Raw genomic sequence first — 64,782 nt, 5'->3', positions numbered from 1 at the left:
TTATCCAAAGGAGCTGAAAAACTTATGTCCACACAAAAACCTGCTCACGGATGGTTGGAACAGCTTTATCCATAATTGTCAAAACTGGGAACCAGTCAAGATGTTCTTCAGTAGGTGAATGGATAAATAACCTATAGTACATGCAGACAGTGGAATACTATTCAGAGCTAAAAAAGAAATGAATCCATGAAAAGAACTGGAGGAACCTTAAATGCAGATCACAAAGTGAAAGAAGCCAATATCCCCAATGGCTACATCTGGTATGATTCTGACTATATGACATTCTGGAAAAGTCAAAAGTATGGAGGCAGTAAAAATCAGTGGTTTTCAGGGATTAGGGGAGACAGAGGGATGGATAGGTGTAATACAGAAGATTTTTTAGGGTAGTGAAGCTACCTACCCTACAGAGGTGAATGCATATCAACATATATTTGTCCAAACCCACCCATAGAATATACAACACCAAGAGTGAACCGTAATGCAAACTGTGGACTCTGGGGTGATCGTGATGTGTCAGTGTAGGTTTATGAATTTAACCAATGTATCATTCTGGTGGGGGATGCTGATAATGGGGGAGGGTATGTGGGAAATCTCTGTGACCTTCTGCTTAATTTTGCTGGGAACCTAAAATTGCCCTTAAAAAAAAAACCCAAAATCTAGCAAAATTAAAACAAACCAAAAGAAGACCTAGAGAAAGATCACAGAAAAGAGCAGTCAAAAAAGAGTGAGAGGAAATGGGAGAGAATTAGGAGCAAAGGTGTTTACAGCATCACATGCCAAAAGAAGAGGACTGAGAATTTCTCCTGCAGTTAGCAATTATGAGGGCATTGACCCCTTGGACAACAGAGAAAGCAAGCCTCCACCCAACTTTTAGAAAAAATGTAGACACTTGTGTTCCATACTTAACAAGGTATAAAACTAGGGCATGGGATAGAAACAAATACTGACGTGATTACAAACATCAGCGGCCGGATGCTGGAAGGAATAGCAGTGGTTAATACTGCACAGTGAGTGCTTGGGAGCTGGTTTCATTATCTCCCTGATGGCAAGAATCCCTGCCCTGAGGCAGCATGGGGCGTTTGTCAGGAGGCCTGGAAGGGAAACACAGGAGTCCCTCAACCTCCCTTCTATTCTCCGTGCTCCTACTGGGCTCCCCCTCTCCCCACGTGTCATAATCCCTCTTACTATGACACTATACACAGTTTTTGTCAAGCCAGCATCCATGGGGACTTGGTGCTTTGGGACATCTTACCATTGTTTGTTCTTTCCACCCACCCTCATTCTGAATTCAAGGGAAGGTTGAGGAGGTGTGGAGGCACACTTCCTGAAGCGAGCAGTGGAGAGAAGGCTGGGTTTAAATTGAGTGACTTCTCACAACATCTCAGATTTGGTATTTCTGTGTTGGATGGGTTATTTTTCTTCATGGGTGTGGAGAAGATGCTGGAAAGTGTGCCCACACTCTGCAATTTAGAGAAAAGAAGGGGGAAAAAAAGTCTTTCGTTTCCTGAACCACATAGATTCCCAAGTGTCTCTCCTATAAATTTTAAACTGTGGGTAGAATTTAAGGTCTTTAACTAATGGGATTCTTAGGACTTGTCCCTCAATTATTATCTCCTCAGATCACTTTCTGGAATAAGCCTCATTCGACATTCCATTCTGATATGTATATAAGCACACTCATGGCTTGTGTTCAAACCACATCCCTTTCCAGCCAGATAAACCTATTCAGAGAAACCCACAGTGTTTCCCCAGCATGCAGCCTTCATTACTGTCCCAAAGTGACGTCTTTCTTCAGGTACATTATAACAAAACTTTCTTCCAAGAAAAACAAACAAAAACCTCTCACTAGCCTCACCTGGTTCTAATTACTACAAGCAGGAATATCTTTCACATTCTTTACTCTCATATAATTTAACATCACTAAGGTGGTTCTACATATCAATTAAATGAAGTTCATCGGCAATCAGTAATTTATTAATGCTTTCATTTTTAAAAGCACATTTATTATCAACTCAATGGTTGGCTTCTTTATTGAATGACAATTAGCAATTTTATAAAGAATTAGATACTATAAAAGTGGTATTTTTTTTGTACATGAAATTTCCTTGGGGGAGGAGCTAGCATCTAACAAACATTTGCTAGGATCAGTGAAGAAGGGACAGGCACCAATTAGTCTATAAGCTAACACCTACAACTTGGGGAGAACTTAGAGATAATTCGCAGCTCTGTTCCGCCCTCCGTTCTCCCCTTTCTCATGTCACAGTTAAAGATGATAGATAATGAGACCCAAACGGTGAAATGACTTACTCAAGGTCACATGGCTAGATAAGAAAAGAGCCAGGCCTGGAAGGGACACTAGTGATATTTTGGGGTGCAGTCCCCAAAATGGATCCTCTGCATTGGCTGGGAATAGGTTTGCCTTTCTGTATACACCTTGACCCAAACTATTACCTGATGTTCCCCCATGGATCCCTTGCCTGGGATGACGACACTTAACGTGTCCTAATTAAAGAGAGAGTGGGGAAGGTAAGAACTCTCCATTGTGTTGCAGAACACAATGTTCTGCCATCTCACTCAACATCTTGGATCTGGGGCAGTACATCCCAGAAGAGAGGATACTGAAAGAATTTGGGCAAGATTCAATGATTCCTCCATTTGGTCACTGCTCTCCAGAACACTCCTAACGATAATGATACTGTATTAATTGTTCACATTTATTAAGCACTACTTATGCCTGGCACTGTGCAAAGCCCATCATAGGTGTCACCTAATAAACAACTTTGGGAAGAGGGGCTATTATTATCTTATAGATTGGAAGAAAGACTTAAGAAAACTAAGTCCCCGATTCAGGACTAGGCCACTACGAAATAATTGAGCCAGGTTTACACCCAAGTTATTTGGACTTCCGAGACCCGTGTTCTTAACTGCTAAGGTATCTGAAAAGATGGACTCCAGTGGAATGTGTTTCTATCTTTTCCTAGGATGGAAAAAAAAAAAAGAGATATTATCATGGCTATTATCACGTAATCTCTATCATGATAATGGCATCTTCATGTGTTTGATTTCTGTTTGAGATTTTGCATGTTCTCCACAACAACCCAGTGACGGAGCTGGGGAGAGGTAAAATTATGCTTATCTCTAACTGACAGATATCAGTCTGAACTTGAGAAACTCCAGATGCCAAGTCAATGGAAATATCTCATTTTTCTGTATGGTTAACATTCAGGGTAACCTGGGTGACCAGCCGGGTAGGTGTAAGCAGCCTGGCTACATGGGAAGCACGTTGTTGAAAGCGTGACTGGCTATGATAGGGTCCTACCTATGTCTTGTTCTTAAAGGAGACCTAGAGACTTAGCAACTTGCCCACACAGGTAGTGACCCCAAAAGATCTGTCTCCAAAGGCCCTGCTATTCCCCATTCCCTTGCTTCAGCCATTTTGTGTAATGTTTTTATTTATTTTTGAGAGAGTGAGAGTGAGAACGAGAGGAAAAGAGAGAGAGAGGAGAGGACAGAGAGAGAGAATCCCAAGCAGGCTCCACACTGTCAGTGCAAAGCCCAACGCGGGTTCAAACCCACAAAACGCGAGATCATGACCTGAGCCGAAACTAAGAGTCAGACCCTAGGTGCCCCACTATTGTTCATGTTCTAATGACCCTAAACATGTCTCCAGCTTAGATCTCTCAAAGTCCAGATCAGTTTTCTCTCTTTTTAGAACATCTGTACATAGATGGGCCACACAAAATCAATTTAAGTTGATTTTAAAAATGTGAAATTAAAATCGAGTCTAATACTGAGCCGATTTTGTTGATTCTTCACCCCATCTCATTTTTCTCCTTTTTAAAAAAAATTTTTTTAATGTTTATTTATTCTTGAGACAGAGACAGAGCATGAACAGGGGAGGGGCAGAGAGAGAGGGAGACACAGAATCCGAAACAGGCTCCAGGCTCTGACTCAGCAGAGTCTGATGCAGGGCTCGAACCTACAAACTGTGAGATCATGACCTGAGCTGAAGTCGGATGCTTAACCGACTGAGCCACCCAGGCATTCCCCCCCCCCAATTTTTTTTTTTTGTTACCTTCCTCCTCCTCTTCCAACCTTTCTGTCTTCCCATTACCTACTATGAAATCAACATCTACTAGAGGCCAACCGCTGTGCTAATGGTAGGGGACACAATGAGGCACAGTAACTGACAGTGCCTCGTCTCTGGAGATGTAGGTGGGGGAGACAGACCTCAATCAGGCAAAGCGAGCTTGCACTCTAGGGGAGCTATTAACTAGGGTTTGGCTGGTTGGGGTCAAGCTTCTCTGAAGAAGTGGCACTTAGCCTGAAATCTGAAGCAAGTAGGAGAAGACAAGTGGAAAGAACAGTCTATGACGAGGAACCAGCATGTGCAAAGGTGGGCAGGTGGGGCTGTATGTAGCACTACGCTTGAGAGGGAAAATGCTGGAGACCCTGGAGTTCCCGCTGCTTAAATCCTTCAATGGCTTCCAGCAGCTTTCAGAATAAAAGGAGAATTTCCAACAGGGAAGGAAGCCCTGTGTTTGTCATCATGCTGCCCCAGGGACTTTGCATACCCTATTCCCTCTTTGCACTTGGGTCTTCATTCTTTGTCCTCCCCCCCCTACCCCCCCCCCCGCCAACTTTGGTATTCTCTAGCATTTATTAAATATATTCCGAATATTGGGCACCATGCTAAGCTCTTTTCATTTTGTCTATTTTGACTCTTGTAACAATCGTATTAAATAAGGAAATCTGTTACGTCCATTTTACAGGTGAGGTCACTGCTATGGAGAAATTGAGTGGCAGGCCCCGAATCATGACTGGGATTCTGTGGGTGGTAAGGTGAGCTTTGGGACAGCACCCGGCTCACTCCAGCCTCAATTCACTTAATCATTATGTGCACTGCTTCCCATATGCTTCCCTCTCACACGTTCAAAGCCTACTTATTTTTCTGTCTCTGCTAAAATGCAGTTTCCTTAGGAAACTTCCCTGCCCTTCCTGATTGGATCAAATCCTACCATTGCAAGCTCTCATTACCCCCTTCCTCTCCGGCATCCCAGTTGGGATATTAAACTCAATTAGTCATAACCAGTCACCAGTAGTAGACTGTGGACCCCATGAAGGCAGAAGTTTGTCTAATTTTTAGTTCACTATTATAGTCTCTTTTACCAAAAAAGGGCTTGTCAGCTATTAAATGCTCAATAAATATTTGGCTACTAGAGGAACATACAGATCGATAAATGTTTGACGAGAATGTGATTGTACTGTAAGTCTTTTTTTTAACCTAATAACTTAGTTTCTTTAGGCTGCTATAATGAAGTACCAGATACCAGGTGGCTTACAAACAACAGAAATCTATTTCTCACATTCTGGGGGCCAGAAGCCTAAGATCGGGGTGTCGGCATGATCAGCTTTTAGCAAGGGTCCTCCTCTGGGTTGCAGACAGCCAACTTTTCATGGTATCCTCACGTGGCAGAATGAGAGCTGGTTGCTTCTCTGGCCTCTTTTTATATATATGTACGTAGATGGGCCACACAAAATCAATTTCAGTTGATTTTTAAAATGTGAAATTAAAATCGAGTCTAAAGTTGAGCCAATTTCATTGATTCTTCACCCCATCTCATTTTTCTCCTTTTTAAAAAAAAATTCTTTTTAATGTTTATTTATTCTTGAGACAGAGACAGAGCATGAACAGGGGAGGGGCAGAGAGAGAGGGAGACACAGAATCCGAAACAGGTTCCAGGATCTGACTCAGCACAGAGTCCGACGCGGGGCTCGAACCTACAAACTGTGAGATCATGACCTGAGCTGAAGTCGGACGCTTAACCGACTGAGCCACCCAGGTGCACCCCCCCCCACTTTTTTTTTATACCTTCCTCCTTCTCTTCCAACCTTTCTGTCTTCCCATTACCTATTAATGGTATTAATCCCCTTGATGAGGGTTCCGCCCTTATGACGTAATCCCCTTCCAAAGGCTCCACCTCCAAAATGCCATCACATTCGGATTAGGGCTTCAACATATAAATTTGTGGGAACACAAACATTCAGTCCATAGCACCTAACAGTATCTTTTTCAAGTCACTGGTACTTTTAAGCTTCAGTATCTCCATATGCCCATCTCATTGCCCAGTGCTCTATTTTCATTATCTCCTTCGATTGCACACTGGAGGAAGTGAGGGTAGGAGTGAGGTCCAAAACATTGACACAGGCCACCCAGTTGGCCAGTGGCAGAACAAAAGATGGTTCCATGTCTGCCTGCGTCTAAAGCCATTACAACACTGCCATGTGACCTCCGCTCTTGTGACCATCTTTGCGAGTAACCAGTCTACTGCAGCAGCATTACTTATGGTGCCTTTGCATTTATTGTAGGGATTTCATAATTATTTGATGGATTCATATTTCGTTTACTTTGAGGTGGGTCTGATTTTTTTAACAGCACAAAGTATGATACACATTCTTTTTTTTATTAAAAAAATTTTTTTAATGTTTATTTTTGAGAGCGAGAGAGACTGAGCATGAGCGGGGGAAGGGCAGAGAGCGAGGGAGACACAGAATCCGAAGCAGGCTCCGGGCTCCGAGCTGCCAGCCCAGAGCCTGACACGGGGCTTGAACTCATGAACCGTGAGATCATGATCTGAGCCGAAGTCGGACGCTCAACCACCCAGGTGCCCCTGTGATACACATTTTCATGTACCTGTCTCCAAAGGTCCCGCTATTATTATTGTCTGTTACCTCAAGGTAGTTGTGCGTAAAAAATTCAGAAGTTTTTGGCTCATGGCCAAACTGACAATGGCAATATTTGAGTTTTTAGTAGTAGAGTCTCTTACCTGCTTATTTGCCAATAAAGTATTTCTGCCATTGAACCAAAAAAGAAAAACGTGACTTAAAAGTATTCTTTGGGGGCACCTGGATGGCTCAGTCGGTTGAGTGTCCACCTCTTGATTTTGGCTCGGGTCATAATCCCAGGGTCATGGGATCAAATCCTGTGTTGGGCTCCACACTGAGCATGGAGCCTGCTTGACATTTGCTCTCTCTCTCTCTCTCTCTCTGTCTCTCTCTCTGTGCTCCTCTACCCTGCTTATGTGCATGCTCTCTCTCTCTCTCTCTCTCTAAAATAAATTTAAAAAATTAAAGATGGGACGCCTGGGTGGCTCAGTCGGTTAAGTGTCCGACTTCAGCTCAGGTCACGATCTCACGGTCTGTGAGTCCGTGAGTTCAAGCCCCGCGGCGGGCTCTGGGCTGATGGCTCAGAGCCTGGAGCCTGCTTCCGATTCTGTGTCTCCCTCTCTCTCTGCCCCTCCCCTGTTCATGCTCTGTCTCTCTCTGTCTCAAAAATAAATAAACGTTAAAAAAATTTTAAAAAAATTAAAGAAAGCATTCTTTGCATTTTGGTTAATTTTTCTTGAATTACAGATAGAAAAAGATAGAAGCCACTGCAGCCCTTTGTCTTTAGCCCTAGTCCTCAAGCCCTCTTTTGAATTTTTTTTAATGTTTATTTACTTTTGAGGGAGAGAGAGAGACAGAGAGAGAGGGAGAGCACGCTCATGCACACAAGTTGGGGAGGGACAGAGAGAGAAGGAGACGCGGAATCCGAAGCAGGCTCCAGGCTCCGAGCTGTCAGCGCAGAGCCCGCCGTGGGGCTAGAACTCTCAGAAAGCAAGATCATGACCTGGGCCGAAGTTGGACGCTCAACCGACTGAGCCACCCAGGTGCCCCTCAAGGCCCTCCTCTGAAGTACGGAGTCCAGTATGTCCTCCAACATAAGGCAGATAAATAGAAGTGCGTGTAGCAAACGGACTGTTTATTATTTATTTGGTGTTTATATCCCGAACATATTTTAATGTTTTGCATAATCAAGTTCTTAATGCTATACTTAGCATTCGATACTCAAAACAACTTTTCCTACCAGCATCTCAACTGTGTTCTTTCATCTTTAAGATCTTTGGGAGAGGGTTGGAGAACACAAATGAACTTGATGTACCTTGCTCTGGCAAAAACTGGATGAGGTGGACAAGGAACAGAATGATGCCTTTTTGCTCCCAAAGATTTAAGAATCCACTGTGTTCTTGGATCCATCCTCTTTAAACCAGGTGGATAGTGTTAGTCTTTCCAGAATGCTTTTTTTTTTGGCCCTGATGAAAAGTAGCTCAAATTAACCTTTAGTTTTGCCACTAAAAACACTGTAAGTGACAACATTCTGTCCACCATGTAAGCCAAGGTTTATGTTTCTTTGGAAAAGTCAAGAGAGGGCATATTTTCTCATATGATAGGCTTTAAAACTCTGTCATCTCACCGAATTTTTAAGGCTTGCCTTGTGCCTTATAGATGTAAATACTCCTGCGAATTAGAACACTCTGCAAAAATATTTTTTTTCCTGGAAGTGTAATACTGTAAAGAAAGCCAGGCTGTTGGTTCCCTGAAGGGCTAGGAATCATCTCAGGTGCAGAAGTTCAAATGCTTGTCTGCTGGCTTGGAGCCAGTGAACACAATGGCTGGCAACAGTGGAGACTTTGAAAATGCCCCGTGGGGAGGGATGCTGTTTAGCAAGCAGCATGCAGGATTAGAGTCCTGGTGGTGGGAGTGGCCATCCTCATCAGTCCTTCCTAGGATAGGGACTAAACATCCTGGAGTACTGAAAATCAGAAGTGAGGATATACTGGTCATTCCAGAAGTAACATCTCTGTTTCCTAGAGACACTCTTAGATGAGCCAACTAATGCCTCTGGAACCTCAGTTCCTAATATATAGAAAATGGGTCTGAGGTAGGATTTTATTTATTTTTTTTATTAAAAAATTTTTTTAACATTTATTCATTTTTGAGAGACAGAGAGAGACAGAGCATGAGCAGGGAAGGGGCAGAGAGAGGGAGATACAGAATCCAAAGCAGGCTCCAGGCCCTGAGCTGTCAGCACAGAGCTGAGGTAGGTGATTTTAAAGGCACTTTCCCGGCACCTGAGTGGCTCATCGTTCCTGAGTTCAAGCCCTGCCTCAGGCTCTCTGCTGTCATCCCAGAGCCTGCTTGGATCCTCTGACCTCCTCTCTCTGCCCCTCCCCTTCTTGCCCCCAGCCACTAAACACACGCACACACACACACACACACACACACACACACACACACACACACCACACCTCTCATGAACTGTCTAAAATATATTTAATTTTATCCTGGTAAGTCAAGATGTAGAAAGAGATATTGGGAGATAGAAGAAAGAGATGCCTTTTGAGCAGCATTTGAGTTGGGGTTTTGAGATGAGTGGCATTTGAGTTGAGTTGAGTTCTCTCTTCTGATCTTCCTCTTACCTCTTTTCTATACTCTCTTCTCTTCCTTCTGCATTTAAAAGCTCCAACTTGTTAGCTGAGTTTCTTGATTAAGAAAAAGTGGCTGGCATTTAGCCTAATCTTCCACAGCATTTTTCAACGAGGAGCACTTTGGCTTTTGGCCTAACTTGACCGCGGTCTTTGTCAATAGTGGAGAATTTTGAAGAGAACTTGGCTTTCTGCTGTCAAGTCTCCTCTGGAAACATCAAAAAATAAAGACTCAGCTGGTACTTGGACCAAGTCTGACAGGTCCAGGGCTTTTTTCTCATTCCCTGTAGTCGGAGAAAACGCGATGGAAATAACAATGGAAGATTCGTGGTAGTGGAACTCTCTCTAGTGTTAACCTCAAAAGTCTTAGTTAAGTAAAACTCATGAATAAATATTAAAATGTTTCAGAAAAATATGGAAGCAGCTAAACGTGGCAGATTGTTCACCTGGGTAGTAGGTATATGGTTATTTGCTAGCCTATGTCTTCTGTATGACTGAGATGTTTCACATTTATTTCACACGCGTTTCAAAATTTCATTCTTAGACCCCCCAAAATTAACGAAAAACTTAACTCTATCTTTATAAATAAGGAGCCAAAGTGAATTAACTCGGTATCTTCTCATCCTCATGCTAACTTGCAGGCTCTTTAAAACAGTCAAGTAGATAAAAATCTCTTTGCTTTATTACTGGCTCCTTCTGTCACCTGATCCAAGTGAAATTATTATTATCAAAACAGGCTTCATTTTAGGGACAGCGAGGTGAGGCTTCAGAGGGATTTTTCACTTGCTTAGAAGGACATAAAATTAACCTTTCTCAAACAAACAAAACACACCCATTTCTGTGTTTAAGAAAATAATATCGGGGCGCCTGGGTGGCGCAGTCGGTTGAGCGTCCGACTTCAGCCGGGTCACGATCTCGCGGTCCGTGAGTTCGAGCCCCGCGTCGGCTCTGGGCTGATGGCTCGGAGCCTGGAACCTGTTTCCGATTCTGTGTCTCCCTCTCTCTCTGCCCCTTCCCCGTTCATGCTCTGTCTCTCTCTGTCCCGAAAATAAATTAAAAAAAAAAAAAAAAGAAAATAATATCGATGGGGGGGCCTGGGTGGCTCGGTTGTTAAGCATCTGACTTTGGCTCAGGTCATGATCTCATGGTACGTGAGTTCAAGTCCCATCTGGTGAACTCGAGCCCCACCTCGGGTGAGCCACGCTTCTCAATCTCTCTCTCTCTCTCTCCCTCTCTCTCTTCTCTCTCTCTGCCCTTCCTGGGATTCTCTCTCTTTGTCTGCCCCTCACTCACTTGCACACCTCTCTCTCTCTAAAAAAGAAAAAAAGAATACTGATGACCAAAAAAATTTGGTGTATTAGTCAGAACTTGCGAGGAAGGGGTGGGTTACCTAAAACCTGGTTTCAGGGCCCAGGCATATTCTTTCCATTCACACATTAACTTAATGTTTCCTAACTGAGTAGAGGACTGTAGTCTAAACCAGTGCTTCTCAGACTAATGGACATCTGAATTAACAGAAGATCATGTTCAAATGAGATTCTGATGGAGGAGGTCTGAGGTGGGGCTGAAAGTCTGCATTTCTAACAAGCTACTGGGTAATGGTGATGCTGTTGATCCATGGACCACACTGAATTAGCATGGCAATATTCGAGTGTTTTTCGAATGTATTTCTTTTTCAGTTAATTAAAAATGTTTATTTATTTTGAGGGGGGGATGAGGGAGGGGAGGGGCAGAGAGAGAGGATTTCAAGCAGGCTCTGCACTGTCATCGTGGGGCCAGATGTGGGGCTTGATCTCACAATTGTGAGACCTAAGGTGACATCAAGGGTTGGATGCTTAATTGACTGAGCCACCCAGGTGCCCCTCAAGTGTATTTTTGCTACTGAAATAACAAATGGCAGGAGGAGGAAGTTTACCATGTAAACTTTGAATACTAGAATTAGGCCATGAATTCTCAATGGGTGCAATATTGCCCCCAAGGGGGGACAATTCTTTTGTTGGTGGTTAAAAAGCTTCAACAGATATATAGTCTAGCTGACCTGGAACAGCAGGGCTTTGAACTGCATGAGTCCACTTATACATGGATTTTTTCCCCCAGTAAATACAGTACTGTAAGTGTATTTTCTCTTCCTTATGGTTTCTCAATAACATTTTCTTTGCTCTAGCTTACTGCTTTGTAAGAATACAGTATATAATACACACAGCATACAAAATATGTGTTAATATACTGTTTGTGTTATCCGTAGGCTTCTGGTCAAAAGCATGAGGCACCTGGATGGCTCAGCCAGTTAAGTGGCCGACTTCCGCTCAGGTCGTGATCTCGAGGTCCGTGAGTTCGAGCCCCGCATCGGGCTCTGTGCTGGTAGCTAGGAACCTGGAGCCTGCTTCTGTTTCTGTGTCTCCCTCTCTCTCTGCCCCTCTCTATTCGCACCCTGTTTCTCTCTGCCTTTCAAAAATTAATAAATGTTAAAAAGGGGCGTCTGGGTGGCTCAGTCGGTTAAGCGTCCGACTTCAGCTCAGGTCACGATCTCACGGTCCGTGAGTTCGAGCCCCGCGTGGGGCTCTGGGCTGATGGCTCACAGCCTGGAGCCTGCTTCCGATTCTGTATCTCCCTCGCTCTTTGCCCCTCCCCCATTCATGCTCTGTCTCTCTCTCTGTCTCAAAAATAAATAAACGTTAAAAAAATTTTAAAAAGAAAACAAAAATGAATAAATGTTAAAAAAAATTTAAAAAAGGCTATTAGGAGTTAAGTTTTGGGTGGGGGGATTAAAAGTTATATGTGGATTTTCAAGTATGTGAGAGGTTGGTGCTCTAATCCCCTTGTTGTTCCAGGGTCAACTCTGTATCAGTGATACTAAAACGTCATGGAGGGGGTCACCTGGCTGGCTCAGTTTGTAGAGCATGCAACTCTTGATCTCAGGGTTGTGAATTTGAGCCCCACATTGGGTGTGGAAATTACTTAAAAATAAAATCTTAAAAATAAAATGTCATGGGAGTGGGTACTAGGAAAAAGTCTAAAAAAGCTACTCAGGGAAGATATAGAACCACTGCTCTAAACTATTATAAAAGCTCATGAAAGTGTCACAAGTAAAAAACAAAAAAAGTCAGCCAGCCTGTCTGTTTATAAATATTCAGTTACCAACATTTGAGATATCTGTTATGTATTACTACCTGGATTCTCAAATTCTCATTGACAAACATGATGGAAATTTTTTATTGAAGAGAACACTGAATTGAATTTTCCAGCTTGTCAAAGCATCTAAATACTGTAGATTGCAAAGGAAAGGGATGAGAATAAATACACGATGATTATCAGAGATGACTTATACCAACAGGAAAATTAACCTAAGTTGAATAAAAAAACACAATCAGGTTACAAGTAAGTCAAAAGTTTAAAACTAGAATTGCAAATACACTCCCTTCTTTCAACGTTTTAAATGTGCACTACATCCTATTCTTTAAAAAAAGTGTTTATTTTTGAGAGAGAGAGAGAGAGAGAGAGAGAGAGAGAGAGAGAGAGAGGGAGAGAGAGGGAGGATGTGCACATGTGAGCAAGCAGGGGAGGGGCAGAGAGACTGGGAGACAGAGGATCCGAAGCAGGCTCTGAGCTCAGTGCAGAGCCTGATGCTAGGCTCAAACCCATGAACCTTGAGATTATGACCTGAACTGAAGTCGGTCACTTAACTGACTGAGCCACCCAGGCGCCCTTTCAATGTTCACTATCTTCTAAGTGCATTTCTTTATACTCCTAATCTATTTTATGTGTAATTATTTTTCTAAGAATGAGATAATATGTGTCCCTTTAGTTGTTACACACTTGATGCAGAAAATGTTCTAATTAAAAACACGTAATTCCCCTTAACTATGGATTTGCACTAAACTACCTCCCATGCCCAAATGGCTGTGCTGCCCACCCACGGCGTAGCAAAGAGGCCTGGTGCCTTCTGCTATGTAACACAGCCCAGTGAAGGCAACTGATGTTATCTCCATGTGAAGTAAAGTGAGAAATCATCCAAATGTGGCCGGAACTAGACCCACAAGGGTCAGAGTATGAACAGGCAACTCCCAGTAACAAAAACTGATCTCATTGAGTATACCCATTAGTGTGCTAAATGCCTATGTATTAACTGCTTTAATTGTCCCCAGATGCTACAAGGTGTTAAATGGCTCCAATTTTTTATGATTAATTAGAAGGATGAGGTGCAAATAAACTAATAAAAGTCAAGGGCTAAAAAGTGGAGAGGAGGGATTTGAACAAAGGCAGCTTATCTCTGGAGCTGTGCCACCTCACCGGCATTTCACGTTGGTTGTATCCAACTAATTTGGGATGGCTTTACGTGGTCAGGACCCAGCTTGCCTTCTCTCTGGGGCATGTCAAGTTTGCTGGGAAGAGGCAGGCAAGTGTCATAACCAAGGGAGTAGGAATAAGGTATCCTTTGGTCAGATTTTTTTTTTAAAACAGCTTTGTTAAGGTATAAGTCCCATGCTATACAATCTACCCATTTAAAGTGTAAATTCAGTGTTGTTCAGTATATTTATAGGGATGTGAAACCATCGCCATATCTAATTTTAGAACATCTTATTTTGACTGTCACAACTGTTACCCACAGATACATCTATATAAAACAGAAAACAAATTCTCAATAAACAATACTTGTCTTCAAAAAACATTTTAAAAAAGAACATTTTAGTCTTTTCCTAAAAGAAACCTAGTACCTATTGCATTCACCCTCGGTCTCAACCCCTTTTCTCCAGTCCTAATCAACCACTAACCTACTTTCTGTCTCTATAGAGTTTCCTGTTCTGAACACTCAATATAAATTGAACCCTACACTATGTCATCTTTTCTGATGGGCTTCTTTTACTTCGCATGTTTTCTAGACTCATCCATGTTGTAGCATGTATCAGTACTTTATTCCTTTTCAATGATGAATAATATTCTGTCATATGGATTCACTACATTTCGGTTTTCATCCATTAGTTGTTGGACTTTTGGGTTGTTTTCACTTTTTGGCTATTATGGCTAATGCTGCTATGAATATTCAGGTACAGCTTTTTGTTTGGATGTATGTTTTCATTTCTCTTGGTATATGCCTACGAGTTGAATTGCTAGGTTACACGATAACTGTACATTCAACATTTCAAGGAACTGCCAGACTGTTTTTCAAAGCAGCTGTACCACTTTCCATTCACACCAGCAGTGCTTGAAGTTTCCAGTATCTCCATATCCTCATTAGCACTTGTTAACAACTGCCTTTTTAATTATAGCCAACCTAATGGGTGTGAAGTAATAACTCACTTGGTTTAGATGTGCTTTCCCTGATGGTTAGTGATGTCGCTTTCACGCCTGCTGGCTATTTGCGTATCTTCTTTGATAAATGTCTATTCAAATGTTTTGCCCACTTTTAATTTAGATTGGTTGCCCTTTTTTGGTTATTGAGTTGTGTTTTTTATATGTTCTGGATACAAGTTTCTTGTCGGATATACGATTTGCAATTTTTTTTCCCATTCTGTGGAAATCTGATCACTTTCTTGATGCTTTGTGCAGCAAGTTTGATGTAGTGCAATTTATTTTTTTCTATTTTTACTTATGCTTTTTTTTTTTTAAATCTAAGAAACCACTGCCTAACTCAAGGTCGAAGTGGTTTACTCTTAAATTTTTTTCTAAGAGTTTTGTAGTTTTCGCACTTTCATTTAGGTTTATAATCCATTGAATTAACTTTGTGTATATGTTGTGAAGAAGTCATATAACTTTTGTGTATGTTGTCTGATATGGGAAATATATCTCAGAAATAAACTCTGTTCTTTTCATGTGGATATCTGGTTGTCCCAGAAATATATATTGAAGATATTGTTCTCTCCCTATTATGTCTTGGTACATTTGTCAAAAATCAATTGACCATAAACGTAAGGGTTTATTTGTGGACTCTCAATTTTTCCATCATTCTATGTTTATCTGTAAGCCAGTGACACATCATCTTAAATAACTGTAGCTTTATAGTTAAATTCTGAAAGCAGGAAGCATGCTTCTTCAAACTTTATTCTTCATTTTTTTAAGGTTTTTTTTGTTTTTCTGGGTTCTTTGCAATTTTATATGAATTTTACGATCAGCTTGTCCGTTTTTTCAAATGCCAACTGGGATTTTGATAGGAATTATATTGCATCTTTTAATCAGTTTGGGGAGTATTACCATCTTGACAATATTAAGTTTTCTGATCCATGAATATAGAATATCTTTCCATTTTTTTAGGTCTTTATTTTCAATGATGTTTTGTAGTTTTCAGTGTACAAGTCTTGTGCTTCCTTTGCTAAATTTATACCTAAATAATTTACTCTTTTTGATGCTGTTGTAAATGGTATTGTTTTCTTAATTTTATTTTCAGAACTTTCAATGCCAGTCTATAGAAATACCATAGATTTTTGTATATTGATCTTGTATCCTGCAACCTTCTTGTACTCTTATTAGTTCTAATACATTTTTAATGGATTCCTTAGGATTTTTTATGTACAAAATCATGTCATCTTCAAATAGAGATAGTTTTGCTTCTTTTTTTTTTTTTTTCAATCCAGATACTTATTTGCTCTTTTTTTAATGGAATGCTTCATGAATTTGTGTCTAATCCTGGTTCAGGGGCCATGCTAACCTTCATTGTATTGTTCCAATTTTAGTATATGTGCTGCTGAAGTGAGCACTTTTATTTCCTTTTCATGCCTAATTGTCCGGATATGACATTCAGTACAACATTAAATAGAAGTGAAAGAGTGGGCATCCTTTTCTTTCTTGTTCCTCACTTAAGGGCAAGTATTCAGTCTTTTAGCATCATGTATGATGTTATCTGTGAACGGTTGAGCAAGTTCCCTTCCATTCCTGATTTGTTGAGCGTATTGATGAAGAAAGCATGTTGGATTTCATCAAATGCTTTTTCTGCCTCTGTTGAGATTATCATGTGGTTTTTTTGGTCATTTATTCTATATATAGTGTATTACATTGATTAATATTCATATATTACACCACCCTTGAATTTCTGGAATAAATTTGGTCCTGGCACACAATCTTTTTATATTGCTGGATTCAGTTTGCTAGTATTTTGTTGAAGATTTTTTACATCTATATTCATAAGGGATTTTGGTCTACAGTTTGTTTTTTTTTCCTTGTGATGTATTTTTCTGGTTTTGGTATCAGATTATTCTGGCCTCATAACATGAATTAAAAGTGTTCCTGCCTCTCCGATATTTTGGAAGAGTTTGTAAAGAAAATTTTAAATTACTAATTTTATCTCTTTACTTATTATTGGCCTATTCAGATTTTTAATTTTTTTCTTGAGTTAGTTTGGGCAGTTTGTGTCTTTCTAGGAACTTGTACATTTCATCCAAGTTATCTGATTTGTTGGCATACAGTTGTTCATAGCTTTCCTTAAAATCTAACTTATTACTAGAAGGTTGGGAGTAACGTGCCCTCTTTTATTCCTGATTTTAGTAATTTGTGTTTTCTCTCTTTTTTCTTGGGCAGCTTAGCTAAAGGTTTGTTGATTTTGTTTATCTTTTCAAATAACTGACTTTTGGATTCATTTTCTCTGTTGTTTTTTCTGTTCACTATTTCATTGATCTCTGTTCTAATTTCCTCATTTCCCTCCTTTTGCTGCCTTTGGGTTTCGTTTGCTCTTTCTTATTCTAGTTCCTTAAGGCATAATGGTAGCTATTGCTTTGAAATCTTTTTAAATGTAGGCATTTACAGATATACATTTAGGAATGAATGTGGACTTTTATTTGGTATAAAGAAAGTCGAATAGTTGACCCAAAACCTACCAGTGGGATTGAGTTACAATTGTACTTGGGTGCCTTTACTTAGATTCTGATTCTGTGGCACAGAAGCAACCAAAATACACAAGTTTAAATATATCGACTCCAGTAGGCTTGTGTTTCAGTGGTGACAATTATTCAGAGTTCGTATACTTTTTTTTAATTTTGAAGGGCCATTTATTTGATGACAATTGTGAAACGTTCCCAAACCTGTCACATGTAGTAAGTCTGCGGTCTGAGAAAGCGTTACTGGCATTTGCAAGCATTGCAGAAATTTAATAAACTGTCGCCAAACCATTTGCTTGTTCGAATGCCAAGGTTTCCTTCCCCACATCACATGCAGTGTCCTGCTGCCAACACTTATCAAAATACTCCCACAGTTGTCACAGAGAACTGTTCAGGGAGTTTCTATTTCTTTCTCTAGTTGTCCCTGTATTTCACTGCCTTTGCCACTTCTACTTGGGGACTCATTTGAACAACCTGAATACTGTCAGTACGCGGAGCAGTTGAGTATCAAATCATGGACTGAAAACCTAAGAATGGCTGAGATGTAGCTACAGATATTGACATATAGGGTGCAGCGAGACTGGGAAGGACAATTCATGCTTTGCTGTCTATGGGTTTCAATTTTTATAGAGACGTTATGTTGTTTGTGTAATGTAAAACAGCAATAAAAGCATTAAGAACATTTGAGAGGGAATCTAGAGGAAAACACTAAGGAAAGTCTGGATAGAACAACTCATTCTAATTGCAGATATACAATTAGATAGTACAAGCATCTATAATAGGATTGAGAGATATAATCCAGCGCTTTGAAACAGAGATTGACAAATTACTGGCTCTGAGTTTGCATTTCCTCTGAGTACTCCAACAGATAAGTGCCAGACTCAAACAGGTAAATGCCAGGCCACATTTAAAAAGCTCTTGCGTACGAAGCGGGAAAGGAAGAAGATGAGAGGGTGTGACTTTGGACCCCATTCACCAATTCAAAGATGCATGAAAGTGTAGCCTTTTACCACTATGATAATATCTGCAACTGTCATCTGGAACAAACACATCTCTGCTTTGTCTTGTTGGTTAATGGCTTTGATGGACATTTTGGCAGAGTACCTATCAAAATTTCAAACACATATACCCTGGACCAAACAATTCCACTGCTAGGAACCTCTTCTGAAGAAATATACCAGTGCACAGATTTTAGATAGCAGATGCTCACTGCAGCAAAATAGTTCAAATATCCTGAGTGTACTTCAGAGAGAGTATGTTCAAGTAAATTATGGTCCAACTGTCCCAAGGTCATAGGGCTAAGAAGTAGAGATCTGGGATCTAATACATGCTTTTACTTCCTCAAGTAAATACATTTCATGAGTTAGTCAGTGGGTGTGGGTGGTTTTGGGGCATTCAGGACTCAGCTTGTGTGTTCTTCCCAGGGCAGGTCAAGATTGGATGGTGGGGAGAGGAGGAGGGACAGGCGAGTGTCATGGCCAAGGAATAAGGAATAAGACAGGGGAAAGTCAAAAGTTTAAAACAACAATAAAAAGTGGGAAAAAAAGAAATTATGCATAATTAGGGAGAGGAACTCTGGAGGAAAGTATTTCACTTCACCAAAGAGCATCACTTTAGCTAATTTTCACCCTCAGGAGCCATCCTGAAAGACGCTAAGTGAACTGGAAGGTACTCACTCTGAAACCGGATGGAGGAAGGAAGGAGGAGCTTAATTCTGGAGAATATATCTGTCCCTTTTCATCAAAGAAAATCCATATTAACATGTGTTTGAGGGATTAGTACATCTTTGAAGTCCTAAGCAAATGGGAAGAGAATTCTTGCAGTGTTCCCAGAACTGTGAAATGAAGGGTTTGGTGTGGCTGTTGCAGGGTGGGATGATTCAGAGCATTTTAAGGAGCACATGCCAATTTCAGAAGTCCTGGCATTTTCCACATGCCCTGGTGTTTCCAGTTTCCCCAGATGCTACCCTAGCATTCTGTATGACCTTGAGCCAAATACCAATCTTTCTGTGAATCATCTTCTCCATCTAGTAAATGAGGTGGGTGGAATAAATGATCCATACACTGCCTTCAACTTGTGATTCAATGTCTCATCCTCAAGACTTACTGAATCATTAACATTTTAAATCAGTATTACTTGGTATTTATTAATGAAGGTTAGAAGCAAAAAATGTACTTTCCTAACACAATTCTTACATGCATGCACACACACACACACACACACACACACACACATATTTGTCAAATGAAATAGAAAATATTACCTAAAAAAACCTTTCACTTTGGTGATTTGTATCTCTGGTCCTCTCTTGTTTACTAGTAACAAAGAACGGATTTTCTTGTGGTGTGAGGAAGAAAGGAATGGTTTAAAGGAGGAATGCTAGCAGAAGGAGTGGGCGATACGTATATTTTTATATTCAACTGCATTTCATTTCTCCAGAAGCCCATAGATTCTCTCTCTCTCTCTCTCTCTCTCTCTCTCTCTCTCTCTCTCTCTCTCCACTGCTGCCTCAAAGTGAAGGTACCAATTTGCCCCATGGTATCACACTAACAGAAAGAAAAGCCTTGAGTTGCGCCTGATTTTTCCTGTGTTCTTATAATCTCAGGAGTTGTGTGTTTGTCTGTACCTTTCAGGCCACGTGGATGTGGAGGGTGTTGAGCCCTGCTATGAGATCATTGACAGAAATGTTTGTGTGTGATTATTATGTAGTAAGTGTAAAATGCATAGCAAGTGCTTCTTTAATTATTTGATTTCTTAAATACAGCTCGTTTTGAGTGCTTCATAGATGTCTAATTACAGGGGGGTGTCATGACCGAGAGCCCCAGACACTGAACTCTGAAATCCACCACGTTTGCTCTGAGGGCACACCTCCCACCGGCTGCTCCCAGCAGGGAGACTGAGTGTGGCCGGCCTGCCCCTGGGAGACTGGGAGCCCTCTAGTGGTAGGCTTGGGCTTAAGGAGTCCCCCTTCCTTTCTTGGTCTTGACCAGGCTTCCTTATCCTGCTTGGGGCGAGGGGGGCGGGGGGTTGGTCAGGAATGCCTCCATTGTCTCTTCCTTTCCCTTCGATTTCACGTGGAGCCAGTCTTCCCCTCTTCTCTCACTGGTATGGAGCCCAAATGAAATCTTTGCATATTTAACTCTGTCTTGGTGCCCATCCTCAAGAGAACCGTACGAACAGATTGACGTTGATTCAAAGCACAGCTTTGCAAGGCAAAGAACTATGTGTTTGCTATGCTACATTTTAGGTCATAAAGGGGGAGGAAATAAGTTTATACATTTGGGTTAGCTGATAGAGGCACCCAGAACTCTCAAGGATACACAAAAAAATTAATAACAGTGATATCCTGTGTGAGGTTTTTGGGGATGAATGGGGATAAGAACTGGGACAGAAACTTTTCAAGGTATACCTTATATATTTTCTCGAGTTTTCAAGCAAATAAATGTCTAACAATTTGAAAACGTAAAATCAAATGTTTTCATTAAAAAAACACATGAATTTGAGAGAAAAACAAAGCATGACTTTTGGAGATGGATCTGAGCTGGAGTCCCTTATCAGCTAGTGATCTTGGGAAAATAACCAGTCTTGGGTGGGTAACCGAGCTATTGGATTCTAGATGTCAGTGAGTTATTTTTCTCCTTGAATTCGATAACCTCATTCACCAGATCCCAAGAAGGCATACACTGCCCACTGGATTGCCACTGGGCTTGGCCATTGAAATTGCTGGGGCTAGGGGACCATGAGGCCGAGAGCTAGTGAGCCTGAAAAGATTTCAAGAACCAGTGCACTGAGCAGACCAAACTCTCCCTTCCCTCCGCCAGGTAACCACAAGTCCCAGGCTGGTGGGGGGTGGCCGGGGGGCCGTTTGGATTCCGGAATGAAATTGCTGAACCACAGCTGGCCTGTAGCATTGCAATGTGAGCAAACTTCTGTGGTTGAAAACTGTGGTTTATTCCCCCAACTTTTCATTTTGAAAAATTTCAGAATACACTTGAAAGAGTAATATAATCAGCACCTCACTTAGCCTCACCAGTTGCTGACATTTTGCCACATTTGCTGAATTTCTCTTGCTTCCTCTCCAGATATAAAGCCCTCCATTTTTACTGAGCCATTAGAGAATTAGTTATAGGCAGGAGGATACTTACTCCTAAATATTCCCACATCCTACGAACATGGATTTCCTCCTTCATGGCCATAATTCTGTTATCAAATCCAAGAAATACAACATTGATCCAATAATATTTACTATACAGTTCATATTCAAATTTGTCATACTAATGTCCTCGGAATTTTTTTTCTTTCAAATCCCAAACCCGAATAAGGATCATACATGGCCATTCATTGCCTATCTCTTTAGGCTCCCTTAATTTAGAACAGCTCCCGAATTTTTTTGGTTCATCTGTCGTGGAACCGATATTTTTGAAGAGCTTAGGCCAGTTGCTTTGTAGAATGTGTCATTTTCTGGATATATCTGATTTATTTTCCTCGTGGTTCTTTAGAATCAGGTTAGACATTTATACTACATGGGTGATGTTTATATCACAACCAAGAGGCACAAATAGTGTCAGATGGTCCCATTTTGGGTGATGGTAATTTTGACCACTTTGGTAAGGTGGTGTGCAGTAGATTTCTCCATTGAAATTTCCTTTATCCCTTTGGCGGATAACCTCTGGGGTGATAGACACCAGGAGAATATCTTGATCTTGGAAAAATGTTCCCCAATGCTGTTAGCATCCACAGGTGACTCATTTCTGAAACAATTGTTACACTGGTAGATGCAGAGTGGTGATTTTTCCCCATTTCGTGGTTCTACCCTCTGGATTTTGTAAAGAAAACTTCCTCTCTGCTCCCATTTATTTTTTAGTATCGCTATGAACTGGATTTTTAACATATACAATAACGTTAGACTCCTTTATCAGTATTCTTTTTGTTATTTAAACGGTCCTAAATTTGTACAATGAAAACCCTTGTCAAGCTGGATCCTGCGCCCTTTGAGCATGTTTCTGCCTGTCTTTGAGTATTTTCTTGCTTTCTGACACAACAAGATGTTCTATCTAGGCCGACCTTTGATAGTTACTGCCACAGACCTGATGACTCTTTTTGTTTGGGAGAGAGACCGAGAGAGTGAGGCTAAGATTTGGGGAGAAAGTTGGTAAAGAAGGAGGTCAGAAAGGAGATTTAGTGTAAGGAAATATTTTGGGGGAGTTCTTGATCTACTGTGGGTAGGTCTCCCAGGTTCTCCAAACCTGCATTTCCTCTTCTGGAAAATAAAGATTATTATGTGCCTATTGAAGGAGTAGGTTGCAAGAATTAATAAACCTGATTGATGGGCATATGTTCAACACCTGTTGGACATTACCGTTACTAACATCCTTCCAAGTTAATTTCTGTGATAATTGTGGCTTCCAATTATCCTCCCAATGTGACATATATAGGATTAAACTTGCTTAAATTTATGTTCTGAGGTTTTGTTTAAATATTGCTCTAAAATGTTCTGAAGGCAACTAGATGGGGTTCAAGTCTAAAGGGACTGATAAAACAAAGATCTTTCAAGAGAGTAATTGTATGCAAGTTTAAGGAGAAAGCAAAAGACACACACATCATACATACATGTGTATCTGTATTTCATAGTTTGAAATTGTATCTCAAATGAGAAGTGGCCTAGTAAAATTTGACTGGCATTATCAAAGCTCTACTGTTTACTTACATTTCTTCCCCTCTCCACCCCTCCCATTTCTTATTTTAATTTTTTTTTTAATGTTTATTTTTGAGAGAGAGAGAGAGAGAGAGAGAGACAGAGTGAGCAGGGGAGGGGCAAAGAGAGGGCCACGCAGAATGGGAAGCAGGCTCCAGGCTCTGGGCTGTCAGCACAGAGCCCAGTGCGGGGCTCGAACCCACAAACCGTGAGATCATGACTTGAGCTGAAGTTGGATGCTCAACCGACTGAGCCACCCAGGTGCCCCTGCATTTCTTATTTTAAAACCAAAGATAATTACACTCCCTGAGCCGTTGGGAATATAAAATTCAGGCCACGGAGACACATCTATGGAGGCAGGGAGTCTCTGTTGTTGTCTTCCAGTTTTATAAGTGACATACAACACTTTCAGTTTAAGGCGTACAGCACAAAGACTTAAAATATATGCATACAGCACGAGGATTAGCACAGTTAACACGAGTCGCTTCACTGTGTTTGTGATGAGAACTTTCAAGATTTACTTTTTTTTAAGCAACTTTCAAATACACCATACAGTACTGTTAATTATAGTCGTCATGCTGTACATTAGCTCCCAAGTGCTGATTTGTCTTATAACTGGGAGTTTGTGATTCGTGACCACATTCACCCAGTTTCCCAAGGGAAGGCACGGAGCCCTGCCTGGTATTTGTTCCTTAGCAAGTACCGCCCCCTGGTGGTGATATGTTCCCATGGCAAGTCAGAACCCGGGGGGGGGGAGCGGGGGGGGGGCGGGGGGGGGGGAAGGACATGGGTTGAATTTATGAACTTAACAAGCCTTAAGTAAAGCCACAGCATTCGACCACTTTGAATAAAAAGCATTATCATACTTACCATCTACGGAATGCTTCCTTCAATGGCAATAACATCCTGGGGTATAACAACGGTATTAGACGCTGCTCTGGAACTGCCCGCAAAGACAGTCAATCATTCAACACGTACCTACTGAGCTCGTACTGTGTGCCATGCATCGTTCCGGGCCCTTGGGATGAGACAAAAATTCCACCCCAGTGAGATAGGGAAACTGAAGGGCTCCATAGAACTCTTTTTCTTCCTTTTCCTGCTTCTATTTCCCCCTCTGCTATTCTTGCTAGGACCTGCACCCCCATTTTACACATGCCTTATAATGCAAATAGTGTATGTCGTCCTTGTAAGGGACTTCTTTAGAATAGATAACTTTTTTATCCTATTCTATCCTAGTCTGGTGAGAATGACCAGAGGAAGCTATCATACAGTATTCCAGACCACCTGCGCTAGACATCTGGACACCAAGATACCCTGGCTTGAAGGAGTAAGACCTGGACCCTCATCTTTGTTCTCACTGGTTCCTGGATGCCTAAGAGGACACCTACACCCGACCACCGACTGTCCTCAGTGAAAAACCCCAGACCCCAAGCAAAGACGAGGCTCTCTCTTTTCCTTTGAATCCCCCCGACGCTGTCTGTGATCGTACTCTCTCTGTACCTTCAACAAACTGTTTTCGCCTCCTGCACGCATCCTGCACGCATCCAGGGACCCTCTTAAGTACCCCCTTAAGACTCTGGGTCCGCAGAACGGCCTGCCAGCATCACCGGGATGCCTTTTTACATGCTCTTTATATTCTCTGTATACTACACAAACGAATCTAACTTGTAAAGAGCTATACGAATTATAGAGTTCCCTTCAATGGCTCAATAAATGGAGAACCCTGGCGCAGATCACCCTTACAAAACCGAGAGTTAAGATGCCATTAGCTTGACCGGCCGGGCAGACCACGAAAGCACATCCACAGAAGCTGTCTTTGCCCAGTTCTTCTCCCCAGAAATATTCTTTGCGGGGAGCAAGGGTTTCTCCCAGCCTTTCGGGCTCGAACTCGCGGAGGGAGGAGGGTGATGGCGCAGGTCGGACTCTGCGACCCCAAAGAGGACGCCCGTCTCCCTGCACAGCCCCCGGGGGTGGCGGACCCGTCGCCCTGCGGTCCAGCACCTCTTGGTCACCCTCTGCGCCCCTGGAACGTACCCCAGCTCCAGACCTCCTGACCTGCCGCCACTAATCCTCAGCGAGACGCAAACGCGCCCCCTGGTGGAGGCGTGCAGCGCGGCCGATGGGACCGGAACAAAAGTGTTGTACGGAACGCGGTGCGGGCTCAGAGTTTCCCGGGAGGAGGGCAGAGGAGGACCTGCGCGAGGCGGTTCCTTCGGCAGCGGAGGAGGCAATGGCTTTGGGGGTCCGGGGACTGCGCCTCTGGCGGGCTGCCCCTGCTGGCGGGGCTGGCTGGAGTGAGTTTCAGCGGCCGTGAGGACGGAGAGAGAGGATTAAAGGATTGTCGGCTCGGATTGGGCCTGAGGGGGGGGGGGGGTCCTGGGAGGTCTCACGGGGCTGCGGGCGCAGGAGGGTCTTTACGTCCTGGCTGTGGCGGCCACCCCTTCCCGGCCCGGGGACACAGATCTCGGGGCGCTGGGTGGGTACGGGGCCGTGTGAGGAGCTTGGGGCGTCTCTGAGAAGGATCCCGCGTCGTGGTGCAAACGTGTCCTTATTTTCCCATTGGAATACTCGTACTGGCTTTGTCAAATCCTCTGATTGAGGGTTTGGAAAATAAGCTCATCATTTCTCGCTCCAGATATCGATAGTTTTGGCGAGGGATCCCCAGTCTCCTGGAGCTTTCTTGTCCCCAAAACGTTTCAAGGCGACAACTTTGCTCACCTTCCCAATGACTAGTGTGACTTTGACTACTTCCTGGTTACCTTTTGCCTCTTATTGTAAAGCACAGATTGGAATACGACAGAGGAAATTGATGGGGAATGGGGATCTGATGGTGAGAGACCCAAGTTGAAGGAAAGGTGTGGATCTGGGCTAGCTGCGGGTTTCTTCCCTTGGCATTTTAGTTATTAATATTAGAAAGTGGTTTAAGTTAATCTCTGAGCGCATTTTGGCGAACGGCGTTTTAAACTCGTGTTGCCCCGCATTCTTGTAGGACGGTGGTGCGGGGTGGGGTATCATCGGTGTGTTACTCATTCACTGTTTATATTTATCGTAACTTCTACACAGGATTGATAGCAACATCGCCAGCTTCGCACCTGTCACCGACAGAACTGATAGAAATGCAGAATGACCTCTTTAATAAAGAGAAAAACAGGCAGTTATCATTAACTCCTCGAACTGAGAAGATTGAAGTTAAACATGTTGGGAAAACGGACCCTGGCACTATCTTCGTGATGAATAAAAACGTTTCAACTCCGTATAGTTGTGCTATGCGTAAGTAGTGAATCAGGATACAGTTTTGACTTTCCCATGAGCTGTGCAGAAGGACTGGTTCGGAAGAGACAAGACTCGGTAATTGCTCCCTGACCTTACAGAAGTTCTTTATCCAGTATCTTCCTCTCTGTTCACTGTCACTTTAGCTCTGGAGGGTCCTGTGGGTCTTGAAAGGTTGGTACTGTGATGCACAGGTTTCCTGGCACTCACTTGAATCTGGCCAGGTTTGGGGTGCCGTAATTGTTTCTGGCAGAAGAAGACGGAGGTGAAAGCCTTGTTACGATACTAGTGTGCTTGCCTTTTTTAGACAGCACCCATGGGGGGCTCGTTAAAGGAATTTGGGATAGAGGACCGCCCAGGCCTCCGAGGACCAGCTTTTTAGGCCTTCTTTTCCTTTCTAGCTCTTTATGGCCTAACTTAAACCTTAGGTGCTTCCCGCTTGTCTGATTGTGTGTTATGTGTTTCTTTATACGTCCGTGTACATGTAGTGAATGTGTAAGTGGAAGTGTGCATGGGGTGAATGCGGTTAGGGTAAAAGTGTGTGTTGGGATTCATATGTTAAAGGAGAGGACTGTGCCCTGTGTGTGATTTGGTGTGTAAATGAAGGGAACAGAACCTCTGTATGGATTATTTTTGATCAAAATGCTTTCAAAGCAGCTTTGATAGAACTGGTAATATTTAAATTTAGAAAGCTCCCCAAATAGGTATATACACCAGGATGCTCATTTAAACCACATTGTTTAAATTTTTGGAAAACGGAGTAGTGATTCCATTCAAGTAATTAACAATTTTAGTTAAAAGCTTAAGATAGTCTACATTCTCAGTCTTTTTTTCACTCTGGCACTTGGATGAGTCCTTATGACCGTTGTTTGGTTGTTCTGTGAACATTTATTTGAACCTTTGCTGTGTGATAGGCATTAGGATTACAGAGGAGGGTTAGGACGAAGCACAGGCCCTTGAGGGGTTTTGAGGGGTGGAGATGAAGCCTTTGTGCCCCCCCTCAGCATGACACCTGCACTGACAAGTACTTCTCATTCATACTTTCGACCGTTCAGTACACTTTTGAGTATTTACTGTATTACAGGCCTGGGGCTAGGTTCTGGATATACTGATGAGTGAACAAAAACGGACGTGATCCTCTCTCTGTGGGACTTATTTAGACTCTAGCCCTGTAGTTTGAGCACTTCTGTGACTAGCTGTGTACTTGAAGAACATCTAATCAGGCTTAGAGTTAGAGTTGCATTCCGGTCAAAGAACAGACCAGGGCTGATGGGCTTATATGTGAATTCATACCCATAATTAAAAACTGTTAAAGTATTTAACTTGGACAGTCCATGTTAGGGAAGGACGAGGTGGTGTAGGAGCAAGACACCCAACCCGTTTTGACCAGATTTACTATGGATGTATATTTATATATACAAGTGTAACTCTTGGCAGATTGTTTTATTACTTAATAATAGATTAACTTCAAATTAGACTTAGCCTCAATGGTAAACGGTTTGGGCAGTTTTGTTAATAATAACACATTGGGTGTGTTGGGTATTATTTTTTTATTGGTACAGAGGTACTATGTAATGCTTTTTTTTCTCCCAGAGGAAGTCAGCTTGCAGAATCTTGCCTTTCTGTTGGTTTTATTTCTTAATGTAGCACTTAAACACTTCAATTTGAGTTTTGTTAGATTCAGACCTTCAATCTATTTTAAATTCCTAGATTTAAGTGAGTGGCACTGCGGGAAGTCCATTCTGGCTCTTGTGGACGGACAGCCTTGGGACATGTATAAACCTTTGACCAAATCCTGTGAAATTGAATTTCTTACTTTCAAAGATCGTGATCCTGGAGAAGTGAATAAGGTATTTCTACTTCTGTGTTCTTTTTTTTCCTCCTAGTGTTCTTCTTCTTCTTTAACATCTGTTTTGCTTTGGAGTATGAGATGTGCAAACGTGGCCAAGGTCAAATGTAGTAATGCCCGTGATAATCAGCGTTTTGATTTTTTTGCATTTTCACAAGCTCACAAAGTACCAGTGGCATCCTTTCTTTGTATTTTGGTTTGAGAAAACTGTGTGACTTGTATTTTACTTTCATGACTTTGTTCCACAGACATTTGTTGATTATCCTCTATATTTCATTCTCTCTGCTGCTTTAATTCAGCCGTTGACCATCGTTGGATTATTTCAGTAGCTTTTTAACTCTCTGTCCCCACCTCCCTTTTTAATACTAAAGTCTTCCTTAGTAGGCCTGTAAGACTTTTTTTTTTTTTTTTAATTTTTTTTTTAACGTTTATTTATTTTTGAGACAGAGAGAGACAGAGCATGAACGGGGGAGGGGCAGAGAGAGAGGGAGACACAGAATCAGAAGCAGGCTCCAGGCTCTGAGCCATCAGCCCAGAACCCGACGCGGGGCTCGAACTCACGGACCGTGAGATCGTGACCTGAGCTGAAGTCGGACACTTAACCGACTGAGCCACCCAGGCGCCCCAGGCCTGTAAGACTTTTATTAAGCGACATGACTGAGTGTTGTGTCATTTCTTCCTCATGACTTTTCAGGCCCTGTGGGATCTGACCCCAGCGTGGCTTTCAAGCTTCACCTTCGCTGCATCTTTCCACTTCCTCTCTGCTGTGGCCACATTTGAGGACGTGGTCACTAGTGGTTTTTGCTGTGTGGGCCTCCTGGCTTTTATGGGTGTCCTTCTTCAACTCTGGTTTTTTTCTTTCCTCCCTGTTAAAATCCTGTTTATCTTTTATAGTTCTATTAAAATGCTGTCTGCTCTGTGGAATCTTCCCAGTTTCTTCTTGTCAGGATGAATCCCTCTGTTCTTTAGGGCCTCACACTTGGCTAACTTCTTCAGATATAGTATTTTAATCATGCCTTGTGATGTGAACTGTTGAATGCATTGGATTCTCGGCTCTGTGAAGACAGGGATCACATCCTCTGTTGGACCCAGTCCTTGACTTACAGACAATGGGTATTTAATAAATACATGTTGAAATGAAACACTTAAGCAAGAAAACGATAGATATGATAATAGTAGCTTATATCAAGTATTAATTATGTATCAGGCACTGCCTTAGGTGATTTACAGGTATTAACTCATTTAATCTTCATAAAAACCACGTAAAAATAGATGCTATCGTTCCCATTTCCCAGAAAAATAAACTGAGGCAAAGAGAGGTTCAGTAGCTTGACCAAGGTTACGAGTTTAGGAAACACTAGAGCCTGGATTTTAGTCCAGGCATTCTGATTCTGGAGTTCAACAGACATTAAACACATTTAAGTAGGATAGACGAGGAAGTGCGTTTTGCTACTTGCCTTTAAGACCTGAGTTTGTACTCCATTTTAGTGTATGTTGTGTGGTTCTGTAGGATACGTTCTGGAGCAGTCTCTGCTGCACACAGTGAAGTGGGCCCACTCTTGTCTGCAGATGTGAAGAGCTTGTGAAAGTCAAGTGCCCAGTTGTAGTAGTGCCAGTATGGGGCACAAGATAGGCGGGTATGATAGGACTTGAGTTTCTCTTTACGACTCTGATAAGGTCATTGCATGGATACCCACATTAGGCATGTCCATGGGCCAAAACGTGCGAGTAAAACGAAAGCCCAGTTAATAGTGAGTTTGCTCTGCCGTAAACATAAGTAACTTGGGTGATGTGCTCTGTGGTGTTAGGCATAGGAGAGGAGTCACAAGTTCTGAAGAGTTCAGTGTTCCCTCTCTATTATATATGGCGTAAACAGGTGTATATTAATATGTATATTTTTTTTTACTTTAGTACAGGTTTGTTAACAAGTTATCTTTATCCTGGGTTAGAGAGAAAAGTTGCTACCGGATAGTAAAACTACCTTGTGTTTGATAAACATCATAGTGTGTGATATCTTGTACAGAAACACTGCTAACAACAGAAGTTGGCACTTCATTCTTCAGTGCTTTTTGCTCGGTAGAGGTAGTGTCGTGGCCTGATGTTAACTATTGCTACGTGCCAAGGATGGATAGAAAAATAGTTCCTAAGTCAAAAGTTAACCAAAAAATTTTTTTTATTTACTTATTTATTTTTCAATTTAAATCCAAGTTAGTTAGCGTATAGTGCTACTATAATGATTTCAGGAGTAGATTCCAGTGATTCATTCCCAATGTGTAACACCCAGTACTCATCCCGACAGGTGTCCTCCCTAATGCCTCTTACCCATTTAGCCCATTCCCCCTTCCCCCACAGCCCCTCCAGCAACCCTCAGTTTGTTCTCTGTGTTTAAGAGTCTCTTTTGTTTTGTCTCCCTCTTTGTTTTAATACTATTTTTGCTTCCCTTCCCTTATGTACATCTGTTTTGTATCTTAAATTCTTCATATGAGTGAAGTCCTATGATATTTGTCTTTCTTTGACTGGTTCATTTTGCTTAGCGTAATACCCTCCAGTTCCATCCATGTAGTTGAAAGTTAACCTAAATTTTAATATTGAAGAAACAGTGAACCTTAGTGTGTATTATGTTTGTGTATGTTTTATTTTTCTAGGCTTATTGGCGTTCCTGTGCCATGATGATGGGCTGTGTGATAGAGAGGGCATTCAAAGATGAATATGTGGTCAGTTTGGTCAGAGCTCCAGAAGTTCCTGGTAATGTACATATGCGTGCACGCACATTTTGTAATCATTGAATATTTTGGTACCTATTTTTGATATTTTATAGAGCTTCTATTTTTTCTTTTTTAATTTTTTTTTAATGTTTTTATTTATTATTGAAGGAGAGAGAGAGACAGAACATGGGCGGGGGAGGAGCAGAGAGAGAGAGGGAGACACAGAATCCAAAGCAGGCTCCAGGCTCTGAGCTGTCAACAGAGAGCCCGATAAGGGGCTCGAACTCACGAACCGTGAGATCATGTCCTGAGCCGAAGTCGGACACTTAACTGACTGAGCCACCCAGGCGCCCCGAGCTCCTTTTTTTCTTTTTTTTAGCTCATTTCTAATTTTATGTGATAGAAATTACTGTCGTACATACAATCCATTTATAACCGGTAACAAAATCCATCTTATTTAATTACTGGAGGTCAATAATTAACATAATACAATTCGAGGATAATGTTTCTCTTGAATATGAATTCTGTGTAATTACCCTGTTTCAGTGTTTGTTTCCTACCACTTTAGGCACTTATTTCTAAATCGAATGTGTGGAGGAGGAGGAAATAGGAGTATAAATAGAATTCTGGAAAAAGCTATGTTTAGGAGGTACCATTTCAGCAGAAATGACATGACTCTGGGGCGGGGCGGGGGGGGAACACTTTTGAGAAGATGGAAGAGTTCACAGTCTTTGCAATTTTGCCAAGATTCCACATCAGTATGTGCAATAGGATCGCATTTGTAAATTTTCGAAAAAAGATAGGAGTATACACGCCAAAAAACTTAAAAAAGCTCAATAAGTGATTCTAAGAACAAAACAACAAAAACAAAGCTTAGAAGACATTAAAAAATTCAACATTTCACGCACACGTAGTCATTTGTCTACACTTTAAATATCTGATTCTTTTGAAGTTTTATGTCTAGTAACTGTGAAGTCTCTATAGTGATAATATTCTGGACGAAAATGTGAATGTTTAAAAAGTACTAGGGATTTTGGTTCAACAAAAAGAGAGTGAGTGAGGGAAAGCTGCTAGAGAGAGCTCTGGCAAGAGCTGGGATAATGGTAACTTTTATAATTTGTTGAGTTGGCAGAGATTGCTGGCCTTCCCTTTTATGGTCTAAATATTCAGTTGTTGCAAATTAGTAACTCTAGTAGATTTGACTTTGCCTCTCATTTTGGTTGGATTTACAGTAATCTCTGGAGCCTTCTGCTATGATGTAGTTCTGGATAAGAGACTTGATGAGTGGATGCCAACAAAAGTAAGTATAGTGTTTAGAATATGAATTTTAGAGTATGTACCTTCTTTGGTTAGAACGATTCTTGTGTCAGTGTTGTTGAGTGATACTGCATGTTGAGGATATTTGAAAGACCTTACCTGCCTACCTGTGTTGCATTTTCAGTGTATTCAAGACAGAGCATAGGAATGGGGGTTTTCCTCATGTGGTCAACTTTATGTCCTGCTTGACCTTTTCTGGAAGTGCTTTCTTCCTTGTACTGTTCATTCCTTTTCTTAAGATAGTGGTTTTCAAGATGCCCAAGCTATCAAATTTACAAGTTTAATTGTCTTGGTTGATGTGGTGGTGAGGGCCCTGGAGCCTTACTAACTTCCTGGGTCCTCAGAGCACAATGTAAAACTCATTGCCCTAACCGTTTTAACCTGTTGCATACTGCGACATCTCCCTGTATACCAGGGTTACGTTGAGAGGAGGGGTGGAGGGGGTAGACGGTTAGTGAATTAAGAATCAGACTTTGACAAAGCTAAGCTAACTCAAATAGCAACAGACTAGACTCTTGGTGAATGGTCTGATTGCACGATGAGCTTTCTCCTGTTTGATCTGGGAGTTGGGTAGCACCAGGGACCTGGCTGACAAAGACGATCTGGATCAGATTCTCTGTGGGCAGCATGTGCTGGTGGCTTTCAGATGTCCAGCCCAGAGATTTTAGTTATGATTGACAAGGCAGATGCCTGATTCTTTTTTTTTTTTAATTTTTTTTTAACGTTTATTTATTTTTGAGACAGAGGGAGACAGAGCATGAATGGGGGAGGGTCAGAGAGAGGGAGACACAGAATCTGAAACAGGCTCCAGGCTCTGAGCTGTCAGCACAGAGCCCGACGCGGGGCTCGAACTCACGGACCGTAAGATCATGACCTGAGCCAAAGTTGGCCGCTTAACCGACTGAGCCACCCAGGTGCCCCATGCCTGATTCTTAATTAAGCAAAACCGTATGTTCTACAGATTGAAAGTCTGGAGGTCAGAAAAGGAAAGGCAGTGTAGCATAGCATTTTATCAATTCCACAGTGTACGTTTTTTTCACACTTTAGTATCTCTGGAAACGTCTTTAAAAAAATTTTTTTTAATGTTTATTTCTGAGAGAGATAGAGAGAGAGCAGAGAGTGAGCAGGGGAGGGACAGAGAGACGGAGGTACAGAATCTGAAGCAGGCTCCAGGCTCTGAGCTCTCAGCACAGAGCCTGACACAGGGCTTGAACTCACGAACCATGAGATCATGACCTGAGCTGAAGTCTGATGCTTAACCGACTGAGCCTCCCAGGCGCCCCCAAAACGTGTCTTATAATAGATGGCATCTTATGATTATAATTGCTAGTGTTTTTTTCCTTAGTGGTACATTTTAGTGAAATATTATAGTTCCTAAAAGCAAAATTTTGGAGTCAAAGCAGATTCAGGCTTAAATTCTGACTTTGGAAGTTATTTCTTATATAATCCTGCTCATGTTGCTTAGTGTCAAGAGGGAGAGAGGAGGGAAACAGGAAAGAACAAAGAAAGGGAGGGAAGAGAGGTAGAAAGAGAGATAGGGAAGGGGGCAGGGAAAGGATTGAAACTTTTTCTTCGTGATCTCTGAACTGTGTCAATATAATTTATTTTTCAGATATGCCCTCAAGTTGAAGAAGTGGTTTTTACTTTATATATTTGCGTTATTTATGTCATAAAAATGAACGCAATCAAGATTCACTTCTGAGCTGTAAAACTTGCTGCTGCTTTTTCCTGTTTTAAATATAAAACTTAAAAGGGCACCTGGGTGGCTCACTTGGTTGAGCCTCTGACTCTTGATTTCAGCTCAGGTCATTATCTCATGGTTCTTTAAGTTCGAGACCCACATAGGGCTCTGTGCTGACAGTGCAGAGCCTGCTTGGGATTCTCTCTCCCTACCTCTTTGCCCTTCCGCCACTGTCTCTTTCAAGATAGGTAAATAAACTTACAAAAACAAGTTTTAAATATAAAACTTAAAAGGCACTGGCTAATTGCAGGCATCATGGTATTGGGTGGACTGCTTAGAAGAAGTGGTAGAGAGTTACGCAAGGAACAGCTGTATAAACTGTGAATGTGGATTTGTTATACAGTCAATTATCCCTTTAAGAATGGAGAAGAGTCATTCGTGCAAAAAAAGTCTCATAGTTTATGGAGATAATTTTATTACAAAAGTTGTGTAACAGTGCCTGGTTTTTCTGTATCAGTAATGAAGGATCTATAGTATGAAAACTCAATTATGGTTTTAATGAAAATCTCAGATATTGTTAATGTGTATTAATGATTTTAATTGCATAAAACCTCTTCATTAAACAGGTTTTTAATATTAGATATATGCCATATTTGGGGCAGGGCCAATGATGACATTACGTTTCCTGGTGAAACTTTCTGAATCACATAAACAGTGTTTTCCCTGTGCATTTATAAAAGCTTAGTTTTGCTTACAATGTAAACAGATTTTTATATCTTTTATTTCTTAGCGTTTCTTTTTTAAATTTTTTTTTTTTTTTCAACGTTTTTTATTTATTTTTGGGACAGAGAGAGACATAGCATGAACAGGGGAGGGGCAGAGAGAGAGGGAGACACAGAATCGGAAGCAGGCTCCAGGCTCCGAGCCATCAGCCCAGAGCCCGACGCGGGGCTCGAACCCACGGACCGCGAGATCGTGACCTGGCTGAAGTCGGACGCTTAACCGACTGCGCCACCCAGGCGCCCCATATTTCTTAGCGTTTCTAACTGCATCGTTGTTTTAATGAACATTTGTTTAATTATGTAATTCGAATAAAACTTAAAATTTCTTTGTAGGATTATCTTTAATAATTATTAATATAGACTGATATCTTAATTACAAGTAAATTACAAGTTTATAGTTCATAGAGTTGAGATAAATTGTTGACCTTACATCTTACGGTCTAAAAATGGTCTAAATAATTGTCGCAAATTAGTAACTTTCTTTCCGAATAAGTTTGCTTCTGCTTTTTCTTTCAGTTGGATTTATAATATTTAGCATACGATTTTATCTTACCTTCCTTATGGAGAAATGCTTTTAAGTAAATTGTTACAAGAGGTTAATACTTTCCTTTCGAAGGAGAACCTGCGTTCCTTCACAAAAGATGCCCGTGCTTTAATTTATAAAGATCTTCCATTTGAAACTCTGGAAGTGGAAGCAAAAGTGGCATTGGAAATATTTCAGCACAACAAGTAAGTGTTGGCTTCCTTGAAAGCAAGGCTAAACCCCCCAAAGTTACATGTAATGAAGGAAATTCAGCTCTTAAGAATCTTTATATCTGATGTGGGTAGGACACTGTTCTATTTTTAGCTCTAAGATCCCTTTTTCTGTACCAACCTATTTCCTTTCATTCATCCCACTTCCCAGCCTCTTTACTTATTTACTTACTCATCCCATTATTTATTTCCCTGAGAAACAAACTTCGCTCACCTCTGGTAATTTTCTCACTTGGTCTCACTTCTCTGTTTCTCTGGCTGGTCCGTCCTTCATATCAGCTTGGCGGTGTGTTTCCCTCTTTTCCTTCCACCGTGAGGTGATAGCATACACGAAGCTGTATCATTTTGCACGTTCAGCAGCCTTTCCTTCTCATCCTCCACTCTGTAAACGAGAAGGGTGAGATAGAGAATGCCTGTGGTCTGGAGGGAGCTAAGGGGAGAAGTGAAACGTTTACACAGCCGGGTGGGTCTTCATCTTCTGCACCAAATTATCCATTAGGGGGATTTTCTTTGCCAGCATTTTAAATCCTCCCTGCGTTCTTAATTCCCTTTCTCACTCGGAAAACTTCCAGTTTACCTTTTACTAATTGTAACAACATAAACTATATTTTAGTATTAATCTAATTGAAGCTAGAACTAGTTAGGGAAATCTACATTGCAAAGAAAATAACATAGACGCTAGATTCTGAAGACAGAATATGCTCTTGCAAATTGTTCAAGGTTCTGGATTGGAAAATCTTTAGGTATTTGTGAATTGAGACCTACGTTCTTGTAATGGTAGCTTATAATATTTTGCGTAGCCTGGAACCAGTGAATTAGAAAGCAATAGGAATGTACTATTTTAACTGAACTAGAGTGCAGATAGTTCTGTAGAACCAAACCAACGTTGATTCTATGAGAAAATTCCTTGGATTGCTAGAACATATCAAGACACTTCCAGTGCCCCAATTCTAGGGTCATGCTGTCCAATAGAGATATAATGTGAGACATCTAGAGAAGTAAGTTTTCTGGTAGCTACAGTAAAAAAGTCAAAAGAAAAGGTGAAGTAAATTTTAATAATACATTTTATTTAAAGTGCATGTAAATGTTATTTCAACATGTGATCAGTATTTAGAAATTAATGATATTTTGTATTCTCTTTTTCATACTAAGTCCTCAGAATCTGGTGTGTTTTACTCTTGAGGCACATTTCAGTTAGGACTAATTACATTTAAGTGCTCCATAGCTTCCATAGTTTATTTACTCTAGCTGTTCATTCCATGTGATTTCCCATCCCCTCCACTGGACTTTCAAAGTCCAGGAGAGGCTTATAGGACTTTGGTAAGTTAGTTGAATGTGTGGAAGGACGTAGGGATGGCTTGGGGCAAGTCTGAAGGGACAGAGTTTTGGATGGTTGAAGGTAGATCTGTGATTGGGCTTTTCTGCTGCAGGGGGAGTTTTAAGTGGCTTCGGCTCCCCGGGGACAGGTGCATGTCTTCGAGTTGGGTCAAGAGAGACAGGTAGTCAAGGGAACTGACTTCCTTAGTAATGCATGGGGGCTTTGGCAGAAGGGGTGTGGGCAGTAGGTAGACATTTGCACGTGAACTAATGCTTCCCGACTTTGCCATATACAAACGTAATACTTTTTAGCACTCTGGCATGAAGAGAGAAGGCTCTTAGTAGTGATTGGTCAAGTTATGGTTTGTACCTAGGCTGTGCAGTTCCGTCTGTGCTATTAGCTGTAGTGACAGAACTGGGTAGGTTTGAGAGACATTTAGGCAGTAGCATTGACGTGATTTGGCAATGCGTTGGATGGAGGGGGTGTGGTAGGTGAAGCAGGAATCGAGGAGATCCCTGCAGTTTTTCTCTCAGACACGTGGGTGGTTGGTGGTGCCATTTGCTAAGCGAGGAAATTCAGCAATGAGGGTAAGTGTGGTGGGAAAAGAAGGAGTAAGTTTTCACTCTGTTTGAGAATTCAGGAGTGTAAGATGCTTGTGGAACAGCCTAGTGCGTGTCCGGAAGGGTCTTAGATACATAGTTTGGGGCTCAGAAGAAGGATGTGGATTAGACGCTGAGATGTGGAGGATAAGGACACAGAAGTGGTAATTAGAGCTGTGTGCATCAAGGAGCCAGCCCAGGGAGGATGCTTGCTTGAAAGGAGGCTTTAGGACAGGTCCCCTGAAGGGGAGAGGGGAGGAAGAGTGGCCAGAGAGTTGAAATAACAAGCTGTAGGGACTGCCACAGAAACCAGTGGAAATGAGCACTTTGACAGATGGAGGTGAACAGTGGAAATAAGGACAGAAAGGTGTCCGTTAGGGTGAGGCCAGGGAGGTACCTATGGCTTTGGCGGAGCCGTGAGCTTGTGGCCAGACTGAAAGAGGTGAGGTGTGAAGAGGAGACTCCAAGTGTAAACCCGTCTGAAAAACTCTGGCCAACGAGGAAGAGAGGGGAGATGTCCTTAAATCCCTTTTTGTGCATTTAGGAGTAAGTCGCTTTTTCTTTGTTCCTCTTTAGGTACAAAACGGATTTCATAGAAGAGAAGGCATCTCAGAACCCTGAGAGGATAGTCAAGCTGCACAGGTAAGTAAAAATAAAGTTGCTGTCCTGCTAATTTATAGGAAGACTTAGGCAGTGGAATTGACGTGACTGAACGTACAGTTATGACTGAAAAAGATGAATCTGTGCCATAATTTGTTATTCTTGTTACCTTATTTTCTGTTGCTTTGTGCATTGTTTTGGTACGGTGGTAATTGGAAGGTTTAAATTCTCTTCGGGAGCCATTGTGGTTTCTGTTCCTCATTTTATTGTTTCTTATTTCTATTTCCGCATTTCAAGAGTTGAAAACCATTGTTTAAAAATGTGATTTTTAAAACTTAACTTTGAAATTGGGCAAAATATTTATTGTTGTGAATTGAGCATAATTCACGTGTATGTGCAAATATGGATACTGACTGGTAACTACTTATGTTACGTGTAAGTGAAATAGGAATGTGCTGATACTGGGATGAGGGAGGTAAGACCGTGCGTAATGGATTTGCAGAAATGACTTCATGGCCTGTATCTGTGTTCTCAGCTTCATGTTTTCATGACTCAGTTAATTTTTTTCTTTTAGAAAGCTGCTCTTTGGACAATCTGTCCCGTATAGTGAGTTCTAAACTCTATTACAGTGAGTTGTTTTGCGGTCGTAGATGATCAGTTTTAGACATTGGATTCACTTGAGAGCATGATGTGTTCAATGATCTTAAAAATCTCTAAAGTTATATCAATGCTAGTAAGGAACAAGGTTCACTTGACTTTAATTTTCATAGTTTTAGCCGCTTCACTTGAGATTATTACGTCAGGGGCAATTAGAGATTGAATTGAGCCATATAGAACGTTCTTGATTGTGGACATTGCCTCAAAGAGAATGAATAGATTCTTTTTTCCCCCCAAACTACTCTAAACGATTTGATTTTGAGGTTTTATTTGTTTATTTTTAAAATCAATCAGATTTGGTGACTTCATTGATGTGAGTGAGGGTCCTCTTATTCCAAGAACAAGTATTTGTTTCCAGTATGAAGTATCAGCAGTTCACAATCTTCAAGCCACGCAGTTGAGTCTTGTACGAAGATTCCAGGGTCTGTCTTTACCAGTACACTTAAGAGTAAGTAAAGCTGAAAGTTTCAGGTCGTCCAATTTGGGAGTGGATGTCATTCTGGTTCTTGATTTTATACTAATTTGAAGGATGTACATTTTAATTTTCATTAAATTTTGTGACACTAATATTTTGTAAATTCATGTTTATGCTAAGGACAATTTTGCTCAGAATGTAAACGGATAATTCACGAAAGAGATATTAGTTGAAAAAGTTGAATCAAACTGAGATAGTTATTTTACTTTTTCAAATTAATATAGGGGAGGGTGCATTGAGATTATTGGAGTGCATGTTGGTAAGACCCTCTAGAATGCCTTTTGGTCTTAGGTTTGGCATGATCTATTCATGACTCAGAGTCTTTTATTTTCCATATTGCTCCCACCCGTCACTAATTTTTTTTTTTTTTTACTTTAAATCCAAGTCAGTTAACACATAGTATAATAATGCTTTCAGGGGTAGAATTTAGTGATTCTTCACTTACATATAACACCCAGTGCTCATCCCGACACTAGCCATCCTCCTTAATGCCCCTTGCCTGTTTAGCCCATCCCCCCACCCAACACCCAGACAGCACCCCTCAGTTTGTTCTCTGTATTTAAGGGCCTCTTAGGGTTTGTCTCCCTCTCTGTTTGTATCTTATTTTTGCTTCCCTTTCCCTATGTTAATCTGTTTTGTTTCTTAAAATTCCACATATGAGTGAAATGATATATTTGTCTTTCTCTGACTGACTGACTTCACTTAGCATAATGCACTCTAGTTCCATCCACGTTGTTGCAAATGACAAGATTTCATTCTTTTTCTTCGCCGAGTAGTATTCCATGGTGTGTGTGTGTGTGTGTGTGTGTGTGTGTGTGTGTGTGTGTATGTGTGTACACACATATATATTCACACCACATCTTTATCCATTCATCAGTGGATGGGCATTTGAGCTCTTTCCATACTTCGGCTATTGTCGATAGTGCTGCTTTAAACATTGGGGTGCATGTGCCCCTTCGAATCGGCATTTTTTAATCTTTTGGATAAATACCTGGTAGTGCAATTGCTGGCTTGTAGGGTAGTTCTATTAATCAACTTTGGATTCTGAGATAGTTCAAAATCTTTGTAGGTTCACATGCAGTTATAAGAAGTAATATAGAGATCCTTGAAGTAATGTAGAGATCCTTGATCCCTTTACCTAGTTTCCCCAATGCTGACACCTTGCAAACTTTCGCAACCGATGGATGGACTGTGACACAGTGAAGATGTAGTACAGTGTCTTCACACGGCTCTTTCCTATTGGCCATCGATAGCCACGCCCACTCTCCTCTGCCCCACCCCCACCTCCTTGCCCCTGGCAAATACTCATCTGTTCTCTGTTCCTATGCATTTTCATTTCAAGAGTATCATATGAATAGGATCATGCATTGTGCAGTCTTTTGGGATTGGGTTTTTTTCACTCAGTAGTAATTCTCTGAAGATTCATCCAAGTTGTATGTATCGGTCGCTTGCTTTCTTTTTCTTTCTTTCTTTCTTTCTTTCTTTCTTTCTTTCTTTCTTTCTTTCTTTCTTTCTTTCTTTCTTTTAAATTGCTGAGTAGTATTCTGTGGTATGGATCTACTGTGGTTGGTTGAACCATTCACCCATTAAAGGACATTTGGGTTGTTTCTAGTTCTTTGGCTATTACGAATAAGGCTGCTATGAACATTGGTGTACCGGTTTTTGTGAATATATGTTTTCATCTTTCTGGGATAAATGCCCAGGAGTAAAGTTGCTGGGTCAGAAGGCACATATTTAGTTTTTAGGAAACTATCACACTGAGTTCCACAGTGACTGCCATTTTGCCATTCCCGGTATTTGACATTGTCACTATTTTTTATCTGAGCCATTATGATAAGTTTGTATGATTTCTCATTGTGGTTTTAATTTGTGTTTTGCTATTGGCTAATTGTGTTGACATCTTTTCCTGTGTTTATATGCCATCTGTATATCTTTTCTGGTGGGAAATTTATGTTTTTTGCTTATGTTCTAACTGGATTGTTTGCTTTTTACTGTGGAATTTTGAGAGTTTTTTTCCTAGTATATTCTAGATATCGATCCTTTGTTAGATACATAGTTTGCAAATGTTTTCTCTCTGTGGTTTGTCTTTTTATCTTCTTAACAAAAGATCAGAAGTTTTGCAGATCAGAAGTTTTAAATTAAAAAAAAATTTTTTTTAATGTTTATTTTTGAGAGAGAGAGCATGAGCAGGAGAGTGGAAGAGAGAGAAGGAGACACAGAATCCAAAGCAGGCTCTGAGCTGTCAACACAGAGCCCAGCGTGGGGCTTGAGCCCATGAACTGTGAGATCATGACCTGAGGCGAAGTTGGACGCTTAACCGACTGAGCCCCCCAGGCTCCCCAGAAGTTTTTAATCTTGATGAAGTCCAGTTTATTAGTTTTTGTTTATGGATCGTGCTTTTGGTGTTAATTCCAAGAATTCTTGGCCTGGATCTAGATCCCAAAGATTTGTCTTCCTCTTTTTCTCCCTAAAAGTTTTATAGTTTTATATAGGTTTGCGGTCCACTTTGTGTTAAGTTTTGTACACGGCGTGAGAAGGAGGTGGAGGTGCACTTTTCCTGCCTGTACGTGTCAAGGTTCTCCAGCACCATTTGTTGGAAAGGCTGTCCTTCCTCCAGTAAATTGCTTTCACCCTTATTAAAAATCAGTTGGGCATATTTAATGGGTCTATTTCTGGGTTCCCTGTTCTGTTCCATTGATGTGTGTCTCTGTCCTGCCAGTGTCACAGTCTTGATTACTGTAGCTGTAAATAGTTCTTCAAATCAGGTGGAATAATTCATCCCATGTTGTTATTATTTACAAAAATTGTTTTAACTATTTTAGGTTCTTTGCCTTTTCATTTAATTTTAGGATAATCTTTCTGATTTGACAAATCTTGCTGAGATTTTGATAGGAATTGAGTTAAACCCGTATAATTTAGGGAGAATTGACATCATTACTAAATTGAGTCTTCTAGTCTATGAACACAGTATATTTTTTGTTTGAATCCTCATCTCTTTCATCAACATTTTGTAATTTTTAGCATATGTTCTGTTTTTCGCCACATACCCGCTTCCTTTCCTAGCTTTCTGCATTTCAGTAGATGGCATCATCATCTGCTTAGCTGTGAAGTGATCCTTGGCTTTTCTCTCTCCCTCCCAGCCATGCTCCGTCCCATCCATCAGCAAGACCTTTCAGCTCAACTCTGAAACATGCCCTGAATCCTTCCATCACGTAGCGTCTCATCTGTGCTCACCACTCTTCCAAGCCCCTTACTCATCACCGAGGGTGCTCCCCCTCCAAAGCACATTCCCTGCTTAGTAGCCAGAATGGCCTTTTTCGTACTCAGATCATGTAATCCCTTTGCCCCAAACACTCCAGTGGCTTCTTGTAAACAGATCCCAACCCTGTAGCCTGTCTCACGAAGGCCTGCATTACGTGGCCCCTGCCTGCCCCTCTGATCTCTCATAGCACTTTCTCTGTCATCTGCTGTCGTCCAGCCACACACTCCGGGGTCTGCACCAGCAGTCCATTCGGCTGTCTTCCCTTTAAACATGCGATGCTGCCCTTTTCTCCAGAAGGGCTTACGTGTACATGTAGTAATTTTACCTTTTATCATGGATTCTGCCAGGTCATTCATGTGACTTAGTAAAATTGATGTGGTCCTTACGCATTTGGCACAGTTTTCATCTGCATTCTGATGATCCCTTGCTGTGTAAAATTGTCAAGGATTAAGTAAATTGGTTTTATAATTTTATTATTGTCTGCGTTAGTTTTTACTTGTTCTTAGGGTAATTAGGTAAAACCTCTGGGGCTCCCATTTCAGTGTGAAGATATCAGTCGGTTTCTGATGAACCTCTCCTTGTGACTGCTGATGGTGTGGAGAATGACCTCTAGCTGGTTGTAAATGGCTATTTAAGGAAAGAACTACAACCTGTGGGAAGATGGGGCACAGTTTTGCTTCCTGTTAGAAGAAACACTGTCTATGATGGTGATGATTAAGGACAAAAGAGGAAGAATGGCATGTTCTTTAAAAAGTCTTAAAAAAAGACTTAGTCTTTTTTGCTTAAATGCCAAACAAAGTGGCTGTCCCATTAAATACCTTTTCAGGGGTAATCCACTTCTGTAACCACTTAACCTCATTAGTACTGCCTTCTTTTTTATGTGTTTGCTTGCTTAAAACCTATATAAGACTCAGCTACTTTTATTTTAACTTCATTGCTATATTTAATTCATCGTGACTCTTTTCTTTTCAAGGCACATTTTACTATATGGAATAAGCTATTGGAGAGATCTCGGAAAATGGTAAGTATTTTTGACAGCTAATGAGTACTGTTCCATGAAGAAAGTTGTTTTGAAATTAAGCAACAACAAAACAGTAAATAAAGAAATAAAAGAACACAGAAGAAAAAAATTAATTGGTTGTCTCTGTAGCTAAAGCGGTGTTGTAGCTGTTGACCCCGGTAGCATCTTGGCTAGAGAAGAGCTGTGATTTGGCAGTTCTCTTGTTTTTATTTGTGAATATTGTGGAAATGATGTTGTGGAACCTGAAGAAGAATAAGGGGACCGCTGTATAGTAGCGAGAGTTCTTAAGGGGGTCCAGTGGTGTTAATTGGGTCTTCAAGAGATGGTAGTTTTTGTAAGCTTAATGAACATTTAAAGAGTGAGATTTGTCACGTGTATTTTGAAGCTGCCTTGACTGTTGGTTGACAGATGTGCAAATTTCCTGGGTACTTGCGTTTGTAGCTCATTCTGTGTCATTAGTATTTACATTTCACAAGTAGGAATGATTATATTTCTTGACCAGTTCTATCCCTGTTTACTCTTTCATAGACTAAGTACTTAGCCTTTAGTTACATTATCTGAGAGCTATTCTGTGTAGTCTGGCCTCCTTGAACTCATCCTGGTTGTTGTAATTTTCCACTCTAGTCAAGCTTGCAATACACTCAAACTTTTTTTTTTTTTTTTTTTTAGTTTACATTCTTATATCACTTTATTTCTTCCCAGCTTTACTGAGATGTATGACACCTAACATTGTTTAAGTGTAAGACGTACCCTGCAATCATTTGATGTGTGTATGGATTGCAGACCATTACACAACAAGGTTAGCTAGCATATCCATCACCTCACAGAGTGACATATTCTGTGTGTGTGTGTGTGTGTGTGTGTGTGTGATGAGAACTTTTAAAATCTACTTTCAGCAACCTTCAAATATACAACACTAGTATTCTTAACTCAGACTTGTTTTCTGGTTTGTTTATTCATGGCAGTTTTTCTGTCTGGACTCTGTTTCCCTTTCTCCTCCTGTATATAAATGAAACATCCGACTCATTCTTCAGTACTTCGTCCAAGTCTTACTGTTTCCATGAAACCTTCTCAGAGCCATCACCGAACAAATATCTATTCCTACATTTCCTGCTGGATTATATGCCTCCTCGTATAGTTTTCTAATTGTTTCTGCTAGTGCCTTTACATTCAGTCTGTGAACCCAGTCAGTGCTTGTCATGTATGTGTCATGCCAAATTTTGAGCTCACCCTTTGGTATGTGGGGTTGCTTGGGGCTGGGTTGGGGGGCTGGCTTGGGAGTTATCTCAGAGGAAACTGCTTGCCTAAAAGCACGGAGAAATGGAGAGCACGGTGACTAGAACATAAACCTGGGTGTGCGGTCGTATGTAGTGTGGGCGATGAGTCCAACAAAGTGAGCTTCTTGGAAATAGCATCTGAGGGGCTTGTCTTCCATGGTAGGGAATTTGCATTCCCCTCCTGAGGGTGATTGGAGGCAACTGGGAATTTGAGAAAGGAAGTGACCTATTGGTCAGCTATTCCTGTTCCAGAGCTCACTCTGGGGCAGCACGGAAGAAAGCTGTGACGTAAGCCTGCGGTCTGTTAGAGGGATGGAAGAGATGAGAGCCTCAAGTTCAGGTGTTGCGGTGAGAGCCCCGGGTAGAGTTCGTTGAATTCTCGTTGATTGAAATGTGCACAGAAGAGAACCTGGATTCTGCAGCGGCAGGCTCGGGTAGCTGGGCAGAGCCCCTCAGCGAGATAGGTAATGCACGACGTGGGGCAGGTTTTAGGGTGATGAGTATAGTTTAGCTGTTTGATGGATGTGTTTGAGTGACACAGACTAGAAATAGGGACATACAGGTCCCTATTTCTACTAAACCTGTAATATTCTATGTTTAAAATAGAATTATGTCTCTCAAGAAACTCTGTTGATTTAAAATACTGTGTTACAGCATTACTGGGCTTTTTCTCACACTAAGGATTCCATTTTGTAATTGAAAAATAAAATGACAAACTTGGGAAGCCTAGATGGATGCCTCATTATATTTTGAGTGGAATTGTTGTACTTTACTTGATAATTTCTGTTGTGACCCTGGCCTTGTAAGGTTTCTTCTTTTTCTACTTACCTTTCTTTAATAATTACTAACGAAGGAGAAAGACCAGGGGTCATTATAGGAGAAGGACTGTGGAATGATCTAAAATGGTGGGGGGAGGGTGGAACTAAAAGTTGTTTTTATTAGAAAAGTAAAGCTATTCATGTTTTTACAGGTAACTGAAGATCAAACTAAACCTACAGAGGAAAGTGCATCGACCCAGTAATTTCCTAAAAATTAAATATATATAGTAAATTAAAATAAAAGTTTTCTACAAAATGTTTGTGTGGGCTTATAAAGATTAACTGTCTTTTTCTCCCTAAGATTTATACTAATTTATACTTTTTCCTTCCTTTAAAGGATAAGACAGCTTATGCTGTTCACAATAAAAATTTTACGTAGAAACAGCCCTGCGCCCTCCAGCTCCCCAGATATGACACCTTGACATGTTTTCTCCATTCAGTTCTTTTTTCTACATGTATAAGCATATGCAAATACAAGTGGAATCTTTTGAAAACAAAGGATCACACTAGTTTCCGTTTTTGCTATCTTATTTTATTTTTTTATTTTTGAGAGAGAGAGAGTGAGTGGGAGAGGTGCAGAGAGAGAGGGGGATAGAGGGTCACTCTGACTGCAGTGAGCCCGATGTGGGGCTCGAACTCATGAACCACAAGATCACAACCCGAGCTGCGGTCAGACACTGAACTGACTGGGCTACCTGGGCGCCCCCATTTTTGCTATTTTAAACAATGGCACGGTAAACATTTTTGTACAAAATGTTTTAAGTGTTTTGTGGTTAGATTAGTTGAGTATTGACCAAGTTAACAGTATTTCCTATGTTCTGGCCATGGTGCTAAGCCTTTCACATGGAATCTCTTATTTAATCCTCAAAATGTGTTGAGAAGGTGTTTCCATTAGTTAAGGGAGGAAACCTACAGACCATAGAACTGGCCAGTAGCAAAGCTGGAACGTGGACCCATGTAACTTCACCCGCATGCTCTACACCGCCTCACATACAAGTGACGTCAGAGGAATAGACTCTGGTAGTAGAATTATCGACAGATGCTACCAGAGCTTAGCCTCCACAAGGTTTTGCCAAATGGCATTCCCAACAACAGTCTGGGAGTGCCTGCTTCCCGTGTCTGGGGCAAATCTTGATTATCAGCCCTTTTAAAACTGTTTGGCCAAAAGATTTCTTTCTGTTCCAGGGTGAACACTTTGTTTCTGGGCTTAGTGCACAGGTTTCTTCTGAAGATTTGATTTCTTCCCTGGGTGGGATCTACTTCCTAGAGACCATTTCTTCCTGTTCCTTTATGAACTTTCTCATCGTGTTGGAATCTCTAGTGAGTTCCATCTTAAGAAAAAGCGTCTAAGAGGTGAGCCCTTGCATGTCTAAAGGAGCTTTGCTTTGCAGCTTACATGTGGTCAACTGGCTAGAGTTGTAGACTGAAATGTAATTTTCTTTTTACGCTTATTTATTATTGAGAGAGAGAGAGAGAGAGACAGAGCATAAGTGCAGGAGGGGCAGAGAGAGAGGGAGACAGAATCTGAAGTAGGCTCCAGGCCCTGAGCTGTCAGCACAGAGCCCAATGTGGGCTCAGACTCGCAGACCGCAAGATCGTGACCTGAGCCGAAGTCAGACACTTAACCAACTGGGCTACCCTGGTGCCCCTGAAAGGTAATTTTCTGTCAAGATTTTGAAAGCAACTCAGGTTAACTTCTGGCATCTGATGTTGCTAATGAAAAGTCTGATAACCTGCCTGATTTTGTTCCTTTTTATATAAACTGTTCTCTTAAACCTGCCTTCCTCCATATCACCCGCCCTACCACACCCCCACATGCATACACACTTGGGGTACTTTTAGGACCTTGATGTTCTAGATGACCTAGATGTTTCATATCTATCTAGGTTTTTAATTATTCTGGTGCTTTCAATTTTGATAACTCTTGAGTTTTAGGGAATTTTTCTTTTTAAATATTCCTTTTTCTGTTTCTCTAATACCATTTAGTTAGGTTTTAGATCTGTATTTTTCCCTTCTCTCTTCTTTCTTTCTTTCTTTCTTTCTTTCTTTCTTTCTTTCTTTCTTTCTTTCTCTGTCTTTCTTTCTTTCTTTCTTTCTTTCTTTCTTTCTTTCTCTCTCTTTCTTTCTTTCTTTCTTTCTCTCTCTTTCTTTCTCTTTCTTTCTTTCTTTCTTTCTTTCTTTCTTTCTTTCTATGTATATCTTTATCTTTTTAATTGAAATTCATGTATAACAGACAGTGTATCTTTCTGAACCTTTTATTTATTTTTTTTAAGTGGGCTCCATGCCGAATGTGGGACTTGAACTCATGACCCTGAGATCAAGAGTTGCGTCCTCTACCAGAGAGCCAGCCCTCTGTGTGACTCTAAAGAACAGATAGAATTATATGCATTTATTTCCTGGTCCCTGAATTCTATCTTTCCTCAAGTGATAGATTTTTTTGCTTATCTCAATTTTTCATGTTTCAGGGTTTTCCCCCCCAGCCTCCAAAATCTAGTGATTGTTGGTTACTAGTTTTAGTTGGAGAGGTGGTTATGGGCAGATTGGATGGCAGCTCTGTGGTCCAGGCAAGGTTCGGCTTCTGTGAGGATGAGTACTGATGCTGGCTGTTACGATGGGGATTTTCGAAATGCTCAAATGATGGGGTCTTCGGTTCCGGTGACAGATGCCTATATTGACTGCTCTTGTTCCTCCCAGACAGTTCTTTCCCTTATGAGATCCCTCCAACATTTTGCCTGGGGGGAGATAACCTGGACTTGGGCCTTTCTGTATTTGGAGATCGGGGATATGGGGTTGAGGTCAACTGGTTTGTATATAGACCTCTAATCCCCCTTTTAGCTCCTCTTCTGTCTTTTACCACCTCTGGGCTTCTCCAGGCCCATCGGCTCTCTCTTCTGATGGGCTCCCTCCACATCCAGTCTAGGTGGTGACATCCTCTACTGTTGTATTAGTCACATCTTTTGGAGATGGCTGGAAATTTCTTGTCTGCTCCTGCTTTCCTCTCCCATCCCCTTCGTGGATTTATACTTTGATTTTTTTTTTTTTTTGAATTATGAGCTATTTTAAACAAAAGAGTTGTGTATTTTTATACAGAGACATGCAGAACTTCACCCTTATGTGAGTGGACATCTGTCATGCTTTTTGGAGACCTAGCACTGTGTGAACATCCACTCTGGTGACTTCCCCTTTATGGATCTTATCTCAGCAAGTGCAAGAGTGGAACTTACTTTCCGAAATTGCCTGGCAGCTGGGGCTCAGCCAGGCTTCGTGCCCAACATGGGACTTGAACTCACGATTCTGAGATCAGGAGTCGCATGCTTTACCAACTGAGCCAGCCTAGCTCAGCAAGAGTCACCAGCAGACACACTTGTGTGACATTTGGGAGTGACACCAGGAAGACAGAGTGGCACACGGGATGCACTTTGTCGAGGGGAGCAGTGACTTGTGGCTTCCAAGGCAGCAGTGCTCCAAGGGTGCCAGCAGGTCCCCCTCTGCAGCCACTCTGGCGTAAGGGCATTTCTTCGAGCTGTGTAACCCGATTTCCAAGCCTGGGCCTGTCCGCGAGCCATTTGTTTCCTGCGTAAACTAGCTAGAGCGGATCCCGTCGTTCGCAACCGGGCTTGTTGACGTGTGGCCACTACCCAAGTGTAACCATTGTTAACTTTTTCCCTTAGTTACTTCAGATCCTTGTGTTTTTAAATAAAAAGTGACCTCTTCATTGAAAATCTTCCTCTTCTCATTTCCTTCCAGGAACTGCTCTCCTTTTTGTGCAGAGCTGGACCCTTCATGATTTGCAGTGTGTCGTATCCTCCGTGTTTTCAACTAAACGCAGTTGGTTTCGTGACACATGTCCCTTTGAAACGTCTCACTCAGCATTATGTTTTCACGTTTAACCTGTTGATACGTGCATAGCTGGTCGATACGTGTAGTATTCGTTCTGTGATTAATCCCATGATTAATTCATTTCTCCTATCGGTGGCCATTGAGGGTGGGCTTTTTAGTGTTACAAAAAGAACATCCTTGTGTAGGTTTCTTCGTGTACACATTTGAAGGGGAACATGCATCTTCAACTCCACTGGATGTTACTAGTCACGCCAATAGTTGTACCAGCTTACTCCCTATCAGCGGTGACAGTCCTGTCTCCCTTCCCCCTCACACACACTTGCCATCGTCAGACATTTAGGTTGATTGGCTCTGCCTGACCCTGTCTTTTGATTTAGTTTGTTTAATACCGAACAGAACAGAGACCATGAGCACATTTTCATTTGTTTTTTATCCAGCACGGTTTCCTCCTCTCTGTGTTACCAGTTTATAGCCTTTGCCTCTCATTTTGCCTCCCCAACTGGATCTTTTGTCCTTTTGACAGGAGTTCTTTACATATTCAGAAAGTTAAACCTTTGCCACTGTACATATCTTTCTCTAGGCTGGCTTACCTTGTAACTTGGTCGTGCTGGCTTTCATTTTACTGGGGTCAAAATTACCCATTTTTTCCTTTATGATTTATATGTGTTTACGAAATTTAAGAAAGCCCTTTCTGACTTGAAGTAGCTCGGGGTGTTGTGTGGAAATGACGAATCACTCAATTGTACACCTGAAACTAATATTAACACTGTGTGTTAACCCACTGGGATTTAAATAAAAACTTGGAGAAAAATAAAAGGCATCGTTCTGTGCTTCGTGATATTTTCAAGTCCCGTTTTTCACATTTTTTAGTTGTGTACTTGACGTATACTTTTGCATATAGAGGGAGGGAAGGGATTGATTTGGTTTTGAAGTCCTGCCTACCCCACGCGGATAGTCACTTATTCTCTACCATGTTCTTTCTCTCCACCCCGTGCTCCTGCCTTGCTGTCCTGTGTCCCATTCCTTCACATTCCCCGGGGGTTTTCACCGGCCCATGTGTCTGCCCTGTGTTGCTGCCTTGCAGTTTTCATTAGTACAGCTGTCTGGCATGTTCCGAGTTCTTGCTTGTTCTCCTTTTTTCAAAATTGTGGTTATTGTAGGACCAACTTGTCAGCTTCTGAGCGACTTGTCTTAAAATCTGTTCTTCTGGGGCGCCTGGGTGGCTCAGTCGGTTGGGCGTCCGACTTCGGTTCAGGTCACGATCTCGCGGTCCGTGGGTTCGAGCCCCGCGTCGGGCTCTGGGCTGACGGCTCAGAGCCTGGAGCCTGCTTCCGATTCTGTGTCTCCCTCTCTCTCTGCCCCTCCCCCGTTCACGCTCTGTCTCTCTCTGTCTCAAAAATAAATAAAACGTTAAAAAAAAATTAAAAAAAAAATCTGTTCTGATTCTGAAATTTCTTTAGGTGATGGCAAATATTCTTTCACTCCTTTTGGCCTTTCGTGTCGCAATGCGTTAGGTTTTCTCTTTAAAAAAAAGCATGGTGGGTGGCACCTGGGTGGCTCAGTTGGCTGAGCGTCCGACTCCGGCTCAGGTCATGATCTCACGGTTCATGGGATCGAGGGCCGCGTTAGGCTCTGTGCTGACAAAGCCTGTGTCTCCCTCTCTCTCTGCCCCTCCTCCTCGCGTGCGCTCTCTCTCTCTCTCTCTCTCTCTCTCAAAAATAAACGTTAAAAAATAATTTTTAAAAAAGCATAGAGGAATCGTTTTTCCCCTTAAATCCATGCTCCTGCAAAGATTGTAGATCTGACAATTTCTGCTGTAATTAAATTAGTATTTGCTCAATATTTTGAGACTATTTTGTTAGCACCGTGTATTCCGGTTTGCGGTTTTTATAACTTGCTGGCAAATTGTTTCTTTTTTGTCATTAAATAAGGGTCTTCTGTATCCCTTATAATGATTTTATCCCCTTTAATTTGGTTTCTCTAATCTATTTTTTTTGTTTAATCTGGTTCTATTATTACCTTGGTTTTTTTGTTGTTATTGTTGTTTTTCTTTTTCTTTTTTCTTTTTTTTTTTTTTTTTTTGAGAGAGAGAGTGAGAGTATGAGCAGGGGAAACAGGCAGGGGGAGAGAGAGAGGGAAAGAGAGAGGGAGAATCTTAAGCAGGCTCCACACTCAGCACAGAGCCCGGAGAGGGGCTTGATCCCGCGACCCTGAGATCATGACCTGAGCTGAAATCAAGAGTCGGATGCTCAATCACTGAGCCACCCAGGCTCCCCTTACTTTGGGTTTTTAACATTTTCTTGGTATATGTTTTTTCTGTCCCTTTACTATTAACTTCTCAACTCTTTTTTTCTTTTTTTTTTTTTTTTTTGGTCATGAAGTTTCAAGTCTTTTGCAAACAGCATAAAACTGTTGTTTTCTTTTAAAATCCAGTCTTGGAATTACTGTCCTTTACTAGATAAGTTTTAGTGCATGTACATTTTACTGTGATTATTTCTTACATTTTTTTTGTTTCTTGCCAAGTATTAGATTGATCTGATTTTCCTTATTTTCTCTTCCTTTTTCTCTTCTATTTCAGAATTTACACATTTTGTTCCTATTCTTTCAGTAGATAGTATTGCATTTATAGGTGTACCATTATTCAATCAGTCCCTGTTGATGGTTGATTTCTAATTTTTGCTATTCAAGTAATGCGTCAAGTAACCCAGTACATACAATTCTACACACGTGCTTGTAGGTCTAGAATATAAATTCTTATAGGTGATCCTGTGGATCAAAGAGTATGTGTATTTTAAGTTTCGATAATGTAGACAAAGATAAATTTATTCAAATGAGTAGATTTTAGGTTTCCTACATGATTGAATATGTTGAAAGAAAGGGGAAATATTTAGGGGAAAGTTTTAGGAGAGGCTACTACTGCAATGTTATTTTGTTGCATTTATTAAAACAAATTTTAATGTTTATTTTTGAGTGGGAGAGAAAGAGAATGAGTGGGGGAGGGGCAGAGAGCGAGGGAGACACAGAACCTGAAGCAGGTTCCAGGCTCTGAGCTGTCAGCACAGATCCTGACGCAGGATCTTATGAACTGCGAGATCATAACCTGAGCCGAAGTTGGATGCTTAACCAACTGAGCCACCCAGGTGCCCGGAAAATTTATTTACTTTTAAGTAGGTTCCATGCTCAGCATTGAGCCCAATGCAGGGCTTGAACTCACGACCCTGAGATGAAGACCTGAACTGAGATCAAGAGTTGGACGCTAAACTGACTGAACCACCCACCCCTGTAATTTATTTCCAAGGGATCTCGAAGTTGGGTGTTATTGTGAAGCCTGCCTGTAGAGATTAAAAGGACAAGTTTTCATATATATTTTTTCAATAATGGAATATCTTAAAATGAATCTGGAGACGGCCTCCTTTATGTGCAGAATTCAGGAAGAGCCAAATTGATGCTTGAGCTGTCTGCGATAAGTCCATACAGGTCAACTTGAAAAACAGTTCTTCTAGTCGGGATATATACATATGGCAGGTACAGATAGTCTCCAACAACGGAACAAGCTGTATTTCCAAAGTCGGTGGAGACTTGGATACAGTTTCCCATTCTACTTAAGCAACTGTGAGCAAGGTCCTGAGCTGAGTGGGATACAGAAAAGTATAAAACGGTTTTATACTGTAGGAAGTGTTTCTTTCTACAGGAGCTCATGATCTAGAAGAGAGGACAGCCTGTAAGCAAGTAACAAATGTGGGGGCACCGTGAGAAGCACTTGTTTATAGGGGAGCTACAAGCTGTACTTTGGGAGAACAGAGGAAAAAGATCATGCTGGATGGAACCCTTTGCAGAGTTCTTTTCCTATGTGCCGGGCATGGGCTAAAGGATCAGAAATTGTTGAATGTCAGCATTTGGGAAAGGGTTGTATTTTCCTAAGGGGAGACCGGATATCTCGATTGGTGAAGCTTTGACAGCACGAGGTGAGCCAGGATGGCGGTGACGTTTTGTGATTGTTCCATCAGGTCAGCCCGCTCTTTCCGAGGCAGGAACCGGCACCCAGTCCCTTCTCCCTGACCTTCCCTAACAGCTGCCCTAAGCAGCAGCCGATAGCTTGGACGTGGATAGTTCAAGGTCATTGATTAGTTGCAGCTGGGGACAGAACACAGGGCACCTGATTTCAGTGGGCAACTTTCAAGTCAGGTGGATTTTATGGAGATGGTTAGGACGTTTTTGGTGGGGAGGGCTAATGGGACCTGAAATTGCTCCTCATCCTGCAAAGAGACCAAGGACAGGGCACCTCCCCACGCCACCCGTGTCACAGAGCCTCTCATTGCACAGAATAAATGCCGTATAAACAGTAAACAGAAGCGCATCTGTATGTTGCAGGATTTCTGCTGAGCGTTCCCAACTGTCACATGGACAGTAGTGCTGGGTATAAGCCACTGTCTCTCAGTTGGTTTATGAACCTCTTGCCTCTAGGTCACTTGGTGAGCCTGGTAAAAAGGCAGTTTCCTCAGCTCCACTGCAGGATTGGGAGCCCTGGGGTGGGATCCTGGAGACAGATTCTCAACGTGAGAATCACTGCCCCAGCTCTTCAGTTATAGGTAGCATTTTGTAGTCATTTGTTTGCTGCGAGGAGCTTCTTTTTCCCAAAAATCGCCTCCTTGAGCCTATGGGTATAAAGTGAAATGTTCATGGTATTTAAATCTACTTTTTTTTTTTTACAATTGGACTTGGAATAATCAAAGATCTAAATCTGCAAGATGGTGGAGACTGTCGCTTCTCACAGTGCGGTCATTTACACACCACAACCAGTTATGATGCATTGTGTTCAGTGCTAGTGACCTGGGAAATCCCTGAGTTCTGCAAAGAAGTGAGGAAGAGTTACATTTGAGCAATCTACCTAAAAAAAAAAAAAAAAAAATCCATTACCTGAGTGGTTAGGAATATAATATATGTGTTAACCAGCTGGAGATGAATACTGGAAGACTTAGATCTGTTATAATAGCAACAGAAAAAAACCCAACCCCTTTATGTGTATGTTAGTTCCTTATCCTTATTGAAGTCCAAAGTGGAAAGCTGAACTCTCATGTGTAAGTTTAATCTGTTGGTTTCACTGTTTCCTACTAGAAAACCACCTAATGGGTCAACTTGTCTTGAGTGCTTCCCGTTAATAGACTTCTTATTTTCTTCAAGCTCTTTTTCCTCTTTGACCAAAGTACTGGGGTCGTCTTTTTATTTTTGGAAAAATTCTAATACTCCATGTTTTCTATATATTCTTCAATCTCCTGACTTCGTCCCTCCCCTCCCCCTGTCCTTGTTCTATTTTTTAGCTACTGGGTCTTACTGCTGACACTGAATAGGAAAAGCCTGGTCTCTAATTCAGCAAATTTCTGGGGAAGTGGGTCAGATCCTAGGCAACCCTCTTGACATTCTTCAAGTTTTTTTTTTTTTGTTTTTTGTTTTTTGTTTTTTTTTTTAAAGAAACCATGTCCTGCATAACGTAGTGTTTCCTTCGATTCATTATTCTGGGTTCCTTTTACCTTCTCCATGTAACACAGAACACACTATTACTTCAAGCACCCTTAGTTGGTTGTTTCAACACACACACACACACACACACACACACACACACTTCTTTGCTATTTACGCCTTCCTCCAACCTAAACACACACCCAGTCTTATGCATGTTCCAAGAGTTTTTGGCATGACTGAACATATCGGTCAAGAGGACTCCATCTAAGACCAAGAGAACAGGAACCAGCAGCCTAACGAGATGAGAGCCGGGCATCAGAGAAAACCCAGCCACCCTGGCACATCTAGGTTCTCCGGGTTGTCACCACGGGATTATGGTTAGGTTGGAGCTAATGCATCACCAGGGAGGTGTGCTACAGTAGATCATTTATTTGATTTAATGACTGAAATTTAGAACTTTTAAAGCTAGTGTTCATTTAACACGTATTGCGTAATAGACATCGTGCACTTTATACGTGCTATCTCACTTAAGCCCACCGTCCTTCTGAAACAGTCGTCATTTTACTGGTGAGAAAATTGAGGCCTACAGAGATTAAGGAACCCACCCAAGTTTCACGTAGTCTAGTGCTCTTCAAATAAAGCATTTCACAGCACAGTTTTTCTCAAGCTGCCTTTTTGGTGTTCATAGCTTTTCATTAGAACAGCAGGAAAAGGATACCTGATCAGGCCAAAACATGCCTAACATTCTGGCTGTAGGCAGCAAGCAGGGTTTTGGGACTCAAAACAAGGACTCCTTTTATGAGATTAGCAGTGTAGATAAAATGCACAGTCTGAAGAAACACCCTTGAATGTGACGTGCCTACTTCGGAGCTCCATGGAACCAGAGGTTTGTTCCAAGGGCTAAGAGGAGAAATTGATCTTGGCAGGACAAGAGCTTGACCACAAATGTGGGCTAGGCTGAGGGGATGCCCTCAGAGGAGAATACCATGTCCTAGGGGTCATGGCTGTTCCTTTGGTATTCTCATAATTTTTTCCCATTGTCTTTTTTTTTTTTTTTTGGTGTGAATGACTTCTGAAGTTACAGTTTGTACTTCGCAAAAGAAAAAAGGCCATAAATGAAACATGATTTTAAATCAACTAAGGGCTAAAAGAGATTTATTTGGTTACAGTGCATAACTGTTTGACAAAATGTTGAGAAGTCGCTAATACCAATATACATTAAATATGCTCACAATTACAATTAACTATTTATTTGTAAATGATACAGTCAATTATGGGGGAAAAAAAAACTGCATGGAAATCCAAACCTGAAAAAATCTGTAAATTAAATCATTAGCTTTTCTCTAACAAAGTCGGGAAGGTGGGGGACTAGTTCTTGGATTAATTTTACTGTAACATTAATGTAATGCTTTGTCTTTTTCAAAATAGTTCTCTATTCCGTGTAAGACTCACACCAACCTTGTGAAGTGTCAGCTGCATTCTGTGGGTGAAAAAACAGGCTTAGAGAGGAAAAGTGGATTCTCTGACCCCACGACATAATTATGTGGCCAAACTATTATGCTTGAACCTAGATTTGGGACTTAATTTCAAATATGAAATTTTTAAAATTAAGTCTTTGTATCTTGTAGGGAAAAGACAGGGGTTGTCTCTCAGACATCATTTACCATGCTAAATGGGAAAATATTTCATTTTTAAAAAATATTTCATTTTTAAAAAACAAATTCATGGTCACAGCCTTTCCATTCCCTCTTAAGTTTCAAATAAAAGTCCTAACTTTATTTAAAAATTTTTTTTGAAGTGCTAACTTTAGAGTTGTGAATAGAAAATTGTCGGGGCACCTGGGTGGCTTAGTAGGTTAAGCGTCTGACTTCGGCTCAGGTCACGATCTCATGGTTCGTGAGTTCGAGCCCCGAGTTGGGCTCTGTGCTGACAGCTCAGAGCGTAGAGACTGCTTCACATTCTGTGTCTCCGTCTCTCTCTGCTCCTCCCCAACTCCTGCTCTCTCTCTCTCTCTCTCTCACAAATAAATATGAAAAAAAAATTTAAAAAACTGTTAAACAAGGGGGAAAATAATACCAACTTTTCTGTTTAAAAATGTTGCCAGACCATCCATGATGTAACTGGAGAGGAGCGGTCCTTCTAAGTTTTAACTACAAAGATATTCTAGAAATTTCTTGCAGAATGAGTTTAGTCCATATTTCTTCCAGGGCAGTTATGAAAAGTACTTATGGACAGTTACAATGAATAAACCATAACTCTGAATTAAAAAATGACACGAATACGTTTTCCACTAAAAGATACAAAAATGGGGACTTGAGGATTAAAGTATAAATGCTTGCATTCAGAATGCTGCTGATCAATCTTTTAAATGACATTACTCTCTTAAAACTTAATTTAAGGTGGAAGGAACGTCCTGGTGACCAGATCATGATTAACAGAAAATAAGACAGCTTGAAGTCTTAAGTTTATCCAGCGGGGTGACTCATGCTTCTTTGTCGTCCTCCCACGGCAGCAATTTGTTCCATGCGAATGCTAGTAACAGGCATCATACCCTGTTAATGCTAACATGTAGGAGTCAGTCGGAGGTAAAAACCCCTATCACGATTAGCATTAACAGCATACAGCCTACAGCAAGCCTCGAGCATTCAGGGGATGAGGCATAAAGAATTTAAACCACAGATTTCCCCTTCCTGGTCTGCGCCACCTGCAAGAGAGAGAGAAATGGTTGTGTGTGCACATGCAGTTCTAAAGCTGGAGTGAGGGAATATAAGTCTGAGAGCAAAAATGGCCTTTATTTTCTTTTTAAGGGAGAGAGTTAGCTCATGAAATCCTTGCAAGTAATTTCTTGGAAAGGCTAGAGAAATTGGCAATCACAAGACATTTTTACCTTTAGGTCTACTTGAAGACTATTTGTAAATTTATGGTTTGGGGTGCCTGGGTGGCTTAGTTGGTTGAGCATCTGACTCTTGATTTTCGCTCAGGTCATGAATCCAGGGCGGTGGGTTCCACATTGAGTATGGAGCCTGCTTAGGATTCTCTCTCTCTCTGTGTCTCTCTCTCTCTCCCTTTGCCCACCCCCTGCTTTCTCTCTCTCTCTCTCTCTCTGTCTAAAAAAATATGTTTTAAATTCTATTCTGTAATGTGAATTGTTTATGCACAGGTATCATCTTCTTTTGAAACAAAACAAAACAACTCTTCAAAAGTTGCCAAATGCTAAAATGCAAACAGGGGATTCTGAATTCTGATAGTACTATCTTTTTTGATTTATGTTTTACCTGGGAACTAGATGATTTAAGTAAAGGGCCAAAATATTCAACATAGTACTTTCTGATTTGTAAGAATTAAAAGCCTAATTTGTAAAGGTTGAGTTCAGGCTAGAATTTTACTCGTGGTAAACACTTGAGGCTTTACCTTTATTTTTTCCAACAGATATGGTGCACGCAGTGGGGATCTCTCCTATAAATGAATCTATCATAAAATGGCCCCATCTGCTATTTAGAGATTCCTGTGGCCAAAGCGCTACCCGGTGGCTTTGGTTTTTGATCTACGTAAAGGAAGTATGACTTAAAAGTGCTGTTTCTCAAACTTCTTGTCTTCAGCAAGGAGTGGATTAAAAAAAGACAAAGATGAATTTGCTACTTCCTGTTGGAGTCTGATTTTACTCTCTCAGATAAAGTGACATTTCTCCCACAAGCTTCTGGTTTCGGTGTTACTATAGCAGAACCTAGAAGTTAGAGTACCATTCAAGCATGTGGTCTCTTCTGTGCAAGAGGGGAATCACCTTCTCCTTTATTTCATCATGAAACCAGCTAGATGTAAAACTGTGATTAAGTTCAAAAGAAATGTATAAAGTTAAAAATTCCCCAATGAATGTATTTTGACAGAGCAGAATACCGTGGTTTGGAAATTTCCAAACCAAGGAAATATATCATTCTTACTGATAGTAATTTTTTTTCTTAACTTTGCTGTTTTTTGAGATGAATTAACTTAAGGATGAAGAGCTCTAAACAATGATGCCAATTCAGGACTTTAATTCATTTTTACAGATTTTCGGTCAATAAAGATTATAAAAATAACCTTTTCCCCCTATCCACAGTGCCTTAGATACAGTAAATACTCAACACATGTTACTATCCCAATGTTGGTTCCTCTCCAACCAATATAATTCAACCCTTTCTTAAAGAGTTATGTCTAATTCAAATTTAAGGTAAATTGTTTGCATCTTGTTCTACCCATAAATTTTTCTCCTATTCTCTAAAGGTGACATCTGATCACAGGTATTAAAATACATGTAGTATAATAATTGGGTTTTTTTCTCTTTCATCTTTTTTTTTTTTTTAACAGATTGCCTGATTACAGTGCTCAGAAAAGTGACCAGTTGTTCACAATGTGCTACACTATAGTAAACATTCTAACATCTTTTTTTTTTATTGGTTCAAACTTGAAAAGTATGCTGAAGTGAAAAGGGTCACATAGGTCTTTTGTTCTCAGTGCTCAAACACAAACTGTGCTATTGTGTATCTAGACAGACTTCTCAGGCACAGTTTGTCTAACTACACTACACAGTCTGAAATCTCACTTAAAACATAAGGAGAGGTGAAAAACATTAACCCCAGTACACAGAATAAAGGAGAAAATATCTTAGAATGGCCTAAGAAGTATATTCAATAGACTTTTAGATGTTTGATTGGCCAGAAGGCCCATTAGTGTGGAAATGATGCTCACTTCCAGTGCTTTTGACTAGGCTTCCTAACCAAATTAACCAACAACTGAAGTTTTCTGCCTTCCACCGTTTTCCAGAATTGCTCTGTGTCTGAGTGGAAACTAGTGACCACAGACAACAAAGGTTAGTCTAATAGCCAAGACACTGGGCAGAAGATGCTGTCATGAGGCAATGAGGAGTGAAGTGGCCCTTTCTGGCACCAGTACAGTCACCCCACTGGCAGGAGAAGAATTAGACACAGTGACAGACCCAGCCATCGGCAGCCCCCAGCCGCTAAGCATTTGATAAGAATGCGACAAGCATGATTTCCAATGTATAGCAATACAAGGACAATTTATATGGCTCACTCAAAATAGAGGCTTCACTAGGGTAATTCTGAAAACCTACCTCAAACTCCCTCACTCCACAATACTTTCAGGCCCACATCCATTGTCAGGATAAGCTTTACCACTGAACATCTTTTGAATAATGATATAGGTTCCAGGCTAAATCTAGTACTTTGGAGAATTTGTTACTCAGTCATTGTCAAAACCATCCCTTCTCACCTTGGATAAAAAAATCTACCAAGATGAAGTCCTGGATATGTACTAGATAAATAATAATACTGGATACCTTTTATCATATGGCAGGCCTATTTTTCCTCTCTGGTAAGGCATTACCAGAGGTGTCTCTGAAGGGTGCATTCTGGGAAATTTTTCCTTAAATTATGCTTTTTCTGAGAATGACTTTTTTCTTTTTTTTTTCTGGGGGAGGGCCATGTCATTTCAGTATATACTTTTTTTTTTTTTTTAAAGTAAACTCTGCACCCAAGTTGGGGCTCAAACTCACGACTCTGAGATCAAGAGTCGCATGCTCTATCAACTGAGCCAGCCAGGCACGCCCTGATCCTTTCATTCCTACCTTACTCATTTGCCAGGAAAGACGTTATCAGCTATGTATTCAGAGCAGAATATATCCTAAGTTTGTCACTAAGGATCTCTTCTCATAATGAATCATGACATATCCTTCCATAATTTTATATATCTCTATATTTCCCCATTTTTCTTATTCCCAGCACCAACTACTTAATTTTTGCATACCAGAAGAACTGCATGCCATAAAGTTTTCTTTTAAAAGAGTCACGTGGTTGAATTTCATAACCAAGCCATCATGAGTTGATTCATCCTGAAATGTGCAAATATTTGGAAACTATTAATTTGTTGTCAAAAAGTGAATATACACAAATTTCTACTGAAAGGCAGGATCCTGTATTGATGTAGCAGTAAGGGCAAATTCTAGTCCAAAGCCATCTTAATGGGTGAAAAGTAATTAGGCTTTTGAAAATTAAAATGATTAAATTTAGATACGTTAAGTATTTCCCATTTTCTTATACACCAGGGAAAAACATAATCATTAAGATGGCATTCCATGTTGATCCATATTTGGATCCGATCACTAGAAGTGACTAGTATACAACTGGGTAAGAGAGCGTTGTCTGGCTTTCCCACCAGAACTCACGCTGATTCTCTATATTCTGAAATTGCTGTTTTGGCTCAGGTCATGAAAGTAAGCAGTGAAGATTAATGCAGGTATGTAAGGATCAAGGACCCGAGAAAATTTGGACCTGTCGTAGTTAATCTTTACAGTGACAATTTCTTCATTACCTTTTTGACCTAAGGTCAGACGATGAAGGTGGTTGTAAACACAGTCCTCAAAGACCTTCCCCTCTAAAAATGCCACATCTGTCATAGTGCCTCGCGTTCCTTCCACTCCGTCTGCATTTCTTACCATTCGAACCATGTCCTTTGGGCGGGAGAAGCAAGGTGCCAGGTAGGGTTTCAGGTAAGCTGTTCTTGAAATGGAAAGGAGGTATCTGGAGAGGGAGAAGCCCCTCTCATTGGCACTGGAACTTAGACTTATTTAGTGGGTTGGTTAGCTAGTCATCTTTGAAAGCAGAGATCAAGGACTGAGAAGAGAGGACTCAGGGTGGGTAAGTTTTAATGGGGATGAAGAATGATTTAGAGGAAAGATGATGATGTACTCCCACCAGTTCAAGAGCTCGTCCTTTTCCTGTCCGGCATGAAACAGTCACCAATTGAGTACCTGAAGCAGTATTGCCTGAGTTTTAGTTCAGTCCTCTGTGTCTGAATTTCCTACATGGTCTAAAATTTCCTAGAAAAGTGTACCATCTCAGTAATTCCTCATACAGACCTTTAATATTGTGAAAAAAGAAATATTCACAGGAATGGTTTTCTAAACTGTTTTTTTTTAACGTGTGTGCAATTTTTTAATCGTATGTGTTCTGTAGCATATGATCATTCTGTGTTACATCTCAGCAAATAAGAAGCGAAGGCAACTTCTGTGCTGTCAGGAAATGGGGCAAAGAATATTATGATTCCTCTCGAATTCACATGAGTTCCTCAGTAAAAAGGGGTTGACCGTGTGGCTTGCTACTGATTGAGATGGTCAGTGATGGGGGTCATGTCTTCAAAAGCACACAAATGCATCTTCTAAAAGTAAAATGCGTGGTCTGTAAGTGTCATCCATATCCTGACCTCCGGGTGAATGGTTAAGTTACTCTTCATATTATTAACTTTTTTCTTACATTTAAGAAAAACTCCCTATAGAAGTCATTGCTGGGGAAAAAATGATCATCAACTCTCTATGTCATGATATTTTCTTTCACCTATTTTCACAAAAATCTAGCATCCCTTGATAGTTCTAATTATGAATCCTTTAAGGCAAATACCTGCTATTTGCCAAATAAGGGCTCCTTCTTGAAAAGGCGGGTTTGCATGTGGAACAGCTGTAATACAACATACCTTTCTGTATTTTGAAATCCAGAAAATGAATGTTTTTAAAGATATATGCCAGTAATGATATTAACACATAAAACTAAGCATGACATACTTTTGCACTGTCTCAGAAGACAGCCAGTGTGGAATTCACAGGATCACTATGGAAACATCATATTGAGTGGCCGTTTTAACTGTGAATGTACAAATGAGAAAGAATCTGGACCTTAGAGGATTACTCTGCTTTTCCCAATTTTAAAACCAGAAAATTTCACTGAAACCACTTGTGGATCTTATGTACAAGCTAAGCAGCCTTCCCAATAGATTTTTATTATAGACAGTGATTAATACCTTCACTTTTTCAGATAAGGATGTGGGGAAAAAAACAGGTTAGAAGTATCTGCCCCCAGAGCCATTCTGTAGCGTAAGCAGAAGTGGGTCCAGAGCCAGCATGAGTCCCCTCCCCTCCTGTCCTGAACCAGCGTCTCAACACCGGACCTCACACTGGCTCAGCTGCCAGCCCCAAACTTGCGGAATATGTTACTAAGCAAACATGGATGAAAACAAGGAGCAGGAAGGAGAGAGCTTGGGATGGGGGGAGACGCATTCTTTCTCTTTAAATCACGGCCATTCATTCTTACTTCATAAGTACTCAAAGGTTTTTCCACGTGCCTAACCACTTAAACTTTTTAATATCATACTTCCATAAGAGAATTTTGATAATCATTTTCTTTGTTTGCAATTTATTTTCAATATCCTTGCTCCCCTCTCTATCCCCATCTCCCCCCAGAGAAAGGAAACGTGATGGCAGTTGTCAACTCTGGCGTGCTCTGTCATCCTTGGAAGAGTCTCCTCCTCCAGAGACCTTCTCTGTGCACTTGAATTCACTGTATTTATTCCCAACGTGGAACGTCAATAAAACGCCTCCTTCGGAACTTACTATGTGCAACCTGTTTGTCACTTACGTGGACTTCCTCGCAGGAAAAGTCCTCTTTTCTGTTTCTACACACAGCGATGGCCCCACACCAGGAAGAATTTGTGTCCTGGGAAGGATGTGAGACAAACTGATGGAGTTTGTGGGGAACAAGAGGCTTGGTTTTTGCCTGCTTAAAAATCAGTTTTCTCGTGATGTATGGCAAGACCCTGTTACGCAGCAAACACCATCCCATCCCCTACTTACAGCCCCGCGGCGTTTTACGCAATGTCTTCACGTACCAAATGAGGGTCGTATTTGGTGCTCCCCAAGATGTCCTCTGCAGACGTCATGTCATGTCGCATGTACACTTAGGCACTAGGACACCTACTTCCAACTGCTCCTAGGATACGGACTGGCCCGCCTTGCCTTCTTCTTCTTAGTTCTTCTCTCACAGAGCAAATTCTTGGAGGCTGGGTCCTCTTCAGTGCCCGGTGCGACCCTTCCTCACTCCTCCCCCAAGACGGTTAGTCCTGGTTCCGACTTCCATCAAAGCCGTCTTCACACTACGCTGGGATGATTTCTTCTTGTCTCTTCTGAGGTATACTTGAGGGCAGAGACTGGGTCCTACCTCAGTGCTTGATACATGACTGACAGTAAATGCTGTTGGGTAAACCCCTGAGATGCTCCAGGGGTATTTCTGTCTGCACACTCGCTTTGGCTTTGGCCCTGGGGCATGACTGAACTAACACGCAGATTCTTGGAGAACTGGCGTAGTGGCAGTTTATGAAGGCGGAAATGTATTCATGAGGTCTGTTGCTTTTCCGCATCAGTAACTCACGTTTAGCGGATTTGAGGCTTGGAACTGAGTCCACAAAGTATAATCATTATAGGATAAAGCTGGAGAATGCTACCAGAAATAATCTGAAGTTGTGGGTAGAAACTAGGTTCCATTCCTGTGTTTTAAAACCACACTTGGATGTCATAATACGTGTTTTCATTGTTGGTAGGGGTGTGCCCTTATTAGGAGATAAGTGCCCAAGCATCTAGAGGTGAGATGCCAGGTCTTCGTAGAGACAGAGGGAGATAGGCAGACGGACAGGCACAGAGAGAAAGAAGGCAAATGTGGCAAATGTTAACAACTAATGTCTCAAAGTGAAAGGTCGAGGCGTGTTATTGGTCTGTTGTTTTCAACCTGCCTGCGTTCCGTTCCTGACCACAGCAATGGTCCTAGCTGTGCGGTGTTCGGCGATTAAACTCTGTGTTAGCTGCTTCTTTAAAAATGGAGATAATGATAGAACCTGCTCAGAAGGTCGTCGTGAAGATGAAGTGACACAATGACCATAAAGCATTGAGGGTGGGCGCCAGGCCCACACTCAGGGCTCAATGGATGTTAGCTGCAGTACTAACGACATCGGTCACGAATACCTGCTGAGTCCCTGAAATTACCTGGCTATGTGCCGCCTGCTGCCCTGGCCGTTTGAAAAGTACAAGATACATTTACAACTGCATGGTTGAGTCATCCCCTAAATTAGAGGCTAGCAACAAACACATACAAGTCGGAGGAAAATCATCCTTTGGTATTCTAATCTTTGAATCATAAAGGTACGCCAAAATGTTTCCGTGGAAGCAATTTTCCAAAGTGTTTTATGAGTTTCTTGGGGCTACGGAGGGAAAAAAAAAACGTATTATGAAACTGTTAAAAACCCATCAAAACCGAACAACCTTGTCAAGAACTTCTAGAGGCCATTTTGTACCTACATACCTCACTCTTTCGGACTGGTTTTGTATCTCACTTTCCAAATTGGTTTCTTGAAATACGCAAGATCATACACGTATGCACGCTAACTGCAAACACTTCCATGGGTCTCTGGGCCATGCAC

General features: G+C 41.2%; 1 protein-coding gene, 1 long non-coding RNA gene and 1 other non-coding gene across 6 annotated transcripts; 1 reads left to right on the top strand and 2 right to left on the bottom strand.

Annotated features, from left to right (window-relative positions):
* Positions 1 to 9,309: 9,309 nt before the first annotated feature.
* Positions 9,310 to 24,946, bottom strand: LOC131512730 (uncharacterized). Its single transcript, XR_009262272.1, has 3 exons — positions 24,840 to 24,946; positions 23,676 to 23,823; positions 9,310 to 9,589 (listed from the first exon to the last, which is right to left on the bottom strand). It is a non-coding gene; the product is annotated as an uncharacterized LOC131512730 (long non-coding RNA).
* On the bottom strand, positions 15,891 to 15,997 carry LOC131513262 (U6 spliceosomal RNA). The gene has a single exon (XR_009262493.1). It is a non-coding gene; the product is annotated as a U6 spliceosomal RNA (small nuclear RNA).
* On the top strand, positions 24,910 to 49,871 carry MRPL39 (mitochondrial ribosomal protein L39). Of its 4 annotated transcripts, none has more exons than XM_058731790.1 (11): positions 24,910 to 25,099; positions 25,869 to 26,075; positions 27,786 to 27,925; positions 30,570 to 30,669; positions 31,862 to 31,929; positions 35,026 to 35,138; positions 37,656 to 37,721; positions 38,631 to 38,784; positions 43,047 to 43,094; positions 45,342 to 45,416; positions 48,280 to 49,871. In XM_058731790.1, exons 1-10 carry the CDS (start codon positions 24,925 to 24,927, stop codon positions 45,390 to 45,392), a joined length of 1,122 nt encoding a protein of 373 aa, XP_058587773.1. In that variant the 5' UTR covers positions 24,910 to 24,924; the 3' UTR covers positions 45,393 to 45,416; positions 48,280 to 49,871. The 4 variants fall into 4 exon arrangements, with proteins under 4 accessions (XP_058587773.1, XP_058587772.1, XP_058587770.1 ...); XM_058731789.1 differs by lacking the exon at positions 48,280 to 49,871 and adding an exon at positions 45,527 to 45,687; XM_058731787.1 differs by lacking the exon at positions 48,280 to 49,871 and having other exon boundaries at positions 45,342 to 45,445.
* The last annotated feature ends 14,911 nt before the right edge of the window (positions 49,872 to 64,782 follow it).

The sequence above is a fragment of the Neofelis nebulosa genome, chromosome 5 (assembly GCF_028018385.1).
Source record: "Neofelis nebulosa isolate mNeoNeb1 chromosome 5, mNeoNeb1.pri, whole genome shotgun sequence".
In the NCBI taxonomy this organism is placed as follows: Eukaryota; Metazoa; Chordata; class Mammalia; order Carnivora; family Felidae; genus Neofelis; species Neofelis nebulosa.
Note: the sequence above shows the minus strand (reverse complement) of the source record. Positions and strands in the feature narration are given on the sequence as shown.

Bases quoted from the DNA above. Each gene is read 5' to 3' on its own strand.
- MRPL39 (XM_058731791.1), top strand. From the start codon at position 24,925: ATGGGACCGGAACAAAAGTGTTGTACGGAACGCGGTGCGGGCTCAGAG. The intron at 37,722-38,630 runs GTAAGTAAAAAT...AAAATCAATCAG, and splicing joins AGGATAGTCAAGCTGCACAG to ATTTGGTGACTTCATTGATG. The intron at 43,094-44,071 runs GGTAAGTATTTT...TTTTTCTGTCTG, and splicing joins TTGGAGAGATCTCGGAAAAT to GACTCTGTTTCCCTTTCTCC.